Below are 72,089 nucleotides of genomic sequence, written 5' to 3'. Positions count from 1 at the left end.
AACCGCTGCAACTAAATACAAACTACAAACAATCCAACTGAGTGATCCACTACCAACAAAGTGAACTCACAATCAGCTGTTGCAAATTACATTTAAATAATAAATTGCTATTTTTTTCTTTTTGGAAAACGGACTATCATTTGAAAACATTGCAATAACTTTTTGTTAGTTTAAATGAAAGTTTATTCGAAGAAAAAAAAAGTTAACTGCAAAAAACTAGTATGAAGTATTTACACAGTCGAATATTTAATGTCTGTACAATATAAACTCATTTTATAAATAAAATAATGAACCCATAACAATATAATCAATACAACAGGCAATAAAATCAAAGCATTAAAATTATATACGATCAGAAGAACTTAAACACCATGATGTTTAAAAAAAGTATCATAACATGTATATGTTTTTGTCTTTTTTTTTCAAATTTTTCTGGAGCACTACACCAAAATCTGGTACACAAACACTTAAAAGTTTTAGATTTTGTAACAGGATCTTTGGGTCAAAAGGTTTTTTTATGAATATATTTAGTAGAACAAACAATGTTAAATTTTCTGTTATCGATATAAATTCCGGACTGCATAAGGCTACACACTTATTAATTAAACACTTCATTTAATATCAGCAGACCAGTCTTCATAAACAAAGGTATTTTCGAGGTTAGCGTGTGCATACGAAAAACATTTAAGTTTTTTATTGCTTGAAGACAATTTCAAAATCAGTAGCACCACTCCAATCGAATAAACAACACTGAGTGTAGGTTTAAAACAATCCACTATAGAAGCACGCTTATCTTAAAAGTATCTCAATTTTGACAAAACACTCGGAGAAAGCTTTGATTTTAGGGATCTTAAATGTGACCTTAGCTTTTCATCTAAAACAATACCTAAATACTTTAACTTTGTTCAATAGAAAACTATTTTACTAAAACCACACTTTTTTGACATTTATCATAAACTTTTTATAATCTATAAAAAGCCTTTTATCACTCAATCATTTATCAAGTTCTTAACAATAACACTGTTCACATTTCTAGGGGTCACTATGTTTGAAATTTAAGCTGGCAACATCAGCAAATTGTCTCATTTAGCATCTGTAGCAAAAGTATGTCATTAAAATACACAAGTAACAACAACGGGCCAAAAGTAGAACCCTGAAGTATTCCAATATTTATAGCTAAAATAACACGTTCAGAGATAAAACTATTGATCACGGTGGATTAACTCTTTTTTTTTTGAGTAGTTTTAACATTAAGCCTTTTTTATTATGCATTTTATATTTTAAAGTAGTAGATTATTTTCTCACAAGCCCAATTCAACCCATCAACAATCTAATTCAGTTGTACATTTTTTCCTAAATACTAGCTTATGCCATAAAAACGTATAAGCTTTCGCACACAAATAAGTAATAGGAGATAAAATAGGGTTAAGTCTCACTTAAGACTTAGGTCACACTTAATACTGCACATCTGTTAAGAAATTTTAATAAATATTGAGCAATAAGTTTTGCTGTGAGTTTCACGAATTTGATACGCAGAACCACAAAACACGAGCTTTTATTATGGTTTATGTTATTAATATCAATCTAAATAGTTCTTTGAAAAAAAATCTAATTGATAAAAAAAGCAAGCTCACATCTATTTTACAGGGTTGCCACTTTACCTGGAAATCTGGAACTGGACAATTTAGGCAAAAATAACCTGGAATTTGAGAAATTTTGAAAATAACCTGGAATTTTGATCAAAAATCCTGGAATTTTTCATAACTTTAACAACTTCAGTAGTAAAATTTCAATTTGACACAAAAAATCTATCATATAAATAAGATTTTTTTGTCATCATCAAAATTTTTTTTATTAAAAAACACATTTCGAGTAACTTAACAGTATCTTTCAAAGTTTTTATACTATTTAACTCAGTTTCTTATATAGAAATTAACTCAAAACTAAAAATAGACCCAAAAATGTGTACTTTGAAAAACCTGGAAATTTTTTTTTTAATTAGTGGCAACCCTGATTTTAATTAACAGTATCCATTATTCACTTGTCAACATTTTATACAGCATATTTCTTAAACTATATAAAACAACAAATTTAGGGTTGTCAAAAACTACCATACTAATCAAGTACACCATCGATTCTTAAAAAAAAACTATACTTAGTAGTATTATCAAGTATACCATAACTATCTACTAGTGATCTACCTGATCCACAAAATTAGGATCCGGCCGGGACCGAGTCAAGTTGCAATTGAAATCTGTGCAGACTAAACTGGTATAACAAAAATCTGTGCACTACAAGCTTAAAGTTCCAAAATTATCCCAGGATATCTTGTGTAAATTTCAAAGCTACGACATGTTTGCCTAAGACCTTTTTAAAAGAAAGCCTGTTACCAGACTAATTCTAAAATAAATCTTAACAGGCCTAAAAATTGCAAACTTATTTGAACAAATGACTTCTGGTCTATTTTTTGATAACATATGCAACAGTTAGTAATCTAAAGGATCAAAAAAATAAGGATACGGCCGGGACCTGGTCATAGTGAAATAAGACTTGATATGGTAAATCACTACTTTTTACTTTTAGAGTTTATCGTTTTTTATATAATTTGCTTTAATTAAAATCTTTTAGAACATTGTATACCTCTGTTTGATGATTTTTTCTTAAAAGTAGTTGAAAATATTTTGTTAACTTTGAAAAGCAGTTATGAACTTTAAATTAGCATTAAAAAGTAAGAAATAAAACATGCAACTGCAAAAACAAAAAACGCCATTGTATAACAAATGTTAAGCAAACAACATAGTTAATCAAGCCACAATAAAAACAGAAAATACAACAAAATTTACGTAGGCTCAACTAGCAAAACATTTATAAGTAGATACCGGAATCATAAGGCAAGTTTTAAAAATAAACTAAAAAGGTAAGCACTGAACTTTCAAATTGCATATGGTAATTCTATATTAAAAAACAAACAAAGACTATAATTTAAATTGGAAGATAGTTTTCATGACTAACAACAAAACTAAAAAATTACAAAACGTGTGATTTATGTAGAATATGTAATTAATACGAAATCGATAGAATTAAAACTAGCAAAAAAGAAAGACAACAACTCTGTATCCATAGCCATACATATATTTCGAAAAAAACAATAACTAAACTAGGAATAAAACCAAAACAATAAAAAAAACTATTTTACTTGTATAAAAGTGGTTTAAAAAAAAATGATTAGTCAAATTTATATAATACATAATAACATTTTTTTTTGTAAACTTTTATAAAAAATTGCCAATAAAACTTTATTTGCTTTGAAAAGAAACAGCTGTGATCAAAATGAAAATAGCTGTTTTTTTATATAGTAAGATTTTATTTCTGCAAAAAAAGTTTGCATCGAGAACTGTGACAATTTTAATTCAAAAAAAAAACAATTCCTAGCAATAAAAAACGTGTATATTTAAGTAGTATAAAAGTATGTTTTAAAGCTTAATTACAATTATAAATTTGTTTTAATTTCTAAAATAAAATATTAAACTGTAACAGTTAAAAACTATGTTTTTTTTATTTTTAAAGATCTTCTCAACTTAAACTAAAGGTTTCAATATTATAAACAAATATCTAATTCAATGGTTTTTACTATACCCAAAAAGTTAAATACAAAAACTTAAAACAGAATGTTAATTTTCTATGTAAATAAATATAAAATAGGTCAAACAATTATCTTTCTTTTTTGAACAGTATTTTTAGCTTATCATTAAAACATTTAACTTTTTTCATAAATGAACCCAGAGTTTTGTTAGTTTTTAAAACACAAAATAAATTATAGCTACTAAATGAAAATCTTCACTTTTAAACTAAAACATATTAAAACATTATATAATCTATACAACCGTTAGAACCAAATCAACATATATAGAAATGACTTTTCTCTAAAATAAAGTTTTACTTATATCCTGAAATATCCAGACATACTCCTTATGCATATAAAATCAATATTTTTTTGTAACCTAATTAAACTTCATTTAACTAGGAGGTAATCTAATAAATTACCCTTTAAGAAAATTATAAAACTACTTTTACCTTTTAAATTTTTAGGAAGCTCTGTGCATAGCTTATCACATTGATAAACTAGCTCTTTATGACTAACTTGATGAAAAAAAGCTTGTTTTTAAAGATTTTCTTGAATGGCAACGCACTTCATTAACATTTTTAAAATAACAATCAAAATTAATTGGTAGATATTGATATTTCATCTTAAAAATAAAAACACAAAACTCGTAATAAGACAATATTAAAGATTAAATATTTTTTCTTGTTTTTGAATTACTCACACGTTCGTTGTACTTGTAAAAACCTAATTGCTTTATTAATGAGAACATTGACTTCATTAGCTTTATCAGTTCTGCACCAACACAACGAACCGTGCTCAAACTTACTTATAAAGAGATAGTTTAAAATAAGTTATACAAGACACACACTTTCAAAAACACTAAATATATTTCGATCAATTCTCTTCAGTAGAGTACAATGATAACAAGTAATAAGATTTTACACACTTATATAATAACCAAGTAATCAAGAGATTAATAACAGACAAAAGCAATTAGTAAAAGTTAAAACCAAATAAGTCCATTTTCGTTATAATTGATCTACAGTAAAACTCAAAATAATAAAATAAAAACAATTCTTTTAAAATGTTACGAAAATAAAGAAACAGTATAGTCAAAATCTTTTTGCTTACATAAAACGGGTTTCCTTAACAAAATACAAATGGCTTCTGATTTAATCAAATCAAAAACATTACTACAAATTTTAATAATTTTAAATCTATCTATATTATAATTGTTTGCACAAGTTGGATTATTAACTAAATGTTCTGAAATAGATGAACGTTTAGATGCGTTTAAAACCTTAACCGGTATATCAACTTTCTTATCTGACAGGCAAATATTCTCTACACGTTTTGGTATGTGTTCTTTTATTCTCTTCCTTATATGTCTAGTTGTTAATCCAATATAACTTGCTGTACAACAGCAACTGTACTGGTAGATTACAATACTTTTATTTAATTTTGATACTGGATCCTTACCACCTGGTGCTGTTAGTGGTTTAGAGGTAAAAACAATTCTAGGGTTCGCTGCATAATAAGTATTTCTTACTAATTGTCTAACTTTTGTTTCTAACATCTCTGAGCTTTTATTAATAAATGGAATTTTTAAAGTAACTACACATTTTTCCGGTCCTATTGTCTTTATTCTATCCAAATTTTTCACATGTAAATGTATTGTTTTGTTAACTAACTCTTGTGGGTAACCGTTTTTGTTTAATAGTGTTTTTATTTGTTTGATTTCACCTAGTAGCAACTCAGGGGAATCTGAAACAATACATTTACATGTGAAAAATGTTGAGTACGAGCTATTGCACTGTGTTCAAAGAAAGTACCTAGGTGGCAGGTTACTGTGTTAAGTAAAATTTACTTTATAATTTTTAAAGAAATACGGCAAAAATGACGAAAAACTACGAACGAAGCACATTTTAAAACAAACCAATCAAAAAGGTTTAAAAAAAATTACTGAATAATTTCACACCTCAACGGGTTTCCTTTTTTATTTTGAATATTGACCAATTCGCATATTGATTTTAGTTTTAAAACATTAGAAAAACCATAGTTTTAAGATTTATTTTTTTCATCAATTTGTAAAATAATGTTCACGTCTAATATTAGTTTGATTTCAAAAGTATAATTCTTTTTTATTAAACTTTGAATTTTAGCTAAATCATTTTAACTGAAACTGTTTGAATAAGTTATTTATTTACATATAATTGAATATGTTTTTTGATTAATACTTCGTTTTTAGTTTCTTATGTACAAAATAATTCGCTATTCATGTTAGCTTCACAGTGTAATGGAAATTAATAAAAACAAGATTTAGGTTTATATTAAAATTGTTTTAGTAAAATAAAAGAGCTGGATTATTTATTAAAGTTTTACATTCTGTTTTACTGGTATTTCAAATTATTTAAGCTAATTTATTTTGATGTACTAAGGGAAGTTTAGACAGTTATGTAGTTTTCTAAACAGTGTGTTATTAAAAGCTGTTACAAAAATACTCTGTAATCGAACAAAAAAAAATGTGTTATCTAACTAAACTAAAAAAAGTATAGACACGCACCTGCTATACGGATTTGCTTAATATAGATCACCATAGCGAAATTACAGTAAAAAAAACTGTTTATGGTTTTAGAAACTTTTTATGTTATCAAAAATACATATTTAAATAGACTACAATTTTATTTGAATAAAAAGGTCAGGTTTTGTAGAAGTTATAAAATTAATTAGTAAACCAGTAGTTTATTTCGTTATTAAAGCAAAAATACTTAAAAGTTACTGCATAATTTTACTTTTTTATTTATAGATGCATTTTAGGTATAAAACTAATTTAAATTATTTTTATCTAATAATGTAAAAAATATCTATTTTATTAAAGATAACGTCGTTTTTCTGTGCTATAACTAGCACAGTTCTACAGAGTTTTTATAACATAAGTTGAAATATTAGTGCTTATCATTTTTAAATAATTGTTTACAAAAGACATTAAAAAAATCCGTAAACAGTATTCGAATGCTTTTTAAGTAGTGATGTACCGGACCCACGATTTCGGGTCCGGCCGGACTTTTTTTTCAAATTAGAATCCGGATGGAACCGGATCCGGACTTTTTTTTTTCAAATTAGAATCCGGCCGGAACCGGACTTTTTTTTCAAATTAGAATCCGGCCGGAACCGGATCCGGACTTTTTTTTTAAATTAGAATCCGGCCGGATCCGGATATCAGACAAAAATGGCAATATCCGGCCGGACCCGGATAGTGAGTCCGGTACATCACTATTTTTAAGTTACATTACACAGTTAAACTGATAAAGTTCATTAAGATTTATAGAGAGTAAGAAGTTTATGTTAACATCATATATACAATTTACTATTAAAAATTCAATGTTAATAAAACTAAAAAACTTGTTTTTTAACCCGACATTATTAAACTATGTAATCTTATCAAACTAAGTCCAAAAAATTAAATAGTCTTTTGTCCTGGTTTCATGAACTACTTAAACAATTTAAATTGCTCTATTAAATAGATTGAAAGTTTTAAAGTTTAACTAAGTTTTAACAAATTTGTTGAGTAAAGTATTTTTACATTTATTTTTGTAAAATGTTTTTTTGTTTTTATTTTTAAACTGAAAAGCAGACAATACTTTAATCAGATAATAATACTAGTACAAATAGGTTTTCGACTTTTTCATTGAGTTTTTTTGATATTTGGTTTTATAATGAATAAAATGCTTAATATTTACATCTTTATTTTAATAACTAAAAATAAAAAAACTATAAAAAAACTTTTTTATTTTGCTGACGACTCAGCAAATATTAGGAGAAACACCTCGACGTTTCAACAACATTCGGTAGCATTCAGAACAAGTTGATTATACTGAATGTTTGCTAAAGTTTATAATAGTGAGAAGAACTTAAAATTTATTTATTTTATAAATATGCAAAATCTTTTGTAAAATGTCATATAACAACTAAATTAAACATAAAATTTCAAAATGAAATATTGCTCTTTCATTAAAAAGATATTTAGTTTTTGAAGATTGCGAGGGGATATTCAAATATATGGAATTTTTTTTTAAGGTAGAAAAACATCAGAACTCACTTTCCCTCCCAGCTGTTGAATGTAATTAAAACAAAGAAAAAAGATGTATTGATCTAAAAATTTTAAAATCTGGATAAAGCATTTTAATTATTGACTTACTTAAGACCAAAGACAATAGACCAGGGTTTCCCAACCAGTGGTGCAAAGCCAGCATTCAAGGGGCTCAAGATGACTTTTAAATTTTATTTGATAGATAAGGAAATTTTTCTTTAACTTGGGTGACTGTAAGCTAAAACTTCGTTCACTAAACATAACCAGGGACGTATCTAGCTCAAAAAAGTTACGAATCTGCAAAAATTAAAATATCTGAAATGACGCGTGATAACGTTAAAGCGGGAACACAGCAATTTAAACTACCTCTAATGTTATAGAATTTAATCTGAACTTGTGCAGTTATTTTAATACATCAAAAATTGAATGTTGAAGTACGAGTGATAACTGTATACTAGGCAATTTATTTTGCTCCACACCCCCTATGACTCTTTATGTGTTGCCACTTTTGTAAACCCAGAAAACATTTAATAAAAATAAGTATAAGAAAATCACAATTTAACTCAAAAACATTTATTTTCAAAATCAAACATTTTACGTAGTCAAAATAACAAGTTATACAAATTTTTGTAACATAAAACTGTATGATTTTTATTTTTGAAGCTACAGCTTCCATTAGAATCAATTTTGAAATGCAGCTTTTTATCAAATTAAAGCTTTAACGCGCTAAATGTTACAATTTGGATGTATTTAATTCGTTTAGTTTTTACGACGCTAAAAATGCTAAAGAGTATATATATGTCAAAATTATCTCTCAGGAGTGTATAACTAAAGCTAAGAAAGCACAGTCTTTTCAAGCTGAAATAAAAGCAAGTTTTTTCGCACATAAGTATACGTTTCTGCAGATTTGCAGAAACGTACTAAGCGCTACGTCCTTGGACCAAAGTCTTTTCAGCCTTTAAAATCCATCCTCAAATATGCAAATTTTGCAACTATTTTGAATGATTTTTAATAATTACAACTTTCAAAGTTCATTATTCACAAGTAAATGAAATTTCTTTATTTTAAGCAAAAAGCATACAACTAAACAAGAAAACATCTTTTTTAACGTAGTAATAAATAAATAAATGATAAAAAAAGTTACGGACTGAGGGTAAGGGTTAGGTAGGGGTAACTGTGATAGTAAAAATAAAAGATAGAAACTAACAAATAGATAATAAAAATTAACAATAAAAAATATATAAAGTTACCGACCGAGAGTAAGGGTTAACAGTGATAGTAAAAAAAATCTCGAGTTAAAAAAAATTGAAAAATTAATTTTGTTTAAAAACATTGAAAATTGTAAGCATAAAAGATTTTTGAAAAGAGGCTTGTGCTCAATAGAAGAAGTTTATCGAAAAAAACTTGTCTAGTTTTAAAGTTAAAAAAAAATACATTTCCTAACTTTTTTATTTGAAATAAAGTTTTTATTCATAAATTACAAAGCAATCTAAACCGTTTAACATGTTTTTTGTAAAAAAAGTTTAAAATTATAAGCGCAAAAGATTTTTGAAAACAGGCTTATGCTCAATAGAAGAAGTTTATCTAATATGGCAGTTTCTAAAAAATGAGTTCTGAAAAAATTCAAGTCTACTTTGTTAAAATGTACTAAATGAGTGCTTAAACGTTCATCAACTATAAAGGAAACCATACAATTCCATACAAAAAAATTAAAAACCTTTTAAAAGACATATAATTTCATTTTCTATTAAATCTATTATTTTCTGGATCTCTAATAAATTAGCTATTTAAGACGTGTTTGAAATTTTTTTAACAAACTTTAAAAGATGGCTCAATAAGTAGCTGTTTAAAATATCAAAAGTATTTCAATTTGATTTCAGACACTCGACAAGTTATATGTAGACATATAAATATGTTTAAGAATTAGCAAAAAGTTTTTACGGATTTTTTTTTTTTAATTAAGGAGAAAATATTAATAAAGTTCGATAATCATTAAACAAGCCAACTTTCAACTAACCTTACAGTAGCTTCATTCACTAGATTGTAGTATATTACTTAATGATTGTAGATAATTAATAATAATAAATTGGATAATAAATTAGCTGGTTTTTTTATATCAAAGGACAGTAATGCTCTAGTATACAGAGTTTTTGAAAAACTAGTAGTTCCGAATGTAACTAAAGTATAATGAACTATATTTTATAGTTTAGCTTATGCTTATAGCAATAAGTTTCTTTTATAAAAAGTACCTAGATTTTTAAAGCTAACGACTTTTATCTGTTCTAAAACTGTCACAGTTCTAAGGAGTTTTATAGAAATAAGTTGAAGTAACAATGCTAAGTACTTTTCAGTAATTGTTTACAAAAGACATTAAAAAAATACTGCAAAAAGTTTTCGAATATTTGTTAAGTTATATTTCGCAGTTAAACAGATAAAACTAAATCAGATGTTCAAAACAAAGCATAGTTTTTGTTAACATCATCTATACCAGGGGTGTGTTTTGACTCGTTTCCTGTTTCCCTGTGCAACCCCTGAAAAAAAACTGGAATAAATTAGACAAAATAGCAAAATAATAAGATTTTATTTTAAAATAGTTTACTAAACCATATCCATCTGTTAACTGATTTCTATCAAATGTAATCTAATTTTTTTCGCAAAAATGAAGTAGTTTTAAAAGTTTATTTTTGCAGAAAAAAAGTAAAAACTATTTAAAAAATTTGTAACTAAGAATACGAGCACGTTTAAAAAAGGAAGTTTTGTTAGAAATTTAATAATAAACAATGAACTTCACCGCACGACCAACAATAACGTCATCCGAAACAACCTACGACCGGTTTCGTCCTCTTTAAGACTCATCAGGCAGGCATAGTCATGAGAAACCGCTGTTGTGATCTTAACCAAGCGGGTTTAAGTGCAAATGCACTGAAGCGACCGTTTGTGGGTAAAGTCCAAAAAATTGACTAATTTATTTTACTAAAAAAAAAAGTACTGAATTATTTATTAAGAGTTTGCATTCTGTTATACTGTTATTTTCAGATTGTTTAAAATTTAAGGATTTTTATGCATAAACCTGAGAAATTTTAGACATTTATGTACTAGACAGTTATTAAGTTTTCTAAACAATGAGTTTTAAAAAGCTACCACAGAAAGTACTCTATTGTTGAACAAAAAAAAAGTGTGCTAATCAAATGAAAAAATTTTAGACACTCCCCTGCAGTAAACTATTGTCAATATAAACTTATTAGTGTTAAGGTTTAATTCTTTTGTCTTTATAAATGTATAGAATATTATAACTTGTAAAACATTTTAGTATAATATTCTACCAAGTATGCGATAGAATACAGATCTATAAGAATTTTCGTACTTAATAAAACTAAATAGACAAAGTAAAAAAAAACGTATACATTACTGTGGTGCGCCATTAATCAAGTTTTAAGATTGTAAATTTTATGGTTTCTTACACTTATGCCTTCATACTTCTAGTGATAAAAAAGTAAGTTCATAAGTATAAATATTTGAGCCGCTAGACCAGTTTTCCCATTTTTTTTCCATAATTCCCCCTATAAAGAACTAAAAAAGCTATGGCTCCCTCCGACAAGATTTTTAAAAAAATTACAATTAAATACGCGTAAAACCTTTTTTAATTTTGCTCTTCATTATCAAATCCAGAATATCTAGAGTAAGTTTTAAATAATGACCTCATGGTCCCCTAAAATTATGTAATGGCCCGTATTGGTAATCCCTGTGCAAAATTAAAAATCGTTATTTATAACGGATATGCTTTAAAATAATTCACATTTAATTATGATTCTGCTGCAGCTAAAAAACAACTATGCTGTTCACACTTTGAGAAGCTGTAAAATATTAATGTTTACATAAGTGCATTTATTTTGTTATAAACTTGCAAGTAGTGACAACTTGGTGTTTGTTTTGTCACTTTTTAGAATTTTCATTACAAAGTACAGATTATCTTATAGAATAGTTTTTACCTAGCTTTTTTGTGTACTTCAGACAAACATTTTTTATAAAGCTTTAAATAGTAGTTATCAAAACTTAGCTTTTTAACAAACCGTTTAGATTAGATAGCTTTAAATTTGAAATGAGTGTACTGAGTAGACAAATCTAAACTCTACACAAAACTAAGTCTTAGGTTTCAAATATGAGTTTTTATCGGATTCAATAATTGACTACTACTATTTCAAATTAATCTATTGTTAGTTAGAAGCAGGGACGTAGCTAGCTCAAAAAAGTTACGAATCTGCAAAAATTAAAACATCTGAAATAACTCTTGATAACGTCCTAGCGGGAACACATCAATTTAAACTACCTCTAATGTTATTGAATTTAATCTGAAAAAATGCAGTTATGTTAATACATCAAAAATGGAATGTTGAGGTAAGAGTGATAATTGTATACAAGGCAATTTAATTTGCTCCACATCCCCTATGACTCTTTATGTCTTGCCACTTGTGTAAACCAAGAAAACATTCATTAAACGGTAGAAATTTTTATAGGTAGTTTTAAATATTGGGTATTTCAATTGAAGCAAATTTGCAAAAAAAAAGTACCAAATATTTTGATGACGTCATTAACTTTACTTTGGGTAGTTTTGAAGCTTTAATTTGTAAAAAAAACAAAATTGCTGTCTAAGCCTATGACAAATTCACTTTTTTAATTTTCTAAAATATAAAAATAATCATATCTGAAATAAAACAATAGAATAATACTAAATATTTCCCTATGTAAACAAAATTATAGAAATATTTTTTGTTAACAAAAAGTTACAATTTTAAATTCAAACACAAATTAAAAAAAAAAATTTTTTAATTTTTCTTTTATAGTTTATTGATGAATTCAATTCATAAAAAATTTCAAACTAATTATACATGAGTTATGTACTTCAATAAAAGCTAACTTTTTATAGTTTTAAATAAATTTAACAGGGTGGCTATCAAACCTAAATGCTAATGGGAATCTTGGAATGTTATATAAACCCTAGAATGACTTGAAATTCTGATCACTTATTTTGTCTAGAAAAGTAAATAAGACTTAAATTTGAAAATATATACTAAATTTTGAAAAATTGAAAGAAGTTTCAAAAAAACTGTAAGAGCTACCTTGGGTACAGGGCGGGTGTAGATCACTTTTATTACAAGTTGATGTCACTTTATGAAATTTAATCTAAACTACAAGTATCTTTATACAGATTTTTTATACCAAAACAAATTTTTGATATAAAACATTAAAATAGGAGAGTACAGTAAGTTTTAATTGTCATTTTTTACTATTTTTTAAATATTGAAAGGAATACTTCCTTAAAATTTGAGCAGGGTTGCCAAAACATGTGGAATCCAGGAACTTGACAGTTTAAACAAAAACTAGAAAAACCTTGAACTTTTGAAACTAAAAAATTTGAAAAAATAAAGTGTTTAAAAAAAAAATCATCAAAAAATCTGTAGTTTTTAAACTACTTCTACATGTAAAATAATGAAATTTTTATAAAATATGATAACTTAAAGTCATCAATAATCAGTAAAAGAAAAATTTTCAAAGTCAATAGTTTAATTTGTGGTTGAATTTGAAATTTTAACTTAAACAAAAAATATCAAGGTTGAAAATTATATTTCCTTAATTTGTTAACATAGTGAAATGTTTAATATTGTTTTATTTCAGATACAATTGTTTTTAAATTTAGAAAATTAAACAAAGTGAATTTATCATAGGCCTAGACAGCAAATTTATTTTTTTTAGAAAGTTTAACCTTAATAACTACCCAAAGAAAGTTAATGACATCATCAAAATATTGGGTAAATTTTTTTTTGCAAAATTGAGGCAATTAAAAGTACCCAATACTTAAAACTACCCATAAAAAGTTCAACCCTTCATTAAAAATAAGTATAAAAAATCACCATTTAACTGAAAAAATCTTATACTGTTTTGAAAATCAAACATTTAACGTAGTCAATAGTAACAACAAGTTATGCAAATTTTTGTAACATAAAACTGTATGATTTTGATTTTTGAAGCTACAGCTTCCTTTAGAATCAATTTTGCATTGCAGCTTTTTGACAAAATAAAGCTTTAACGCCCTAAATGTTACAATTTGGATGTATTTAATTTGTTCAATTTTTTTACGACACTAAAAATGCTAAAGAGTACATATATGTCAAAATTATCTCTCAGGAGTGCAAAATTAAGCATAAATGAATACTAAAAGCTAAGACAGCAGAGTCTTTTCAAGCTAAAATAAAGGGTAGGTGTCAGAAAAGCACAGCGTCACTTTAGCACGGGGTGACACTTTAGCACGGTGTGACACTTTAGCACGGAGTGTAACTTTATCACTTATTGGTTCTTTTGCACAAAATGATTCTTAAGCACGGAGTGACACTTAAGCGCCATCGATAGTTTTAAGTAACTTAATCAAATACGTGTAAAGTTTGTATTTAATAAAACGTTTAAAATTAAATTTATATAACCAGCATGCTGTTAATTATGCAATTTAGGCACTTTAAAGTGTGATTTCAAGAAAGAGTGTGTCTTCCAAAATTATTTTTAATAAAAATATTATCTAAGTAAGGAGTAAATTGTAAGACAAAGTTTGGCAGTCTTTTCGAAATATGTTTAGAAAAATCATTTGTAGGTAGCAAAACGTTAGAAAACATCTTTAGCGGCCTGTATTTTTTAAGAAAAACTATACTTAATAACAAAAATAAGTACTGAGAAACAAGAAGTTGGTAAATTAAATGGTAACTAGTTTTAAAAGTCCTTAATTATATAAATGTTCTTATACTGTATTCTTTTTTACTTCTGTTAATAAAATAGTAATACTTTACTTACATTTTATTTAATTACTTTGCTTGGCTGACATGGTTAAAATAACTTTATTTATGTAAAACAATAATAAAAAATTTATGCATAGCACTAAATATTATTATAAAAACGAACACAAACGAAATTTACAAATGTATACATTTAATCTATATGAAAATTGTATTGAATACCGCGTAGGTATTCAAGTATATTATTATTTTCATTAAAACTTGACACCAGATAAAACAGACGCTCATCTGCTTGTCTGAACCTTATTCTTTTGGGATCTGGTTTTATCCCTGCCAGAAGGTGTTCTAGTCCCATATCCCGAGAATTCTGAGTCGTTTTCAGAATATTTATAAAACTTCACAGATTGAGATGGTTTCCATTTAATACTGCGTACAAAGCTCGATGCGCTGCTTCCGCAATATTGTTCTTTCGATCACTTTTTGTAAGTACTCGTTCGTACTGACTCCACAAAGGGCAGATGGTAAAATGCAAACATGAGTACAAACACTTTTGAAACAATCGGCTTAAGTAATCAAATAAAAATTTTACTGATCAAACTTCAAATTATGCTATTTCTTAAAATTTAAAAGAATAGAAAACCTAAATAGACAGAGAAAATTGTAAAATAGTTGTATTTACTTTTGTTGCAGTCTATATATAAATCTTACACATTTACACTTTTATTTAATGTATTTACTAATATACTAGTATTCATTAATATTTATACTTTACTCACTGAAGTTAAATTAAGCTATAATCTTATTAAATGACGTTATAAAAAACCTTGAGCTCGTATATGTTGCTAGGTTTAAACAAGTAGTTTTACGTTTAAAATATGATAGTAAAAATTTAAATACGTTAATTAAAATATCTTAATAAAATGATTTGAAAGAATTCTTAAAATTATTTTTGTATTGTTATTATTAAGTTGAGGTTTGCCATAGAGTAACTAGTGTAATTTTATATTAAACACAAAGTTTTAGTTGAAGCTTTAACTTGAAACATATTAAAAGCTTGTAGTATTAAGTTGCATAGTTTATTTTTATATTTTTCAACATAACATATAAGCATAAACAAATGTGTCATTCTATGCTAAAATAACGCCGTGCGAAAGTGTCACTCCGTGCTAAAGTGACGCCGTGCTAAAGTGTTACCCCGTGCTAAAGTGTCACACCGTGCTAAAGTGACGCCGTGCTAAAGTGCCACCCCATGCTAAAGTGACACTCCGTGCTAAAGTGACGCCGTGCTTAAGTGTCACCCCGTGCTTAAGTGTCACCCCGTGCTAAAGTGTCACACCGTGCTAAAGTTTCATCCCGTGCTAAAGTGTCACCCGTGCTTTTCTGACCCGTTCCCGAAATAAAAGCAAATTTTTTCGCACATAAGTATACGTTTCTGTAGATTTGCAGAAACCTACCAAGCTACGTCCCTGGTAGAAGTAAAACTTCATTGTTCAGAAAATATTTTTGAAGACAAAACATTGCGCTATCTGGTTAAGTAGCGAAATTTAAAAATAAAAACAAATATTTTAGTGTCAAGAAAAAAACGAAGGACTGTAGAGGATTTTTATTGGTGCAATTAAACAAAACTAACTCAACCAAATTTCAAATAGAACATTTTCTTTACAACATATATCAATTGCTTTTTAAAGTATCTAATATTATTGATTTGTTCGTGCTTGATGGTTTGCTTGGTCTTTTAAGTAAACTCTTTGTTATAAATCAGTGTGATGTTTTTCAATCTATATACGTCAACTTTCAATATTTTTTTTTGTAAATAGCATCTGACGGAATACGAAAGCTTTAATTTAACTTCATAACACTTTTAAGTTTTAGTTTGTTTAAAAAAATTGTTTACAAATGTCTCATACATAGTCTAAAATTACGTCGTAACTACTTTTAGTACTATTTGTTTGCTTTAAATCAACTTTTTAACCCGGAATGCAAAACTAAGTTTAATTGTTACTACTTTTGTTATGTGAACATTCTTAATAAATCTGCAGAAAGTGCGCTCAGTTACCATAAAAATTTACGCTAAATTAATAAACATATGTGTTTTTATAAATTTTTACATAGAAAAGTATGTTTACGTTGACGGAAATAATAAATTAGTTTAAAAAACTGTATTAAATAAAGAAAATGGATACAACTTAAAAAACTCAAGTACAAAACAGTCTTTATACGCTATAAAATTTCATAATGTTTATTCAGAAAACATAATAAGAAAAAGGCGGAATACTCAAAAATTTGTAATAATATGAGCAACAATTGAGTTAAATATTAAATTTACAATTACTGATCCTTAAAAACTAATTTAGTCAGTAAAAATTACATGTTTCAAATTTTAAAAACTAGTTCACAAATACTTTTATAAACAAGAAAACTTTATAAGTGTCGTAATAAAAATTATTGCTTCTAGTTTATATTATAAAAATATATGAATATATTGACTTAAGTATTGAAATTTATTTAAAACAAGTGCATTACCAAAACACAAGAAAAAAGTTTAAGCATTTTAAAAAGTCCAAATCTTAGTTAAATAAAGAGTTATCTTCAAAACAAAACAGTTTTAAAAGTCGCACAAATTAATAACTTTGTTGGTCAATTTTAGGACTAACATAGAAAAATTGTATGAAGATAAACAAAACACTTTTCAAATTATACCACTATAAAACTAAAAACATAAGTGATAGATAGATGTATTGATGTTCTGATTGCAGGTATATAATTCGTAGAACTTTAAAAACATTCAAACTTCATTGCCTAAGTCTTCTGTTAGCTTGTCTTGGCTTCCTACCGGGAGCCGAGGGTTTGGCAAAAGCTTTCCTGGCAACTTGAACCGGTGGATGAATCTCCAAGTACAATTTTTTTTCATTGAACTCATCTGCTTCGGAGCTTTCAAGCTGTAAATAAAAATAATGACTGAAGGTATTCCAAAACTGATCTTTGTTAAATTATTTACCTGTTTAAAAGTTTGGTATAAAAACTATTTTAAAGAATAACACACATTTGTTCCTGTATAATTTATAAAAAGTTCTGTATTTAATAATTTATGTTTTTATATTAAAAAACTATACCTTTTTGTCAAAATGAAGACCCATACTTGTTTCAAGATAACTTATGAGAGTGTTTTTACACGAAGAAAATAGCATCCTTTCTTTGATCGGCACTGAGTAGCCAGGCATAAAGTAGATGAACACTGTAACATAAATTATTAAAATAAGATACATTAATAAAATGAAAATTTATTATTTTTAAAACGAATAAAAATTGTATACATTATTTATGAAGCAGTTTCTTAAAGTATTCACGGCGTTCTACATAACAATTAATAGTTGCATCATTAAAAATATACACAAAATAAAAATTATCAATAAAAAAACCATACAAAGCATGGTAGTTAGCGGCGCGCGCGCCAAATTCGGCCCTAAAAGTAAAAATCTGCGGCCCGCGATGTAATATTCAGCTAAAAACTTTAAATACTATAAAAAAAGCTTTTGCTATTTTGCTATTAAAACTTACAATAAGGCTCTTGATTTAATAACAGGTAATTACTAGGGCTTTATTATGTCTAATTCTATCATGCTTTTGGTTAAAAATGGTACTTTTTATAACTATTTTAAACAACTGCAGCCCGCGGATGACTTTTTATATAGAGTGCGGTTGTGAGCAGCTTTTTCTAGGAAAATTAACCCGTGGTATAAAAAACAAGACAAAACAACAGAGTTTAGGCCTAAAGTAACTAACAATTGGTATTAATAGTCCTTCCCTCGTATTCATGCTTGAAAGAAAACACATGATAACCAGCATTTCCTTCCTTCAGCCTTTCACTGAGCTCGTCAGCAGTAATGTTGCTCGACCCTGCACTGTATATTTCCTCACTTTTCGTGTCTACCCTCTGTAAGAAATAAGTACAATGAAATAAAACTGATCAAACATTATTAAAACTTTTATGAAAACTTAAATACAGTAAATATTGTTAAAAATATTAAAAATATGACTTAATATAGTAGGTAAACATTAAATAAAGTAAATGTTCCAATATTGCTTTTATAGTTTCTACCTCTCGTTTAATTACGTTATCTCTTTTAATTACGCATTTTTGCTAGGGACACAATGTGCGTAAATCCGCAAGAGGTTACTGTATATATTTTTTAAAGTTTTTAACTAATTAATTTCAAAACATATATATATCATTTAGACTAAAAATGTACTTCGTCTGCCAAAAAATGCTACATACCAACTCAATATGGTTGACTTGTTTAGTTTTGTAGAGCTCAACATCATTAAGTGCGTCATCAGTGAGCGGAAATTCCAGTCTTCCAGAGGCCTGTTGACGTGTTTGTGATCCGTGAAGCGTTTTTGTCTGTTTAAATTTTAATTCTTCAAATTTTTAATCGACATTATAGACTAAAAATTTTCAAAACTTGGCTTTATAAAAAATATAATAATTTTTTTTTAAATAGCAAACTTATTTATTCACAAAATTTATGAAGTTTATTATCAAAGGACGGTGGTCTAAAATTATCTATTATATTTAACTGAAAATTGACGATTTTTTTCTTACTAACAGATTATAATAACACAATTTGAATCAAAGCATTGAAAACAATTTTATTACTAATTTCAAATACAGACACATGTAAACTATCTTTACGTTTATCAAGCACTTTGCATTTTATATCTAGTTAAAGCAACCTTTAAACAAAAATCAACCTGAATAAACAGACTAATTTACTCTACTAAAAAATACTTAAATATTACTATTAAAAACTTCAAAATACAATTAAATAGCATCACAACTAAAATCGTAATATAACAAATATAATAGCAATTCTTAATATATTCATTAATAGTTATTTTCAAAGCATAGCATAATTATCTGATTATATGTTTATTTTTAGAGTGTAAAGTAGTTCATACATTTCTATTTAGATCCAACCGTTTTTTATATTAACCTTTCAAATTTTAAAAGTCTTTAGATATAAGTCATTCAGCAATTTCTAATATTTAAAAATACTAGAAGTATAATAATTCAATACAGTAAAAGTTCATATAAGGCAGCCCACAGTTTTTCAATGCAAAATTTTTAATTTATTTGTTTTTAACATTGAAAAATATTAATAGCTTATAAAAATACTGACAAATCTATCAAAATCAGTAAAAACAATAAAAAAAATAGGTATATGTTTTTTATAGTAAAAAGGTTATTATTGGGTACAGAAATTTTTCTATAGCTAAATTAAAGATTGTTTATATTGTTTAGTTATAAAAATGGTTACTACATCTCACTAACTAATTATGGTCATAAAAGAATTCTATATTCAGGTTAAAACCATATTTCAGTCTTTATACAAGTCTTCTAAAAGAGTTTTACTTGGAGTTTTATAAAGTACTTTATAATTTAAACTGCTAGGAAAAACTTTTTTGTTAAAATTCATTTCTATAGATCTTAACCTTAAATAATATTATTAATTTTAAGATAATAAAAGTAACTGCATTTTAATGTATAGCATAGGTAAAACAATTTGTCTAACAATACTTGATAAAATTACATGCATGATAAACAAAAACAGTTTTAATCACCTCATGCTCATCTTGATCCTTTAAATCTTGTTCTGCCAATGTAAGAGGAGGAGGAGCTTCTTTGCTTTCTTTTGCCATCAGATAACCACTTAGTGAAACTTCATCTACTGTAGTAGCAGAGTATTCAAAACAAATGTAAGTACCACCAAACTCTAGTTTCATAGTAGCTCTTGTACTCGAGTACAACATCTTTTCCTTAACTGAACTATTTTCAGGTGTAAAAGAAATGAATACCCAATCCTTAGCATTTTCTGACTGTCGAATAAAAATGTAACAAGGTTCTCCATCTTGAATCAAGCCAGTTAAACTTAAATCAAAGTCACTTTCAAAATCAGAGTTTTGTTCATGAACTAAGCTTTCGCACTCCAAAGCCTCTAAAAATATTTATTAGTGTGAACAAAAATAAAACAAAGTTTCCAATCTTAATTTAATATATAACAGGCTAAAAATTTTATAGAAATAATTACCTTGATAGTATCTTGATTATTTTTAAAAGTTATAGTTGATTTCTTTTAAATAAATACAAATGTATCAAAATTTGAAAATTACAAGCTTATATTTAGTACTAGATTTACTTATAAAAGTCATAAAAAAAACTTTAAAACACATAAAAGATTAGTAAATTTAAAACATTGTTTAGTTCTTACCGTTTAAAATGACAACTTTTAAAGTTCTAACTTTTTCATCGCTTAAGCAAGTTGAGAAAACTTCTTTCAACTTTTCTGATGCTGTAAACAAAAATTTATACTTAATAAAAGTTTATTAAGTTTACATCTATATTTTAAGCTTACATGACGGCTGATATATATTGAATTACAAATCAATTATGATCATTTATGTTTAAAATGAAGCCTATATAAAATATAACCAAACTAAAGCACAATTTAAGATGATTTAAAGAAGTTTTATGGAGGCACTTCTAAATTTTATGTATTTTTTTAATTTTCTTGAATTTCTACTTTTTTCAAATCAATAAGTGCCTTCATTTAACTTTCTTTAAATAGTCCTTAAAAGTGCACAACAATTATTACATGTAAAAAAAATTCCAGCTAAAAACTCTAAGGTTGCATTTTTGGGCCCAGTACAGTTTGCATTGTGGTGATTTTCAGAAAATCTAAAACACCCTTTATAAAATTTTTCCAAATCAGCTAAATTTTTCACAGGATGTTTTTGAGGTATTTTTCAGGTGTAAACTCAAAGGTTGTCAAATTTATAAGCACCCTAATACACTTCATTTTAAAATTACCAAAAGAAGGACTGTAAAAATATGCATTAACAAGTAAATTTGCTTGCTGACAACGGTTTTGAAAGTACTTCAAGCTATATAATGAGTATAAAATAAAAGTTTTTTAATTTTTTTGAAGTATAAAAACTTTTTTTTTGGTTAACTGTTCTTCTACACAACTTACTTCTATATTTTCATAATATCTTTAAGAAATAAAAAATAATTATCAAACAATCAAAGAAAAGTACCAACCTTGAATTCCTGTTTGAAGTGCCATAGTTTTATATTATTCTTTAAACTTAACCTAGAAATGTTATATTAGATAAATGTTTTAAAAAATGCTTTAAATATATAACTATTTAACTTAAATATGTTTGTAAACATAACTTAATATCTTATTATCTTTTTTTACAGCACTACCAACAAGGTTTAGTTCACTTTTTTATTCTAGAATTTAAAATTTCGTAAAACATTGGCATCAGTAGACTATTTTTTAATTAAACTTATTAATAATATAAAATAAAGGTTTTTTTATAAGTAAAAAATAATTTTACTGTTATAAAATTTGTTGTCCACCATAATATTCTTGATACGACTAGAAGACTATTTAACATTTTTATCAAAAATTATACAGATGTACTATTTCTTAAATTATAACATATATTAACAAAAGTTTTTTTTCTCTTTAAAGACTCAAATATCAACTATAAAAAGTTAATAAGTAGTTTTAATGTATTTTATGAGTTATTAGAATTATAAAAATGCCAAAATTGTGCACAACAACTAAAATCTGTTTCTAATTAAGCTTAACAAATACACTTCTAATTTAATTTAAGGTAAAAATTAAGCTACTTTTTGATTTATTCATTGTGACTTCCTCAAATTTGTCTAATACAATTTTTACATAGTTTAGTAGAATTCAAGAGTAGTAATTATCTTAAATTTAATTAAGACAACAAAAACTCTGTCTTATTTAATTAAGAATGAACTTATTGCAAATATTTAAAAAAAATAAAAAGAAGAATATTTATGAAAATAATAATTTTTGTCTTTTTAGTTTGTGCATTTCAAAGGAATCCTATTGAACTCACTGATTTTTTCCTGTTCTTGTTCTTATAAAAAAAATTTAGAAGTTTTTCAGAATCCTGTAAACATCTTTTTACAATAAAAAGCTCTTAATGGCACACTACATATTTTTTCACTGATATACTTTTTGGGTATGAACCTTTTTTTTTTTTGTGGAGGAAGAAAAGTGTTAAAATTTTGACATACTTGATTTTTTTTAGCCTGGGTACAACTGAATAGAAGTTTAATTATTCACTAAGCTTTAGATGGTACTGTTATACTGTTATGTCCTGGACAAGACATTATAAGGTATCCAAGGGGTGTGCAACTCGATAACCGAAAAGTTCTTTGTGGACCAGGTCCTGGGACCAAATGTTTTGAGCAATTTTATTTTTGTGCTTCAATAAACAATATATTTGTTTAAAACTGTATATTATTTTTCAAACACACCTTACTTTAAAAGGAAGCTTAGCAAAACTTTACTAAAATATAAAAGTCCCCTATAACAAAACTTACTATTCCTACTTAAAGGTTGTATCTATAATACAACAGTTTTAATTCATTAAGAAGGATAATTTATTTTACTAAAAAGCTAGGTACCGAAACAAAAATTCGATTTTTATTTTTAATTAACCTAAGTTTGTATATAAATTATCATTTTTTGTTTCTTAAAACATTAAAAACATTCTTTTTCAATCAAACAACTATTTTGCTGTAATAAAATATCATAATAAAATATCCTTCAACTTAGTGTAGAAATAAATTTGATATTTTGTTCCATTTTTTCATTACCTACCATAAAAAAGTCATATGCTTAAAAGATTAAGTTTTAGTTTTTAAATATTTTTAAAGCTTTAGTTTGTTTACGGATTTCAACATGAAAGCTATTTTAAGTAAGCATAAACCCTTATTTAAGACAGCTATCAATATTGTAAAACAAGTTTAAAGCAAGCAGTAGGGTTGTCCAGCCAGATTGCTAATGTTAATATACCAAATGAGTACTTGACAGGCGTTTGTTTGTTTTGTTTTTTTTATCATAAAAAAAATATTAATCAAACTTGAGTACTTTTTGTAAAAAACTGTAAGACCAATAAATTTATTATTGCCTTGAAAAGCAAGCATCTTGAAATTTAACGATCACAAACTTATATTTTGCTTAAACTAAATATTATTCACTAAAGTTACACATAACATAACTGTTGTTTTTTAAACTAAAAAAAATAAAAATTTGCTTTGTTATATATAAGGTATAATCAAAGTTTTATATAAATACTTCGAGAACTTTTTTTTGTGTTACTTTTTTTTCGGTGTTTCTCGGTTTTATATTTAAAACTTCAACGAACTTTTCATTAGAAAAGCCCCTCCCATATTTTCAAAGTTTTAGTTAAGAAAGTTATTAACTGTTAGGTTGGGGACTCCCAAAAAGAGAAACTAACAATTTTACTCAATAAACATAGTTATAAAGATGTTTTATATTGAATTAAGCAACTTTAAAAATCCTTTTTCATTGTAGCTTGATTAAATGTACTACAATCAGACGAAGCTTAAATTGTATCTTTTATTATGTTCGCCTTTAGCTGTTATTGATGCTGGTTAGTGGTGAATAAAAAATACAATCAAGCTTTTTTTGTTTGTCAAAAATTGGCATTTTGTAGTATACTTTTGACAACAGTGGTTCACCCAGTTAAAAAAAGAGAGAGCAGACTGTTGCCATGACGTCAAGGGCAGCTGGTAACCAGTGGCATCTGGGAACCGTTGATTTAGCATAAACGTTTTTTAATAGCTAATAAATTTCAAACCAATTGAGGGTTATAGTTACTTTTCACACTAAAAGTCATATAGACATTTAAACATTTATTAAATGACTTAAAGCTACTTTCATAAAAATTTTAAATACTAGCTGTTAACAAATTTGAATATATTTTCTAAGTAATATATAAAATAAAGCTATAATGTGTAGCAAAAGTGTGTATCCTGAATCTACAGTGGTCCTAAGATTGAGACCCAGTGGTCAATAAAAAAATATTTATTTAATTAGTTTCAATTTTGTTTTAAAACTTCAGTTAATTAAAAATTATAAAAATTTTACAATGATTTAAAAATTTTTGCATTCATCTTTTCTGAAAATTATAAACAGAAAAATATATAAATATATTAAAGCTGTAATAATTCTCTTACTGCTTTGTTTGTTTTCAAGATTTAGTTAAGTAATTTTCTCTAATATATTTTTAAATTGTTAATTAAGGTTTGGTTGTTTTTTTTATTTAAAGATAGTGAAAAGAGTAGGTAAAATTTGTTTTATTTTATTTGCTTGCTTGAATTTTTTTTTGTATGTTTATCAGATCAAAGGGAATAACGTAAATTCTGTCATTTAAATGAAATAGTTATTTAACAATTATCTTATGCAAGTAGAATGAAAATATCTTTTGAATTCACAAAAATTATTTCAATAGATGAATGTCTATGACTTACAGTAACAAAACAGTAATTATTAATAAGTATATGGTAATTCTAATTAAAGTTTAAGTGTAAAAATTTTTTACAGCTACAATCAAACAGTTCTAGATAATAGTATGCTTTTGTTTTTTAAACTATGAATAAAAAATCCTCATTTGTTTTTTTTTTTTCATTTCATATGTTATGTTCTTAGAAGACATATATTTTTAATTGAAAATAAATTAAATTAAAATTTGCTTGATTTAGTTTGCTTACATGTAAAATATTTCAGGTTTTATCAATAAACTGTTGGTAAGTACAGCATCACAGTTCACAAAATGAGTGTCTATCCACAACCAGGTAATTGTTAGAGATTTTGTTAGTAGGCTTTTTTTTTGTTCTAATAAACATTTCTTTATCTATCTACAAGCTTATTACAATTATTTTTGTTGTATTTACAACTAAACTCATAATGTTTTTAAAGTTATATACTTATTAAAATTTATATTTTAGTCTAAACTAACTAAACTATACTTACTACACAGTGGGCCCAAATTGTATTTAACTAGAAATAGGAATAAGTTAGTTTGAAATGATTGAAAACATATTTAAAAGTAAAAAGTTTTTATTAAATTATTTATTGTTATACTTGACTATATAACTCAAATTTAGAACTATACTCAGTTTTTTTTTTTTTAATTAAACAAAACACTGTATAAAATTTAGACATTTTTAGATGACTTTTATCAAAGTTGTTGAGCAACTTTACACACTATATATTTTAAAAACATCAACTTATATTAAACTATCACTCTCATAAAAATAAAAGTTTAAATAAACATTTAAATAAAAACAAAACTCTTCTTAAAACTCAAACATTTTTCAAACAACCATAACAAGTTAACATTGGATAGAGTGAAACTAACCAACGCTCATTAATAAACATCAAAATACCAGACATAAAAACAACAACTGTTTGGGTTTTTATAACTCTCTTCTAATAAAATTTTTATTAGTTATAGTTTAGTTATATTAGAAGATACCTTTTATTTGTTCATCCATCAGTTTTATCTTAAAGACTTCTGCAAAGAAATGCACATCTTTTCTTAAATTTATTAAACTAATTAAAAATAGTTTTTTTGAAACAAGTTTTTTTAGAATTTAAGTAGTAGTTTTTTTTTGTATACTGTTTTTTATAAAAATATAGATGTTAAATAAACTAAAAAAAGAGTCAAATTTAATCCAACTATAATGTTCTACTTTATTTATTAAAACAAAATGTTTAAAACAGTAGTATTTAGGGTTCCCATTTCTCTGGATAATCATAACTTTACCTCAAATTGTTGGATTTCTCTGAATAAAATTGAAAAAAAAAACATGAAAAGCACTTGATTTTCTTAGGGTTTTTTTTCTGGTTCCGGACCAAATTTTCAGTATATATATAGTTTTTTGTAATGATTTTTCATATTTTTTTAGTAGTTTAAAATAAAATTAAGCCTTTATAAAACATTTAGAGAATCTATGATATCTTAGCTTAGAAATTTTTATAGCAAATGCTTTTCAAAGTAAAAATTATAGATATTTTATACTTTTTAAAGTGTTGAAAAAAAAAATTTAAGCAAATTATGATGAAGAAATCACATAAAAACCAACTAATAAATTCTAAATAAATGTTATAGATGAATAAGAATAGTAGCTTTAGTCAGGGTTTTCCTAATATTAGTGTTCTTGTGTAAATAATGAAAATAAGTTTTCTCACAACACAAAAGTTTTCTTTGTAATTGCAATTTTACTAAACAATACTGAATTTATCTAAATAAGTTTGTAAAATGATAACTATCACTTGATTTCCCAAAATTCTACTTTTTTGATTTAGGCTTGAACTGTTTTTGATTATAGATATACTTGTCTAAATAGAACTATTTTTTTGATAAAATATAATTATAAGCCTATAGATTTTATAGTAAATCATATAGAATTGTAAATTAGAATAGATTAAAGTAAAAAGTGTATAAGGTTTGTTCTTTTTTTTTCAACTACCAGCATTTTAAAATATTTAAAAACTATGTGTACTAGCAATTCAATTGCAATAATTTAATCAATTAAATTTACTAAGCTTTCACACACTTGCAATTTTGGTATTACTCAATATGTTTAAAGTTTTTTGGCAAGAAATGCAACAAAGTATTTTTTATAATTTTTCCTTTGATGAAAGCTCTAGTTATTAAGCGCAGAACACTTAGAGGACATATTTTTTTTTTACTTCTAGGGTACTCTTCATCAAAAAATTATCTATCATCTTTACAACTCAGTATAGATTTTGACTAAAATAAATAATTGAGCTATTGGTTGAATGTCTAACAGTAAAGTATTAATTGTATATACTTTAACTAGGAACATGATAATAGAAAGTTACCCAGGCTAGACAATACTGATAGCTGTAGTTAACATGTTAAGTTGTTTAAAAAATAAGCTAAATCTACACAGAATTTTGTTTTTCCAAAATTGAATTTTTTTTTGAAAATTATATGTGAATTCTTACTTTGTTTAACAAAGTTGTTAATATAAAAAGACAATATTATTTACTGTTTAGTTTTCATATATATAGCTCTACTTTTTTTAAATATAGTAACAATTTGAATTATAAATCATTTAATTTAATTACATCTGGTTTTTTAAACTAAAAAACTTTATTAAATGTTTTTTTTTGTGTAACAAATGTGGTGTAATTTATATTTATTAATTAAAAGGAAATAAATAAATTAATTTTTATGCCTACATCTATGCTTTTAATACATATTTAATTTATTTTTACTTAAAGGTGATAATTATAATGCATTACCTACTCAACCTAATCAAGTTCTACCTCAAGCTAACTCAAGTTCTCCATACAACCCTATTGAATACAGTAAGTTAAAATATAAATAATATTCATTTTAATTTCATAACAAAATATTTTTAAAATATTTAAGGTAATGCTACTGAACATTTTTTAAACTGATATTTTAAATTATGCTGTTTTAAACAGATCAGTATGGCCCTGCTGGACAAAATGTAGGTATAAATCAAAACTTCACTCCACAGGGATTAAGCCCTCCAAGTATTATGCTTTAATACTAAAAAATTGCACTTTAGGCACTAAATAAGATTTTATATAATTATTTCATTTATAGTTAAGTCATCACCTTATTAGCTATAAGACTTTATGTTTACGTTTATAATTTGAAATTACATCAAAAAATGCTAATACTTTATTTTAGTTTTTAGTTCGTTGTTTTGACAGAAATAAAATCATCAGCATGATTTTGCCATGTTATGTTTTGGCAAAAAAAAAATTAAAAAGTATAAAAACCTTGTTCTAAATTATAAAGCTTTTGACTAACTTGTTTTTTATAAGCAACTCATTATGTATAACTCAATGTTATAAATTTTACATTGTCATTGATTAATTAGTGCATTAAGTGTACTAATTTAATTGGCAGGAACGACTTAAATTCTTTTGAACCAACCTCTCACAAAATAATAAAGTAGTTTTTGAGTCTAATCACTACTTAAAATTTTAATCCTAACTTATTTATATCACAGCAAATTAATTCTTTTTGATTAGTTTTTAATTTAATTTAACGATTTATATGTAGAGCTTAAATCTCTTTTCAATGATAATTTTTTATAACTTACTATATTTTAAGTTTCTACTTGAATTAGAATATAATTGTACTTGTTACTTTTTTAATGGTTATCAAAACACTTAAAGCACTCTAATTAAATAACAATCAAAACCAGTTATTTTACTTACATATAAAGATTAGTTTATATATTTTTTTTTATTAATATATAACTAACATCAACAAAAAACATCGGCAAAAGTCTGCAGAGCATAAGTCCGGACTTTCGTTTGCCGTGAGACAAGCTCAAATTTAACAAAAGGGTTGATCATGCCAATTTGATCATCAGACCACAAGTTTTGGTAAACTGAGACCGGTTTCGTCCTTATTAGGACTCATCAGTCAGTCACAACCGTAAAACCTGCAGTCGTCAATCTACAAACGGTTTATCATGCTTTCACATGAAGCAACCATTTGCTGGCAATGATCAGTGACGTCAGCATAGTCTTTGCCGTGCAACGTTTAAACATTGTCCACTAGGCAAGACATCTGGTACGTTCGTTTTAGTACGATTAACAAAAAACATCGGCGAAAGTCTGCAGAGCAGAAGTCCGGACTTTCGTTTGCCGTGAGACAAGCTCAAGTTTAACAAAAGGGTTAATCATGCCAATTCAATCATCAGATCACAAGTTTTCAACAAAAAACATCGGCGAAAGTCTGCAGAGCAGAAGTCTGGACTTTCGTTTGCCGTGAGACAAGCTCAAGTTTGACAAAAGGGTTGATCATGCCAATTCGATTATCAGACCACAAGTTTATATATGACTAACATTAATACTTTTCATTGATGTCTTATATAGAGAGGCATACTATTCCAGAAAAGTCCCATATTATTTTAAAATTCAATTAGAAATATGAGAAAATTAAAATAAACTTTGGTTACAAATTTTCATACTGATAATTTTTTTTTTTTTAACAAAAGCTAATGTAATGATTTTTTAGGTTACAATGAAAAGCAGTCATTTCCAATTAACAACACTGCAGCTAATCAAGCTCTAAATGTAGATACAGGTAAAGTTTATAACTATAACTTAATAAATTTGAAAAAATATATTTCACCAACATATTTCTGTGTATTTTCTTTCTGTAGAGTAGTTATAATACAATCTTTACGTTAGTTAAGCATTTTATTTACCCTTAAAAAATGAGCATTACGGTTCTAAATACTGCTAAACTGCTTCTACCTAAGGGGTTTAAAACACATTTTGTATACAAATGTAAAAAGTCAATGTTTAGTTCAGTATCTTTAATGACTCTTTGAAATAAAACTGAATATTGAAAAAGGGATTCATTTATAAAAAAAGAAAAAAAATGGTAATTGTAGAAAATAGAAAAAATAATAACTTACAACTTATAGCTAAATATTTACAGAGATTATAATAAATTTAATTAAGTATTTAAAACATAAGTGTAAGGACAAGTTAATCTAACTAATAGGTCATAATAATTTTACAGACTTCATTAAACTAATAACTTACTTAGAAAAGCATATCGTTTTCTAGTAATGTCTTTATTTGTTATTTGCAAATTTTGTTTTAATTTAACATTAAATTACTTTTTTTAAACTTTTTAGACTTTGGTTTTATTACAACAATTTTTAGGTAAAATATTTTTTTTGTTTTTTAAATCATCATAAAACTTAACAAGTTTTTCTTACATTTTAGTTTCAAATACTTGCTTAATGCATGTTTAGTAATGTCTTGAAAAGTGTTTGCGGTAATTTATTTTTATTATTAAAAAAAAAAAAGATGTTAGTTTGTGTAAATATTATTGGATTATATTATGTAAATAACAACACGTTTACATTTTTTTTAAACATATTTACCATGAAGAAAAATTTAACACTTATTTGGTTTGGTTGGTTTTGTAAACATAATTAACTTTGAGAAGTTATAAAATGTTTATTTAGAAAGTGTTGATAATCCTTCTATAATCTATATACTCTATAGCAGTGCTTCTAAACCTTTTTTTAGTGGCGGAACCCTTTTCCAAAGCTCAACTTTTCCGCGGAACCCCTAATTTTAATTTTTCATAAAGTGTTTAATTAAATAAATGTTCCTTTTTAAGTTTCGAAACGCTTCGCGGAACCCCTGAGAGGCGTCGCGGAACCCCATTTCAGAAGCACTGCTCTATAGCATTCAAGACTTGGAAGTATTTTTTTACTATCTAAATTACAGTTATTTTCTGTTTTCTCTACAGTTGGATAAGAAAAATTTATCAGGCTACAAAATATTTTTTAAATAGTGTTTGTTTTGTCTAGTTATATTAGAAAAAGCTAATTATATCATAAAGAAACAGTTCTTACACGTTGTTTATACACTGAGACTATCAAAACGTTAAAGTAATAATGTTATTTATAATAATTTTTATTTTTCAGTAAATTAATGTGCAAAGCTTTTAAAAGGTTGAAAGTCACTACTTTTCTGTTCCTTAATACTCTTTTAAAATTGTACAAACGTCATTCGATATAACTTGCTTCACAAAAGCTATTTAACTGTTAAATACATTTTAAAGCTAGGATAATGTACTTTCCCAACAACTCTTAATAGTGTTCTAGACGTAAATATTTTACCAATTTTAATAAATTTTAGAATTGAATATAAACAGTTTCTTATTAACTGAACAATTCTTGAATTCTTTTTAATAAACATAAATTCAAAATGAAAGCACATTTTTATGCCCTGCTACCTTTGTCTAATTCAAATTCGTAAGATGGATTGTAATTAGTATATCTACCAACTTTTGTCTATAAATGTTTTTATTTAGTAGTATTCTGAACTGTTTAAATTTATCAGATAACAACTCTGGAAACCGTGACACAGTATTTTGATTAAATTTATTTTCATACTGCAATATTATAAATTCAAGTAGTAACTTATATCTTCTTTATGAAAATATAACTTTAATATCTGTTGTTTTCCAATTTTACAAGAGCATTTAAAAACCTAGTTCATTACCACTTTTTTTCCACTAAGTTTTATTAACTTGTTCTTTATAAAAAAAAAAAAAAGCAACATATGTTCCCTTTTCTCTTAAAACAAAACAATCATCAATATATCTAAAATACTACAACTTACACTTACTAGAGATGACTACTTAGTTTCTAAAAAACTCATAAAAATATTATCCAAGTAGTTGACCCTAAGGATAATCCCATGGCTATACTTTCATATTGAAATACATTTGTTAGTTGACAAAAAACTGTACACCACTAGTTGATGATTTTAATATTTTTCTGAAATATTTCTTCCTCATTAAAAATTTTTCTATTTTTTACAGCATGTCAACTCAGATTTCAATTACAATCAATCTTAGGAATCTGAATAAAATAAAGGTGACAGGACTTAAAAATGTAATAAAATTTAAAGTTACTGCAGTATATTCAGATACTTCCAGTAAATCTTTTCTTAAAGTATAACCAAAACTTGCTCAAAAAATTATTTCTTCCATTCTAATTTTTTACCTTTAGTTTGTTTGATATTACTAGATGACAGCAAAACCACATCCTAAATTTTTTAAATATATTGTTAATAGTTTTTTTTAAACAAGATAGATGGTCCTTAATGGCTATAAGTTGGATTATGTCCTTTTTAGCACTTTAAGTTTTAAATAGAGAAACAGAGATTTTTAATGATCTAGTTGCTTTTTTTTATTAAAATTATAATGAACTCCAAAGAAGTTGTTTTGTTCGGGGAATCGTTCAGTTCCATACCGCGATCATTTCCCATCCGATATCAAATCCGAGAACCGCTTACTGATCAAGGGTTAGGGGTAACAGTTGTAGCAAAAATAAAAATTATATAAATAAATAAAAAACAAAATTAAAATTAAATAATGAAAATAAAAAAAGTACTGGTTGAAATTGTGCGGGTGGGGATTGTTAGAATACGGGTTAGGTGTCAAAAATGCACTAATCGACACTTTTGCATAGCGTCACTGTTGCAAAAATGGTAACTTGTGCAAAAGTGACTTCGTGATTTTATTATTTCTTTAAGTTTTTTAGTACTTCACAAACGAGCTTGATACTTTTTTAAGATAACACTGCTTATTAAGAAACTCCAACTTTTTGAGACTGAAATTTCAGTAAAGTGTTTTAAATAAACAGTTAAAAGTTTTAAAGTTTTTACAAATCAATTTGACACTAAAATATAAATTTTATTTTACGCAGAACCAACAGCACCTTCTGAGGAAATCATCAATGTGGTAGGATATGAATCTGTTGCAGATATAGGTTTGATATTTTTTAGTGATAACATTTCAATTTTGTTTTCATTAGCTATTAAGTTGAAAACAATCTTATTAACTGATTGTTTGGTTGTTGAAGAATATTTTTAAAACGTTCGAGACGTTTTTTATGTCACAAAAACTTTACCATTTCAAGCCTATAAAATAAATAACACAACGAACTATGTTTTTTTATTTGCTAGTAAATTTAAGGGAAGGTATCCAAGCTTTTACAGAATGTCTCTTTACTCATGAACAGGCGGCTCTTAAGCGAATTTGCAAAATGTATTAAGATTGAACTTCTATTTCAAAAATAGTATATCGTGCAAAAAAAGATTAGCTTGAAACTCATAGGTGTTCTAGTTTTTGAGTTATTGAAAACATTTTTAGTTTGTGTATTTTAAATAGTTGTTTAAACAGATGGTGGCTGCCCACCTCCTAGTTATGAGCCTGGAAATGCTGAAAAGGCTGAATACCATGCAACTAGAAATTTGTAAGAATTGATTTTTTCTGTTAGATTACGATCATTTTTTATACGACCATAATCATTCAATAAAACACACTTTTAAGAAGTTAATTGTTTGTATCATTAAAAATTTACTATCCTTTCTGTGACCACATTCGTTTTATTATATGTTTAATGATTAAGTCTTTTTTTTATATACTTTTTGAATATTTTTTTAGTTAGAAATATTAGTGCATTAACTTTTAAAAATATGTTTTTCTTTATATTTTTTGGTTCTAGTACAACTTTGTTCTGATATATTATTCCTCATTTGATGATTTATATTCTATAATTTATATTAACATTTATTTGTTTAAAACTTGTATCGTATACAATTTCAAACTATTTTTTTTTTACCTTTAGTGAACTTTTCGAAGTCACAAATGTTTTCTAAAGAACATGTTGTGGATTTTTTTATTAAAAACTATGTTTGTAAAACTAACACAATTTAATTAAACAGTGAAATAAGTGAAGATGAAGCTAGGGAATGTCTAGTTGACTACGTGTCTAAAAAGTGTTGCTACGGAAAATCTGCGGCTAAAAAGATGAAAATGAAAGATATAATTAGTTCATCCGCATTACATGTTTGTTACTATTATAAATGCATTTTATTTTAATTTTTCTAAATTTCTTAAAAACGTTATATTAAATGGTTTTAATTTCAATTGCCAATAGATATAGATTTTGTTTATAGTTTGTTAAAAATATGGTTTTTTCCTTCTTAATATTGCCGTTTTTCAAAATATACTTACTTGGCTTTTTCGTTTAAACATCTGTGCCTAACATTATTTAAATATTTCATTGTTTGATTTAGTATTTTAATATAGTATACTTTGGAAACTTTTATGGAAATTCGTACAACAAAATGGGCTAGATCACCCTACTTCGGTTTTTTTATTTGTTTTGTTATTTAAAATAAAATAAGTTGTTTCAAAGATTTAAAAAACTATTTATTATAATCTTATACACACTTTATATGTTTCATTTTTTCTATTTACAGGGTTGCTAAAATATCTAGAAATACCTAGAGTTTTGACAATTTAGGGAAAAAAAAACTAGAATTTGAGTAATTGAAAAAAACCTGGAATTTTAAACAAAAATCACCTGGAATTTTAAATAGTTTTAAATGTAAAACAGCGAAACTTAGACTAGGTATGAAAAATCTAACATATAAACGATTTTTGTAATGTATTATTTTGATAATTTTATTTTAAAACACATTTAAAGTATCACTACAGTATCTTTTTGGTATTTTTATAACATTTAAGGCCTAAAATTTAATTTTATACATAAAACAGACTAAAAAACTTGTATTTAAAATAAAATTTTACATACAATAAAGTTTTTAGGAAGACTACCTTCAAACAATTCATTCTTTCAAAAAACGAGAAGATATTTAGAAAATCTGTAAAAAAAAATCTATAGCAACCCTGTATTTATATGGAATTAGTTAGTAAATTGATTAATTCAAAGTGATCTATCATAGTTTAATTATTATTCTAAAAATTAACTGTATTCTAATTAAGTTGTGTTACTGTAGAGTTCACTCAAATCGAGTAATTTTTAACCATGATTTTTTGACATAAATATTGATTAACATTTTTCAATTAAATACTTTATTAAGTTTAATGATAAAAAGTAATGTAGGAGGTCTAGTTGACGGTCCGGAAAATGGCATTGCACCTGGTCCGTGGCAAATTGACCAGCAATGTTCAGAAGGATTTTTCAAAAACCAGACTTACGAAATAGAAGTGCCTCACACTGCGCATGTGCAGGTTTGTTAGTAAAACATTTGATTGATAAAATATCTTATTTTTACGACTTTTGTAACACTGCTACTGTATTTTGATAAAAATGTGGAAAGTACTAGAGTTGTTATAAAGTCCATTTGTTTCTTACTTTATAAAAACGAGAATATTCTGTAAACGAGAAAATATCTTATGTGCATAACTGATAGTTCACTTATTTTAAATAAAATAAAATTATAGTTTTATACGCATTATACCTTTTTACATTCTATCATAGTATTTACAATGAGTTTAATATAAGGCATACTAAATAATTAAATTAAAGCAAGCTTATTTTATCAAATACCCTAAAGCAGCGATTCTTAACCTGGGGTAGTTTTACCCCTGGGGTTAAATTCCCTTGTTTTAGAGGGTAAATTTTTTTTATTAGTAGTAATGTAAATTAATGTTTATTAATTGTTTTTTTTATTTATATGTTAGTATTAAAATGTATTTTTTAAGTTAAACAAAGTCTTTAAATTGTACAATTTTTTATATACAGTGAGCTTAAAGTTCAAAAAATCTAGTTTTTTTTCCTCAAAATTAAACACTGTTTTGTACATTGGGGGTAAATTTGGTAACTATCTTCCAAAAAGGGGTAAAACAAGAAAAAAAGGTTAAGAAACGCTGCCCTAAAAGCTAGTTCATTGTTTTCAATTATTTGCTGTATAGGTACTGTTTTAATGAAGTTTAATTAATGTTTGTAGAGTAATATTTGGTTTCACAACATTTTTTAAAAGAATATTTTTGATACTAAGTGCAAGTAAAATAAAGTTTTTATTGAAATGCCTATATACAACAGGTGTGCTTTAATTGCATGGGGGTTGGGTATAAAACTTGCACCAGATGTTATGGTTCGGGTCATGTCAGTTGCACGTTTTGTCATGGCAGAGGAAGGAGAAGTGATGGCAGCGATTGTACCTTTTGTCGAAACGGTCAAAAAAGGTTCGTGTTCATTAAAACATTGTTAAAGTTGTCTTTTTTTATTTTCAGTAAATTATTTATGAATTATTTATTGCTATGTCAAGTAACTTTAAAATGCCAATCAGTTAATGAAAACTTATCAGACATTTAAGTAAGCATATTTTTAAACAGTTTAAATAATATGTACTTTATAATATTAGTTACTACATTAAGATCTAAGCTATATCTTTAACTTATTACCAATATTAACATATAGTTGTACGACTTGCCACGGTAAAGGAAGGGTAAGGTGCCCTGTCTGCCAATCTGCTGGTAAACTGAAAAAGTTTATTCAACTTACTGTTGCATTGTTGGTTTTTTTTTTACATCACACTATTTTTTATGATAAGTAGATAATCTTGTACAAAAGGTTTTGTTAATATTTTTATGTGTTTCGGTTTTATCGTTTAGATATTTTGGTTAAGTATTATTAAAGCTTATTTTTAAATGAAATAAACCACCTTGCTATTGAACTGTATTTCTTTAAATTATGTTATTTAATACATAAAGTATTTAAGTAAAACGTTAACAGAATTAATGTTAGTTACTATAAACTACAAAAATGAATTTTTAGCTTAAAAGTTGTAACTCAGGTGACTAAAATTTTTTTAACTAAAATTTGTAAACAGAAAAAGAACAAGAATGACATATAAGCATGTATAACTACTTTTTTTAAGTCTGAATTTTTTATTTTGTAAAAACTTTTAGAATTTAGCCAATATAAGTTTTACCATTTTGTAAATTTAGTCACACTATGTTGACCTTAGACTGAATATTTTATGATAAAAATAGTTTTTATAGACTTAATTAACTATCTATAGAACCAAAAACTTTTTTGATTGTTACCCATTAACTAAGGCTAGTATTGCTGCTTTAAAAAGTGACAACTTTGGTTTAGACTTTATCTTTTTTTTTTATAATTTTTACTTTTTTTTGTCATGCATAATGTAAAGATACCCTTTTAAAATCGAATTAGTGAGTAGAGTAGTTTTTTTTAATTCGCAGACATACTTTTGAACATATTTATAAAAGAAATTAAAAACAAAGTTTTCTTTGTTTTTAAAATTGTTTCAACACTATAAAAAACATTGACATCAAATAAAATAAAAAACTGTGTATAAAATTTAGTAGTAATAGAAATAAAATATTTCAATTGCATTTATAAATTAATTAATTTTTTTTTTAGCAATAATAATGTGGTACGTATATCATTTCTAAACATTTAATTCTGAAATATAAAAATACAACTTAATTAAAAACAGTAAGAATTATGAGCTGTCGCATGTAATCGAGGGTACAGATTTGCCTGACAAAAAAATAGAAGATGTCAGTGGAGAGGTTGTTTTCGAACAAACTTCATTTTACGTGAGTCGTTATTCTCAGTCATGTTGTTTTTGTTTCTTCGAGCAAGGAGTACTTAAACCATTTATTTTCAATTTTGCTTTGATTTTGTTTGAATTTAGATTTTTACTACCGAATTTACATGTACTGGTTAAGGTGGCACCAGTTAGTGGCTATCCTAACAATGAGATCGATGAAAAGTCACGTGATTTTGTTCAGATGCACAGCAGGCTGGCTATGGATGTTCAAGGAAGGCAGCTTCAACAAGTTAGTTTTAAATTGTACTTTCTTAAAACATTCCAATTTAAAGTAATAATTGTTGTATGTTTGAGGTATCTACTGAAATAAGTGAAGTATAAAATAGTTTTTTTTTTACTTTTTTAGCAACTAACATGATTTTTTTATTTTATATTTTTTAAGTTTTTTTAATCTTGAAAAAAAAAATACGAACATATAAAATGCATTAGATATAGAATTTAAAAGATATCTCTAACAGTGAATAAGTACAGAATAAATTTCAAGGCAATTTAAATTTTTGGTTTACGATTTTTACCATAGAAGATAGTAAAAAAATAGTAAAATCTTTGATAATTGGATATATAATATTTTATATTCTCGTTAAAACGTTTTATATTTTTAGAGTATAAGTAATATAACTTTGAACTATTTTAGATGCCAAAAAATATTAATTAATGTTTATGGTGATTTTTTGCTATTAAGTTTTAAAAATACAATTTGTTAAATCAAAACTCCGTTTATTTTTTACTTATTTTAGTAAAATAGCGTAAAAATATTTTAAAGCAAAAACTAAAGTTGTATGCCTAATATTTTAACTTGAGTATTATATAACAAAATCTTTTAAAATAGGATTTAATTTACTTGATGAGAACAAACTAAAAATTTATTTACGTCTAATATGTAAGTTAACTCTCTTTAAAACTTTATAATTTTTTACCACCTGAATAGTATACTAGTTTAGCTTAATTAGTTGATTTAAGATAAAAAAACAAGTATTATTTTATATCGTTATTTCATTTTCTAACTTAATTTTTTTGTGTTTTATAGTATAGCCTTAAACTTCTTGTTTTAAAATTGTAAAATATTATACTTATTAAGAAATTTATAGGAATATGTTTTTAGCTTTAAATTGCTAAGGTTCTTTCAGCTTCATTCATTATTGCATCATCAGTATTTTGTGTGTAACTAACAAAATATATTAGTAATTTTTAGCCACTAAAAAAAGTAGTCATTTCAGTGGTTCAAAAACCTACAAGTTTGCTTTTATAATTTTCTAATATTTATTTTTGTAAAATTAATGAACAAGCTTGAAAATTTAAAGTAATCTTTTATTTTAAATTTTATTAGCGTCAAAAGTTGCAATGCGTGCCGGTTTTTGAGTGTGAATTCAAATGGAAGGACGATAAAGGAAGGTTTGTATTTTTAATATAAGGCCATAGGGGGGGTCCAACATTTTTTTTTACTAAAATTAACTTTGGCTTTTATGTGAAAGCTTAAAGTACAAACTATAAGCCAGTTTTTATAGAATTCAAAAATGTCATTTAACTTTTGAGATATTTAACTTTTTGTAAAAATTTTCCAACATAAACGTATGGACCGCAAATTTTTCGGGGTCAATTTTCTCGGAAATTTTAAAATTCACTAAAAACCTATCTCCTCCTTCATTTTTTGACCTAGAGACTTCAAATTTTCAGGAAATATTCCTTTTAATATTTTGAAGAATCTGAATGTTGGAATTTTCGAAATTTTGAAAAATAAAAATTTTATCCACAAAAAACTAAAAAAAAGGGTAGTTTTTTGACAATATTTTTTTTTTTACTCAAAATTTAAAAAAATCCTACAATCGATCTCTTTAAAGTTTAATGAAACACATTCTGTAAAAATTTGAGAAAGATTACTCAAAAAATGAAGGAGGAGATAGATTTTTAGTGAAATAGTCTTTTTTCGCATTTTTAGTTTTCGCCTTCCAAAAGGAACCTATTGAACGTCCTTTCTTTGATCGCTTATATCTCAAAAGTTACTTTGAGTTTTTTTAAGCGGTTAAAAGTGTCTGATAGCTCAGATTAAATTCTACAAAGTAAGATCAAGTTGTAAAAAACAAAGTGGACCCCCCCCCCTATGGCCATAATTAAAAAGCCCTAAATTTATAGTTTTTACTATAATATAAAAAAATATTTTTCAGTTTCTAAAAAAATCAAAAACTTTTTTGCATTCTTACTAAAAATGATGTTCTTAAAAAAAATTTACTAAAAATGTTCAAAAAATCACTATACTAGAAAAACGTAAAGTATTTATTTATACTCTGTTAAGAATCAGAAACGTTTTATATAATTAGTCACATGCTGATTATCTCGTTTTATTTTAGTCATTAAGAGGCTAATTGCTAGAATTTTTTTTTAGTTTTTTTACATTTAAAAAAACTTTTACTTAAATGTAATCTTAAATAATACAGTTTCTACTGAAAAAAATTATAAACAGTTTTTATAATAAAACATATTTTATTGGACTTCTTTATTTTTTAAGCTAATGAATTTTATAGATTAATACAATTTAAAAGGCATCTCTAATTTTACTTTAATTTTAACAAACTTGTTTCGCTCTTAATTTTTTTTTTGATATTGCTTTTTTTCACACATTTAAATTTAATAACTATAATTTTGTTTTGATTTGACTATAGATTACTATTTATTACTTATATGATTAATCTTGATACGTAAAAAACATTTAAAAAGGTTTTGGGTATATGGACTTGAACAGGAAGTTTTTACAGAAGATTATCCACAGACTTGCTGCTGGGGGTGCAATGTAATGTAATTCATGACATTTATAAAACTTAAAATATTAATTCCAGTTTTACCTAATTTCCGATTAAAATTTACCTTTAGTTTTGTTTACTTTCATTTGTTAAATAATCTAGTTTTCAGAAATTAACTAACTGTTCATGATTTTTTGTGACTTGGTTTAATTTAAGAAAAAATACTGTTTTATAGATAAAGTTTTCAGTCGATCAAAAGTTATTGTTTTTGCCACTGAATCAAGTATGAAAGTAGTGTTATATGTAGAATTTTTCATTGTCTTTTTTATTAATTTTGCATGTGTTTGTTTTCCCTCACTACTCACTTTTTTCAACTCACTTCTAATTTAAAATTCTGCCTTCATAGTAAGCGCCCGTTTTAAACTAAACTTATTTAAAATTAACTGCCTTATATTGTGTCTGTCTATAGTTTAAAGCAAATCAAAATTTGACTTATTCTAAAATTCAAAAGTGCTAGTAAATATCACAAGGTCTTTTAGTTATCATTGGATGTTGTACAGTTGTTAACGGTTTATATTTCTCGCTGGTGATTTCTACAAATTTTGACTAGAAAACTATCTTTATTGATTGTTTTTTATCTATTAAAGCTTTATACAAGTCTAGCAATTTATATAAAGTCTAAGTTTTAATTGTTAATTTTTATTAAATTTTGTGTTAAAATAAATGTGTTTTATTATATTTTACTAATTTTATTAAATTTAGTAAAACTCCATTTAAAAAAAACACAACTATATTTTTATTTTAAAGCTACTTTGAAATAATAAAGTTACAAATAGTAATTGTTTTGCAGAAATTAATAAGTACTTTCAATTCTGTAGTAGACTATTTATACATACTCAGTTGTTCTTTGTTTTTTACATATAGTTGATGACTAAAGCTACTTATGGGTATTTTAAATAGTATCTTTCTGGCGGCACAGTAAGCTGAAATAGCGCTGAACTGGAAATGGAAAGTACAAGTTCGATACTTGTAAATCTTTTCCAGTTGAATTTTAATGTAAACCTAGATTATATAAATTTGTTTTTCTTAACTAGTTTTAAATTATTTCCTTTTAGATTTTCAAAGTATTAGCTTCCTAAAATGTTTTTGCATATCTTAAGATGTTTATACTTTTAATGTTTATGCATTTTGAATGGTAAAATATAGGTTTATTTAAACTTCAAAATGAGGTAGTTTGAATTAGTAGTTTAAATTTTTGTGTTCTAACAGATAGCAGTTGTTTAGTAGATGTATATTATAAAGTTTTTTTATTAGATAAGAAACGTTTATCTGTGAGCCATGGTACTATTATTAAAATCTACTTAATTACATTTTTTTATTGATTCTTACATTTATTTGTCCACGCGAGCCTTTTTTAGTCTTTAGGTTTACTAGGTTACTGATTATAAAAAGAGCAAAAAATTGTTTGTTTTTTTTCTATGTAGCTAGTTGTCTTAACTAAAAATTATTGCTCAATTTACTGGAATGTAAAGAGCTTATTTAAATACTAATATTAGTGCAAATTTATGTATTTATTTCACCAGGTTTCAGTGGCATAAAAACTACATGACAAGGTCGTAATTTTTTTGCCACCGAAATCTGGTGTTGAGTAAAACATTTAAATTTGCACTAATATTATTTTGTTTTTTGCTTTAAAGTATCGATTGAATTACTAATTAATCTTAAAAAACAAAGCTTTGATTTTTTTTTTAACTATTACATGTTCAAATCAAATGTTTTTATGTCAAGTTAAATTCAAAAAATTTTTTTTTTTGTTTACGGGTAGTTTTTTTAATTTAAAAAATGTCTAAATTTGATATGAAAAATCACCTCGCCTAACCGGAATAACCTCATTTAAATACGAAATAAAGTTTAGAGTTATAAACTTATATTTTATTCTCTCGAGACTTTGTTATACAAACTAAGTTTTGGTCATAGACCTCCTCAGTGCTTATACAAAACCTTATTCAAATTTATATTAAATTTACAAATACTGTAGCCCGGGAAAAACGTTTTCATTTTAACATGGCTCGTATTTTTTAAAGAAATTCGTCCCATTATTTATAAAACGCTACAAAACCATTCTTTTAAAAATAAGAATTGATACTTCTTCAAATAATGACATTATAAAAAAAAAAAGGTGAACAATTTTCTAATTAAACTGCTACAAAACACCCTAAACCGAATTAACCCATTGAAAAACATTGATGTTTTTGTCTTAGTATAAATTTAATCATTCTTTCATAAAACTTTTATTAACTTGAGAAGTCTTCTACTGACCTAAACGCATCTAAATACAATTATTTTAATTTCGACCAAACTATTACATTGTATATAATTTGCTAAACTTTTTAGTTTTGACTTTATGTTTAGTATTACTACAGAAGTTTTTTGATGCTGACTTTTTTTAATTGCTTTGTTGAATCATAATATACGTTTTTCTCTATTAGTATTGAGGATTTTGTCTTATAAATGATATCTGAACAGTATAAAACATTTAAATCAGGGTTTCCCAAAGTGGGCGATATCGCCCCCCTGGGGGCGATTTTAGTAAGTCGGGGGGCGATAATTAGTAAGGGGGCGAAAGGGTGGGCGATAACTAGTAAGGGGGCGAAAAGGGGGCAATTTTAAAATTTTGGGCAATTATAAAATTTTTACTTTTTATCTTGCTTTTTTACTAGTTTTAGCTTGCTATTAAATATTTGACCCTGAGGTAAAACTTAAACAAGAAAGTTTATTTTGTTTATGTAAAATATAGAAAATAACCAATTGCTTATGATTCCTACTTTCAAGTAAATTACATATTTTCATTCATATATTTTTTTACTTAAAAATTACATAAATCATAGACGATCGGAATCCATCTCGACATTTTATAACCTGACATATATGTTATTTGTGATCATAAATGGTTTATAAAAATCTATGGTGTCTATTATTAAGTATCACCTCATGATATTTCCAATTGTTTTTTGAAAATTTACTACGTTAGACTAAGAAATAAAACTATACAGGGTTGCCAATTTACCTAGAAACCTGGAAAAACCTGGAGTTTGACAATTTAGGCAAAAAAAAAACCTGGAAAAATCTGGAATGTTTAACAATTTTGAATTATCAAAAAGTAAAATTTCGATTTGTCACAATAAAGCTACCATATAGATAAAAATATAGATCCCTTTGAGGCAGATCTTTTTGAAGTAAACGACTTACAGGAAACGTTCTCAGACTTACAAACTGACCTTGAACTTAAAGTAAATTTTTCCAAAGAACGATCTTAAAGCTTTTAGACTCAACAAAAACTAAAACAAAAGCTTCCAATCATTTAAGAGAAATTTAGATTGTTCTTTATAGATTTTCCTTCTAGCTATGGTATTAAAAAAACTTTCAGTTCAGTTATTAACATTTTGAGCAGAAGATCTAATCTAGATATTTGTAAAGGAGGTGACTTAAAGCTTTATTTTACTGATTTAGAATCAGATTAAAAAAAACTTGCAAGAATTCATGAACCTCATCCTTCGCATTATATTTGAATTCAGTAGCAGACATTATTTTATGAAAGTTTTTTTATTTATTTGATCTTTTAAAATACTTCTTGTTTAACCTGGTTTGTATTGTATTTAAGTAGTCTTTTTATATTGAAAATTTATTAAGTTATTTATTCTATAACAGGTTTGCATAATGCCTAATAAATATTAATTACGGTAGACTTTCTCTTGAGTTCGCACTTTTTACCTAAAAAAAGTGCAAATTTATATTTTCTTAAGTTTAAGATAAAAAAAGTCTATTACTAACTAAGTATCAATAAAACAAAAAAATATATATAATATATATAATATTTTATAGCTCATATAGATCTATTTTTTAAATGAATGTTTGTTTTATGTTTTAGTGGATTTCATGTTTATTCATAACATTATTGCATATAACATATTGAAATTTGTCATTTTGTAAAAATAAATGATAATGCATTTTTGAGTTTGCCTTTTTTCGATTTTGTTCAAAGTGCGAACTGAAGCGGAAGTCTACTGAAACTATTAGATGGTTTATGTTTTAAAAATGTTAATAGTTTTTTTTTGACCTGGTTAATTTTGTAGTTTATATTTGTCGTTTTACATTACACTAAAAGTTTTTAAAGCATAGTGATTAAAATATTTGTTTGAAAAATATTTATTTAATCTTGTTTAATCTGTTTATTCAATAAATAAAAAAATCTTGATAACCATTAAAGTTTTTATGTCAAAAAAGATTTTTTGGTTTTAAAAGAGTATAGATTTAAGATCTTTATTTGAGATGACTTAAAATTTTTCATCAAAAAGATTCTTAAACTCATTTTTATTTTCTAACTTGATTTATTATTGTTAAGAAATTCATATATTTTCAAACTATTAATACAACTGTTTTTTGTTTTATCTTAATTCAAAGTATCTTAGCAATTAGAATGTGTTGTTTATTTTAATATTTCAACACTAGCTTTTAGTTTTTCACTATTTTTCTCTGATAAATTATTATAGGTTAATAGCTAGAAAAAAAAAACACAATTAAATAAGCCATCAAAAAGACTGCTACAGTTACAAAACAAAATTTTAACCTAATTAACAGTTTTTTTTAATTGATTACTATCTGTTCACAGAATTAACTGTAAAACATTTGATTTTTTTTTGAATTTAAATTAATATTAAAAAAGTTGCTATAACTAAGGTTTAGTTTCCTTAAGGTTATTCCAAGTCAAATACTATTTCATGGTATTCTACTACGCAACATATATTTTAAAATGTTTAAAATTAAATTTTTAACTTTACAGCTAACTTGCTTATAATATATCTTCGCATTGAAATTTATAATTTTACTGCATTAACTGAAGCTGTTGATGAAACTACTTTTCATGTGAGATAATCAATCAGTCGGTCAAACTTCCTCAAACTAGATCAGAAATTATGTTTTAATATTTATTTCATTATGTGTAAAATAAACTGTTCATTCTTTTAAAGTTTTTTAATCTCTGGTATAGTAATTTTATAAAATGCCTATTTATAAAAAAAAAATTAAGTATTTTGTGCGGCTTAAATAAGTTACTTAGTATTAACTACTAAATGTCCAAAATTCATTATGAGAGACTATTACAATGCAAGGTTTCAGTTAAGATTTTAGATGGGTAGCATACGGTTCAGATTCAGTCAAATTTTGACCCGCTAAATAAATTGAAAACTATTTTCTGAAAAAATAAATAAAATTAGTTTTTTGATACTTAATATATTTGAAATACGCTTTCAACTTGGGTATCAGTTCACAATAGTATTTCTTAGATCACAATAATACTAAACATTTTATTACAATTTCCCTCCAGTTTTTTTATTTTCATATACGTTATTTTTTTAAATTATGCAGCCCGCAATCTTATTTTTTAACGAGTTGAAACTAGAAAAGACTTTTTAGTAAATATGAATTGCTGACTACAAAAGTTGTCCACCACTAACCTAAAAGTTTTATTATTTTTGAAACAATTCATATTTAAAAAGGATTGATTACAAGTTACTAAAGGATTTTTAATAATTAAGTATTTCTATATACTTTACTGGGCTTATAAGAAAATAACTGTAGATTATTTTCTTAAGCCTTGTAAACTACTTTAAACATAGCCCAAAAGTGCGTGCATAAGAAGTACCGGACTGAATTACATTTCAAACACAACTTTTTTGGCTTAAAATTTTGTACTCAAGAGATAAACTACTTTGTAAAATCGTGGGGGGGCGATTTTTTTTCAAAATTCTGAAAAGGGGGCGATTTAGTAAATAAGTTTGGGAAACCCTGATTTAAATGATAACTTGGTCTGTTGGCAATACCTATAGTTAATGCGTATTTAGCTTAAATTATCTTAATTTATGTAAACTTCAAAGTTTTAGCTTATAATAAAAAAAGAGTTGTCTGTATTATTATGCATTGCAAAAACAACTATCTAGTTAACAAGCATCTTTAAAAATATCTAGTGTGAATATAATACTTTAATAAGCTTCAGATTAAATTCTAGAAACATTTATTGTTTTTTTTTTTTTTGTTAATCAATATTGATTATTAAACAAAATAAAGTACCAAAAACACGACTTTAAACTAAAAGTTGTAATATTTTTTCAATAAAGATGTACTCATAAAATAAAAACTTTTGCAGAACTTATATTGAAAAAGATAGCACGGAGAAGGGTAACACCATTTGTACTTTTGTTGAACTTGATTTTGCAATTTGTTTTTTTTTTTCTGACATCACGCTAAAATTTTGTAGTATTTATAAACAAGTTTACTAACTAAGTCGGTTTAACAATATTGTCTATTGAACGACAAAAAACGCTCAAAAAGTCCGGTCCAAGGACCTGGTGCACGAAAAAACCTTTCGGTTATCGAGTCATACACCAGAACAGTTTAACGTCATGCCCGGGACAGTGTTTTTAAACAAGTTGGTTGAAAAAACACGTTTAACACTTGTTTTTTTTTATATATTTTTTTCTATAGAGGTAAAATATTCTAAATAATTCATTTAAAATATAAACAATGTTTATCTACTAAGCTTAATGAGCCAAAATTTTTACAAATTTTTTTTCTTTAAATTTAAACTTTTCGATTTAAAATTCTTTAAAAGCTTATAAAAATGTTAAAGGGTTTTTTTAATCGGAAAAAACAAGGTAGTAGTACTTTAAAAGGAATCAGGAGTAATACTATCAAAATTTTTTGTGTGTTACTAAAAAAACTTGAAAAGAAAATCTGTTTGTTAGTAGTCTACTTTCATTTACACGAAATGCTTTAGAAATAAACTGAAATTGATCTTAACATGACTTAATTTATTTTCATTGTTTAAGAAAAATTTATCTTTTTTAGTTTTTTAAACAGTACTTTTTCATTATTACTGTAGTTTTACAGTAACTGTTAATGTCCCAAATACTTAATTGACTTACGGCGTTTCGCTGAACTTAAGGTTTAAAAATTTCTACAGAGTCAACTGTCAAAAGTCATTTTTCAGTATATGAAGTTATTTTAAAGCTATAAATCAAAAATATAGTTTAAGATTATAATTAATTTCTTTTAGTTTGATAGTTTTATATATGTTCAATGACGTTTTTTGGAGTGAGTTTATTTAATATTTTTATTTATTAGAATTATCAAAACTCAACTTACAGTTGTAACCAGTTCTGAATATGGTTTCATCGTCATCACTTTCATTAAAATCCTGCAATGTAAGACGAACATTTTCACCGATTGGTGGCGCTGCTTGATAACTTTTGTGACCGTGCTGCTTCTGTTGTATTAGTTTAAGGTTTGTCTAGTACGTTCTATAATTTCTGTCACGTACAAAAAAATCTAAATTTCCAAACTAAACGATTAGACTAAATGTCGTTTTTGTAATTATATCTTAGTATAGTTATTATACAAAGATTTTATTTTTAATGACTATACATGTATTTAACTTGTTTTTATAAACATTTATAAAATATACAAAACCCTTTCAATATTTTTTTTTTGTAATAATTTAAACGTTATCAGTTCTTTTTTTTTAAATGTACAAAACCTTTTTATAGTAAAAACAAGTGAACAAAATTATTTATTCAAAAAATTTAAATTTCTAACGATATAATAGTTTTTAGACTGATTATTTTTTACAACATAATACTTTGTTGGTGAACATGGTAAATTAACAAAAATACTTGGGTATTTGAATTATAAAAAAAAAGAGACTAAAGTAAATAAAATTTAAAAAAATAATATAACAAGTATGTAGTAAACTAAAATTAACTGTATATATAATGTTTTTTATTAAGTGTAACGTTTTATTTTAGATTATTATTTTTTAAGGTAAATAGTTCGAATATAAACAAGAAAATAAGTAATTTCTTTACTTTGACAGACTTTAAATAAAAATTAAATAAATGTTTGGGTACAACACTTACAAAAGTAAAAAAAATCAGGTAGAAACTACTTTGAAAATTTTTAGTATATTATACTCTCAACCTTTAATATTGTACGTTTTATCAATATTCAAGATTAGATAAAATTGTATAGAAAGAACTGTTGATATTTACAAAAACATACATATCGCTACTAACTCTTTAAGTTAAGATTTTTTAAGATAGAAAAATACAGTCAACAGCAATTACAAAATAACTTAAAATTGATTATGTCACAATTTTAGTCAGTTTAGTCCAAAAAATAAGTGTTTTTTAACAGTCAAATCAAAGCAATAAAATATAAACTAAAAAAAATTCCAAAGTTTTCTTAGATACTGCTTAACTTTATTTTTTGTTTCAAGCCTTATACCCAACTTTAAAGCTGATTAAAATAAAAATTACTTTTTATTATCATAAAAACTAATTGTCAATTTTAATTATAAGGAAATATTAAAGAGCTTGAGGATATTCTATTATAATAACACCTTGACAAATTTATGATATAATTAAATACAATATGTTAAAAGCTACAAATCTTAAAAAAAGGAAGAAAGACATTAAAAGTTTAACTTTTTCTTTAGCAAAAAATAAAGTTTTTATTGATATTATATTCAGTTCATTACCCTAAATAAGACAATAAGTTCAAAGAACACCGTAAGTAAACAACTTGATAATGTCTGTTAAATACTTTCCTTTTTAAGTAAACATCTTTGTTTGTCTTTTTAAAGTTTAAAAATGAAGGTAAACAGACTTTATAACAGTTTATCTACAAAAACTTGTTAAGACTGGCATAAGTAGTTTATCAAATATGGATTAAGAAGTGATTGATTTTTACACTAAGACTTAGATGCTGTTTTAATTAGTAATAACTTACCTAAAATTGATGAAATTTAAAGATAAAAGCTTATTATTAAAAAATTACAAAATTGAACTTAAAAACTAAATACAAATAGATTTAGATCTTATCTATTTTTATAATAAACTACAGGTTTTCACTAATTTTTCTTTTTAAGTTAAATTTACTTCTATAAATATTGTCATAAATAACTTACAATATAGCTTTTAAGAAGAGTTATACAGATTTCCTATAGCTTTTAAGGTTAAACCGGAGGGACTTAACTTTTCTAAATTTTTTTAAAAACAACTTACTTATGACTTTGTAATCTAAGTTTTACTATGAAAAAAATAGCATATTGCAGTATGAATGTTATATACTAATATACAAAAATAGTTAAAAATACCTTAATTATTATGTATTGACATGCGAAAATCAGCGACATGACACAAATATTAAAAAATATATGCCAACAAAAAAAAATTGGTAGGACCATTCCATTCATTCCGTCTCCTATTAAAAAAAATTGCTTTTTAATCTATAAGTTGTAACTAAATTAAAAATTAAGTTAATCTCATAAAACTAAAATTTTGTTACACTTCCTTAAAACTCTTACTAAAGTAAAAAGACAGAAAAAAACTAAATGTCTCTTTAAGTCTCTTTACTTAAACTATTATTGTCTTTTTATACATTAGGTTTTTTATAAAATTTCGTTATACATAAAATAAAAGTTTATAACCATGTAATTAAGACTTCTTTTCAAAAACAGTGATTAAGTCAAAACATTTTATGTTGAAATTTTATGTGATACTTTTGACCGAAACTTTTAAACTTAAGGTTTTTTCATACATCATTTTCATTTAATTGTAAGGTTGCTATTTAAAGTTAACCATAAAAATGATAATAATAAATTTTCATACTCATAGAAAAAAGGTAAAAATTTACAAATGATAAATGCATAAAACTTTGTATTAAACTCCTGTTTTTATTATCATTTAATATTTTTTTAGATTAATTATTTTAACATTATAATAAACTGTGTACAACTAATCGTTGGCATAGTTTTTTTTAAAACTACTTTAAAAAATTAAGATTAAAGTTTAATGTAGACTTTTTTTTTAATAAGTACATTTTAAAGTATTTGCTCACTTTTAAATAGTAGCTTAAGTGATATATATGTATAAAAGTATATTGGCGTTGCTTAAATAGACTCGTTAGTCTGTTACTTTGTAAACTGTATGCTTATATTATACTGGTAGAAACAACTTTAATTGATAACTATTTTTAAAAAGTTAAAAAGATTTTTTAAGTTGTTTTATATGTTTCAATACCTTGGTGCCAAGGAATTCCATTGCGTGGAAATAATATAAATGCCATGTGAAAGAGCCATGAACCCATAATCATCACAGCAAGTGTGTGAGCGAACAACAGCTTCCAATCACTAGGCAACCACATTTCAGCAACAAGCAGTACAACTGTCAGCATGGTGGCGTACATGAGCAGTCCATGGGCTTCTTGTTCCAACTCTGTCTGTTAAATCAATTGACCTAAGTCTTCATTTTTACTATTTTTATTTAAAAGCTTTTAATAACTACTTTTTACAAATACGTGTTCAAGTGATAGGAGACCTTTCAATTTTAAGTTAAACAAAGCTCCAAATAAGAATGTTTTAAAGACTCCAGAAACTTATATATCTATGAACAGTAAATAAGAAGAATAAATATGTTCAATTTTGATTATTAAGCTTAAGCATATATTTATTTCAATAAAGTATTCTAGTTTTAAATAACTTTGTCCTTATCTGCTTGAGATATATTATAATTTGTAGCTAAAGATCATTGTAGTACAAAATATTTGGTATTGTTTATTGAATGATAAAAAGTGCTCAAAAAGTTTTTTCTTAGAACTTGGTATACGAAGAAATTTTTTGATACCAATATTTATATCTATTTTTTTTGATAACTAACTAAAGCTTTTGTGTATAATAAAAACAATCGATGTATAATAATGAACTAATTTATCATTATAAATTTAAGCACAAACTGTTAGAAGGCTGTTATAATCTTAGATATTTAATTATAAAAGTTTGAATAAAACCATATTACAATAAATAACGTAATAAGGCAGAAAACAATCTTAAAGAGTCATGCAAGCAAGGCTGTCTGAAATTCAAATCAACTAATTTCTATGCAAACATTTTAGAAAAGTAATTTTAATCTTAAATTTAGCGATTTCAATTGGTTTCAGAAAAGATGTTTCATTCTAAGTAGAATATATTTCTCATATACAAATAAAATTATAACATAGTCTAACTAACTAATTTAATTAATTATGTGAACGAAACTCATTTGTACTAACTGCGATTTATAGTTATGATTATTGATTTATAGAATTTAAATATCATTTACTTCCATTTATAGCTAGATGTTTCTTTACGCATAAGTAGATGCTGTACACAATATTTTTTACATGTTTTACCTAAAGTACAAATTTTTACAGACTCAGTAGAAGTGTGTCATATTTTATGGATAGTAAAACGCCATTAGTTTCATAAAGGTTTTGCGTTAAAAAATCGATATTTTAAATCAAAATATTTTTTCTTTTTGGATTTAAAACTATTTCAAACTTTATAGAGTTCTATAATTTATAAAAATACAATTTTCAAAACTTACTTTTCCATGTCTGTGGTAAAAAAGCAGTAAAGAAGTTATTACAAAGGCCAGAGCAACACCAGCTTTTTCTAAAACTATTAGTCTTATCGGAGCAGCTTTTTGACTGACTATATCAATTATTCCGCTGAAACAGAATGATAAATACATAGTTAGATGCTGCCATTCCGATAAGTGTACCTGTATTTTTTTTTATCATGTATAAAAAAATTATGTTTTTTTTTACTATTAAAGACTTAGAGTTTAGTATATTACTGTTCGTTTTATATATGTGCAGTTAAAAGCAACTGTATATAGATTTTTTTTTAAATTATATATAGAAAGATTGAAATCAATTTTTTTAAAACTTTCTAGCCAATTTTATTATTTAAATGTTAGAATTATAGAAAATACATTTAAGAAAAAGTTTTTGAAAATTTTCATATTAAAGTTTAAGTTTTTTATAGCTTTTAGAAATACTAAACAGTCTATATACGTATGTTTTTTTTACCTTTATGTAACTGGAATGTATAATTTCGAGACTAAAAAACTAAGTAAAAAGTAAAAATTTCGAACTATGCTTTATAAAAGTTATTTGCCTACCGATTCAAAAATAGGTCGTTTACTGTAATAACTAAAATCAAAGTTTTATGGGTTAAGTCATGTAGTAAAAGGAAAAGTTAATAAAGTGTGAAAGTAATACACAGCTTCAACAATAAAACTAATCCTACCCATAAATTAGGCTAACTATTTATTGTTTTAAATTTTATTTTACCTTAAAGGTAACAAAAAGTAAAAAAAAAGCTAGATATGATTATAAAATTATATAAGTCTATATATATTAAGCTTTAAAAAAAACATTTGAACATTCTATAAGAACTTTGTAGACCAATTGGTAAAAGACTTTGATTATTTTAAACAAGTATGTTTATAATAAAAAAACTATTATAAATCTATTTTTTATTAAGAATTGTTTAAATATAAAAAAATGTAAAATAAAGTTTTAATTTTCATAAAATATAATTACCTATTTCAATAAAAATAATAAATAGTTGGTTTATATTGCATATGCATTTATTATTTAGTTTGTACTAAAAGTATTAATTTAGTTAACCTTAGTAAAAATGTTCTAATACTCATTATAAAAAGATAACACTTTATTGTAGAGATATTTATCAGATAGCAGTTTTTGCAAAATCAATAAATCTTTTTAATAGCATATGTTTTCTGATGATATTGTACAGTATTATATTTTTTTAACTATTGAAGAATAAAAAAATACTTATTTTTTCTTAAATATATTTACTAAATAAATTTTAAAAGTGTTATACAATACTTAAGCTTATATATATATTTTTTGTGCCAAGAACATAAAAGAATTGGTATAAAATTTCTAAGAACTTGAATTTAAAGGTTTTTTTAAAAAATCAACAAAATGAAAATAATAATTAAGTCTTATTTAAACATAATACTTTCTTATGGTGAAGATAAGAATTTGTTTAAAGACAAAAAAGCAGAACTAATAGGTTTGCTTATCAAAATACTAGTTTAATGAAGCATAAATCCAGTTTACTAAAGCACGCATAAATTAACTAATCAGTTGTAGAAATATTATTCTTTTATTGATGACTCTAACTTTTTTTTCTATGACGTTGCAAAATATAAAAGATAACTTTAAAAAGTATACTAAAAACAACTACGAGAAGTAATATTTAAAATGTTAGTCATAAATATTACAAATTTTAATAATAACAGTAAAACAATATTTTTATTTCTTAATTTTATTCTAAAATTGTTTGTATGTTTATGATATTTAACAATGTTTTAAACAACTTTAGTTGTTTACGAGAATTTTTGAATTCCAAAAATCATATAGTAAGAAACACATAAAAATATTTAAATCTAGTGTTCCTATTTAATTTTTGAAATGCTTATTTTATAAAGCAATTAGTGTAGCGATTATGAAAAAATTTACTAAGACTTGTAATTCACAGCCAGTTTTTTTATATTTTTTTTTTGCAAAAGTAAAGAACTGGTTCTTAAACTGGTAAACCTTCAAAGGCTGTGAAAAAAACGTAACACGTGCACTACATAAATTTTTATGTAATCAAAATCTTATTTTTTAAGTATTAATAAAACTAAAAATCACAGTCCAAGTGTGCTGTTTGTTTCTATGGAATAAACATTTTTTGTTTCAAACATAGTAAAAGCCGAAAATACCTTGTAGAAGTATATCTTTAAACTTGATAAGTTAGTCAAACGTAATTTTTCAATCAGATAAACTTTAAGTTTAAAACCAACAAGCTGTTAAAAACAAAACTATGAGTTTAAATTTCCTTTTTTTTAGTTTAAAAATAAGTTGTATTCTAATTAAAGAAAATCGGAAAGCTTTAAATTCAATTCCGGTAGCTTTTGTTCTTAAATACTTGTGTTTTTTTTTATTTAAAAAAAAAGCAGTTCAGCGCAGTTTGAGCTTATTGTACAATTGGCATTTGAATAATTCTTATTAGCTTTTAAATATAAGGATAAGTTTAATTAAAAGTTAAAAATTAAAATTTTTAGATATGTTTAAACTTCTTAAAAAGTCGTTTAATATGTGTTTTTTATGTTGAAAGTTACTTATTTTACTGTTACTCAGTATAAATAGTATAAATTAAGTAAAAATTTTGCTACTTATTTTATAACATAAATATATAGTGTACATATTTGAAGTTTGTTGTTATAATCATTTTTACAACTAAAAATCACTATATAATAAGTTTATAGCTCAGCCAATTTTTTTATTCGTGAAGATTTATTGAAAACAAAACTTGTAAATGTCTGTGTTTTGCTTTACACACACAATGACTTTGCAAATTTCTGTAGTATTAATGAATGACTTAATGAAAAACAGATGATTGGTATTCAAAATAAACAGAAGTAGCTTTTAAATTTGTGATTTACTAAATTTGTGATTTACTAAAGTTTGTGATTTACTATAAGGCATCATTAAACTTATAATTTAACTATGCATAAAAGTTTACTTATATTTTAAGCTTTTTTTACAGTTGTAGTTTTTTTAACTTAAATTTTTTTCTAATGTTAGAAAAAGGTTGTTCAGCAACTTCTATAAATACTAAAAACTTATCAAACGCTCTTTTAAGGTTATATGTGGATTAATATTTTAAATTTTGGTAGCATAAACAACGTTCTTACATTACAAAATTTGATAATGCCTAGCCTATCATAAACATGGTTATAATTTAAGTATTGAACTACTTTCTTTTATATATGTTGTAATGTCGAAATGCATAAAAAAGAAAATTATATACTATTTTAAAGTCTATTTTATGTTTTTTGCAGTAGATGCGAAACCAATAATTGGCATTAGTTTACACTCATTTTTTATAATGAATAGAACATGATAAATTACATTTATCACTACTACAGACATTTAAAGTATAAGGCTTATAGCTAATAAAAAGCATTTCAAGTGGTAAGGTCAGTTTACATAATTCAAAAATACTACCCGATGATTGACAACTAGGTTATTATTAGACTATTTAAAAGACAACAAACTAACCCATCTACCATTTTCACCAACCATTACCAGTTTATTAGTACCAGGAGGATAAAAAAGTTCTGCCATGGCTGCACCAAACCCAAACAAAACTTTCATAAATGAGTCGATCGGAAAATTCCGTAAACTAGAAAAAAAACTTTTATTTAAATAAATATTAAGAAATTAATTCTGTATATAAATTAATATTTTTTTATACTACTTAAAAGTTTACTTTTACTAAGGTGTAGTTATTTAGTCTTTGATTAAAAACAATTTTATATATATCCAACAAAAATTACATAACAGTACAAAAGTTTCAATCCGTGAAATTAATTAAAAGAACAAGCTATAGTAACAAAACCTAACTTAAACAACTATTTTTAATTCTCTTAAACAGAATACTTTTATTTCAGAACTTTTATTTCAGAACAATTACGACGTAATTAGTAGAAGACAAGGGATTTAAGTCATGAACTTGATTAAACGTAAAGTTTATCAAACCAAAAGTATACTTTTAAGAATCAGATAAAAACAACGACTTAAAGTTTGGTAAAAGAAAGCAAATTATGTTTATATTTTTCAATTGCACAAAATTCATCTTGATTTCGATTTGTCCTAAGACAATTTGAAAAAACATTAAAAATTTTTTTTTAATGTTTTTAATCATAAGTTAAACAAATTCTTGTTGTGAAGTTTTTAAATAAATACAGTTTTTAAACTTAAAAGTTCAGCATATATGTTTGACTCAGATTTATAAAAGTAATAACTAACTGTTCAATAAAACGTTCATATAGAGTTTCTCCTCTCATGTGCTTCGTATCATTTTGATAGCTATTTTGCTTCAAATACGACTTCATAATAAACTGACGAGTATACATGAAAGAATAAAAAACTCCAAAAGTGTAAAAAGCAACGCCTGGTGAAATATGACCTTCCCATGTTCCCATTTTTATCGCTAATATTTCACCTTTTTTGTTTTAGTAGTAAACACTAAAAAAAAATTATTTTTTTATAAAAATTAAGTAATACAAAAGCTCAATTTTAACACAAGCTAATTATTTTTCTAAACAAATTTTATCGTTTTTTTAAATTAGTTTCATTTTTCTAATAGAAATAATAGAAAAAACTCTTAATTATCTAACTAACAATAAAACACTTTCTTACGACAGCTGCTATTTGAATAACGCTTAAAAACGATTTGGTTTGTTTTTATGGGTGCGACTACAATTTCTCTCTCGTTAATCGTAACTAAGCTAAAGTATTGGGTTACGGTTTGTTTTGTTGGTGATGGTACTAACTCTCTAAGTATTGTTCTATGGTAAGGTAATGAGTAGTTATCGGTTTTTAGTTTACAATAAAATTACTGCAAATGGCTATGAAATACAATTGTTTACCAAGATCGTACAAAATTTAATCAATTAACTATTATAATATTCAAACTATTAAAGTAGTATAATAAGTAGTTTAGATTTGTCACTTAAAATAATTTACAAGTTTTAATATTTACTTTTAAGGTTTTTTTTTTGAATCTAGGCTGAATAAAAAATAAAGTTTGAAATAATCAATAAAACATATTTTTAAATTTGTAAAATTAAAAAATACTTACAGGATAAACTAATTTAACAACGATATTTCAAAAATTAAATGTATAAGTTGAAGTTTTTCTTTCATTAAATAATGTGCGGTAGAATCTTAAAAATATATTCATAGAACAGGAAATACTTTCATTATATAGACAAGATAAATCAAGCCGTTCTTTCCCAAAAACTATTACCAGAAAACTTTTTTATGATAGTTGTCAAAACTTTTATCATTACAAAAATTCTTCAGTAAGTCGTAATTTACGACCAAGTTACATTAAACTATAAAGGCTGCGGCTGGTATTTATAAAACACATGTGTTTAAAAAGTATTTTTTATTAGATATAAAAATATATTTTAAAAATAATTATATGTTTATACCAGGGTTTCCCAAACTCAATTACTATATCGCCCCCTTTTCAGAAATTTGAAAAATAATCGCCCCCCACGATTTTAAAAAGTAGTTTTTCTCTTGAGTACAAACTTTTGAGCCTAAAAATTTGTGTTCGATATGTAATCTAGTCTGGTATTTCTTATGCACGCACTTTTGGGCTGTGTTTAAAGTAGTTTAAAGGGCTTGGGATATTAAGTTACAGTTGTTTTCTTATAAGCCCAGTAAAGTTTCTTAAATTACTTAAATTTTAAAAAGCCTTGTTTAATCAGTAATCAATCCTGATTAAATATGAACTGTTTTGAAATTAATAAAACTTTTAGGGTTGTGGTGGACAACTTTTGTAGTCAGCAATTCATGTTTACTAAAAAATCTTTTCTTGTTTCAACTCGTTAAAAAAATGTGATTGCAGGCTGCATAATTTAAAAAACTAACATAGAGAAAATTTAAAAGCTCGAGCATAATTGTAATAAAATTATTTACTATTATTGTGATCTAGGAAATACTAAAGTAACTGAAAACCGAATTGAAATTCTATTTCAAAATCATAAGCATCAAAAAACTAAATTTTGTTTATTTTGCACAAGTAGTTTTCAAGTTACTTAGCGGATCGAAATTTGATTGGATCTGGACCGTACGCTACCCATCTAAATCTTAACTGAAACCTGACATCTTAACTATCTCTCATTTAACGAATTTCGGACATTTAGAAGTGAATACTAAGTAACTTATTTAAGCCGCACAAAATACTTAAATTATTTTATAAGTAGGCATGTTCTAGAATTAAATACCAGAGATTAAAAAACTATAAAAGAATAAACAGATTATTTTACACATAGTAAAATAAATATTAAACCACCATTGCTGATCTAGTTTTAGGAAGTTTGACCGACTGGCTCATTATCTCATGAAAAGTGGTTTTATCAATAGCTTCTGTTAATGCAGTAAAATTATCTATTTCAATGCTAAGATATATAATAAGCAAGTTAGTTGTAAAATTAAAAATTTAATTTTAAACATTTTAAACAATATTTTTTGTAGTAGTTAACCATTAAATAGTATTTGACTTGGAATAACCTTTAAGAAACTAAACCTTAATTTCAACATTTTTTTTCTTAATTTAAATTCCAAAAAAATCAAATGTTTTACAGTTAGTTCTGGGAACAGAAAGTAATCAATTAAAAAATTCTTTAAATTATGTTAAAACTTTGTTTTGTCACTGTAGCAGTCTTTTTGATGGCTTATTTAAAACTGTTTAATTTTATTTTTTCTCTAGTTATTAGCCTATAATAGTTTACCAGAAGAAAATAGTGAAAAACTAAAAGCTATTGTTGAATTATTAAATTAAACAACATATTCTAATAGCTAATATATTAAAAAATAAGATAAAACAAAAACAGTTGTATTAATAGTTTAAAATTATTTAATATATATATTTTCTTACAATAATAAATCAACTTAGAAAATAAATTTGAGTTTAACAATTTTTTAAATAAAAAACTTGAAGTCATTTCAAATAGAGACATCAAATCTATACTCTTTTAAAACCAAAAAATAATTTTTGAAATAAAAACTTTAATGGTTATCTTTTTTTTTATACAGATTAAACGAGTAATCACAAAAATATGTTAAATAAATTTCTTTCAAACAAATACTTTAACCACTATGCTATAAAAACTTTTAGTGTAATGTAAATTGACAAATATAAATTACAAAATTAACCAGGTCAAAACAAAGCTATTAACATATTTAAAACATAAACCATTTTATAAATACAGTAGACTTCCTCTTCAGTTCGCATTTTGAACAAAATCAAAAAGTTTAAACTCAAAAATTGTTACCATTTTTTATACAAAATGATAAATTTAAATATGTTATATGCAATAACGTTATGAATAAACATGAAATCAATTAAAACATAAAACAAACATTCATAAAAAAAAAGATCTATATAAGCTATTAAATATTGTGTATTTTTTGTTTTATTAATACTTAGTTAGTAATAGACTTTATTTAGGTTAAATTTAAGAAAATATAAATTTGAACTTTTTTTTTGGTTGAAAAGTGCGAACTCAAGAGGAAGTCTACCGTAATTAATATATATTAGGAATTATGCAAACCTGTTATAGAATAAATAACTTAGAACAATTTTTAATATAAAAAGACTACTTAAATACAATACAAACTAGGTTAAATAAGAAGTATTTTAAAAGATCAAATAAATAAATAAAACTTTCATAAAATAATGTCTGCTACTGAATTCTAATATAATGCGAAGGATGAGGTTCATGAATGCTTGCAAATTTTTCTAATCTGATTCTAAATCAGTCAAATAAAGCCTCAAGTCACCTCCTTTACAAATATCTAGATTAGATATTTTGCTCAAGATGTTGATAACTAAACTAAAAGCTTTCTCAACAACATAACTAGAAGGAAAAACTATACACAACAATCTAAATTCCTCTCAAATGATTGGATACTTTTGCCTTAGTTTTTGTTGAGTCCAAAAGCTTTCATATCGTTCTTTGGAAAAAATTACTTTAAGTTCAAGGCCAGTTTGTAAGTCTGAGAAGGTTTCCTGTGAGTCGTTATATTCAAAAAGATCTGTCACGAAAAGGATCTATATTTTTATCTACATGATAGCTTTTTTGTTTCAAATTGAAATTTTACTACTTAATATGTTGAAATTGTTAAAAGTTCCAGATTTTAGATTTTTTTTTGCGTAAATTGTCAAATTCCAGGTTTCTAGGTAAATTGGCAACCCTGTATAGTTTTATTTCTTAGTCTAACTTAATAACTTTTCAAAAAACGATTGGAAGTATCATGAGGTTTAGTTAATATAGAAAACATAGATTTTTACAAAGCATTTATGATCCTAAATAACATGTATTTCAGGTTAAAAAATAGGGAGAGGAATTCCGATCGTCTATGATCTATGTAATTGTTAAATAAGAAAATATATGTAATTAACATGAAAGTAGGAGCCATAAGTACTTGATTTTTTTCTCTATATTTCACATAAACACAATAAGCTTTTTTGTTTAAGTTTTACCTCAGGGTCAAATATTTAATAGCAAGTTAAAATTAGTAAAATAGCAAGATATAAAGTAAAAATTTTATGACAACCCAAAATTTTAAAATCGTCCCCTTTTCGCCCCCTTACTAGTTATCGCCCACCCTTTCGCCCCCTTACTAATTATCGCCCCCCGAATTACTAAAATCGCCCCCAGGGGGGCGATATCGCCCACTTTGGGAAACCCTGGACTAGATAGACGTTTAATTGGCTATTATCTTGCTAACATTTAAGTGAAACTAAAACTTTTTATTTAAAGTTGAAAACTTGACACTAACTTCAATTCACACTGATTGATTCATACCGAAATAACTTTTTATTAAGTTATAGTTTTAATAAAAAAAAAAACTTACAAACAATTTTCTTAGTTAACAATTTGTATTGAAATTTGACACTTTTACTATTTTCATTGATATCTTTAGACATTCATTTTTATTCTTTTGAGTTAGAAGAAAACCAAAGCTACCAAAATGTACTTAACAAAGTTGTTTATTAGTGAAATTTTATAAATCAAAATTAAACTGTAAAACAATAAAGTGTTAATTTTTTAGTTGAACAAACATTTTGTAATCAGAGTTCAATAATTTTTTTTTCAAAATTAAATCATTTAAATCCTAAGTTATCATAAAAATTAACTAACAAATATAAAATTTTATAAGACATTTTTAAAAATTGACATTTATTAAATACATCTAAAACAATCTTATATTTTACTAGTTTTTAGTTCAAAGTGTTTAGTCTGTTTATGTTCGAGTAAAATCTTATTAGGAGTTTGTAGTTTATGAGTGTATATGAAAGTTATGTGTTGTAATTGTGACATTCATAAATGTAATCTTTTCAAAGCTGTTAGATATCTTAACGATTTTTAGCTGTAAAGTTAACTCTGAATACTACTACAGAATATAAAATGTATCTCCTGCAAAGTGCAACAGTTAAGTTTGTCTCAAAAAAATTTGGTCTAAGGACAAAAAATATCTCGGTGGTCATCGAGTCGTACACGACATGCTAAATAAAAAAATATAATGAGCAAAAAAAATATCAGTTAAAAATTAAACTCTAAAGAAAGAAAAACTCAAAATAAAGATTTGTTTAAAATAAAACAAAACAAACTAATTGCGACAATTAATTTAATATAAAACTTGAATGAGTGATAAAGTTATAACTAAAAACTAATCAAAAAATAGAAACTAAGTCATGCTAACTTTTAATGATTTCTGAAAAAAACAGTTAAAATATAACTACGTGCTCAAGGAAACAAATGTTCAAAAATGTATAAATAGAAATTTTAACAATTTTCTCTCAACTGTAAACTAGTTTAAATAATCAAATATTTGTTTGGGAAACCCTGATCTAGTCCTAGCTGCTTACCTGACCACTTTTTTGTTTTTCTAACAACAATGATTTAAAAAAGTTAGCAACTCGCATTTCTATTGCCATTTTTATTAATATTAAAAGTTTAGCAGCACGATTAAATTCATTACAAAAAATTATCAAACAAAGCATTTTCAATGTCACCAGTTTAATCTTTTTTTGATCGCTACTAAACTTTAAAAATATTTAAGTTTAGAGAAAAAATAAAAAATACTTGAGATGCTTTCTAATATTAAAAATTTTCAATTTAACTAAGCATGATATTACTTTATTTTTTACTTGAAAACTCGTAAAATTTTTAGAAATGTATTAGAAAATAACTTGTTGAAAAAAAAACATCTGAAAAAAAGAATGCATTGTGGAGGTGAAGGCTTTTCTATTAAAATCAATGTAAAGACCTAGTTCACGGCAAAAAACTTAATGAAATAATGTGAAAATTTTGCATCTAAAAACATAAGTGTATTAAAAACTATTATAAAGTACAATTGATAGTATAACATAAAACACAACAATCATAAGTACTCAACCTGATAAGTGAAGTTATGTTTTTATAAAAAACTTTTTTAATTTTTGATCTTGAGTACTTTTAGTTTATGTTGTTGCCGGCAGGAGTAGCTTTAAATATTTTTAGGATTATCAGAATAAATTGTTTTATGATATTTTTTTTTATATAGTTGAAAGTTGTCGATGTAAATGAAGGTACTAGTTTTAATTTTATTGCCCCCAAAAGCTTTAAACTTAATTTTTGCTCTCAAATATAAGAAAGCTTAAATAAAACGAAGCCGAGTGAAAATATAGTTTACAAAGTGTAAATTCTTACCAACAATTATTGAACTTATCTTTAGACTCTGTAGAACTCTGTTTTAAATTTTGATATGTTTTTACTCTAATTTTTTCATAAAATCATCAGTATGTACCACTTTAACGACATAAAATTTGTGTAGTTAGTAGACAAAGCAAATTCTTAAGTACACATGCTGCTCTAGCGATAATATTAATTGTTTTTCATATGCGCTCAATGAAGTAAGCTGCTTAGGATAAAATGAATGATCAGGAAACCAAACACAGTTGTGCTCTACTTATGAAGTATACCAACTATGTTCACATTTACTTGTTAACAAAGACTGCACTGGCGAGGACATGCGAAGGAGTTGAAGACGGAATGTAAGCGGAAAATATCTTATACGTATAAATCGTTCTACAGAGCAAAGTCTCGGTTACCTTTCGGGATGTGTGAAAACGAGACATGTAGAGGTTAACTATTGACCTAAACAAATAAAAGAATTGTACCATGAACCGCTGTAAGTGGAAAAAATACTTCCAAGACGCTTTGGTACAGGGAAAAAAACAAAATAACTTACTTTAATAACTATTGCAGACTTAAGCAACAAAATATGAAAGCTGCAAACCAACCAACAAACTCAATATAGCTACATAACAACACTGTGAAAAATAGTTTCGACTCGTAACATTTGTAATATAAGGAAGTCTACTACTAATAATTTGCTTGAAAAACTTTGTCTGAAAAGATGCCAGTTTTTTTTAATTACCTATATAGAAGGCACGAATAATAACATTCTTCTAGGTTCTAAAAAAATATTCACTTTCAAATTAAAGCACACTTTCTAGGCTACAATATAACTCAAATGCTTAAGCTTATGACATAAATGTTTTTTTATTGTGGATAGTTGTTTATTTAACAACAAAAAACGAGAAATAATTGGTCTTAAGACCTGGTGTACATAAAAAGCTTTTAGAGTCACAACCACATGAATACAATTTAATGTCTTGTCAGGCCTTGTTCAGGATAAAACTTCAAAAACTTTTGCAGATGCGTCTACTAAAAGTGTCTTTGAAAATTTAATTATAAATAATTATTTTATTCTATTCGAATAAGATTTTAAACAACTGAAGATCTCGTTTTCAAAAGAGTGAAACATTGTATTGTAATAAAATTTATCATTAATAGGTTAAATAGAAAGAAAATTGTTAAAAAAACCCAAGTTAATAAATAAACAAATAATTTTTAGTCATTTTATTAAGATTTCACTTGTTTAATATAGTCAGAAACTGTTTTTTGATTTAAAAGATGTCACTCTTAAAAGAAAAAAATCACAGCTTACGATTAGACCTTGCCTATACCGAATATCATATTTTGTATATCAGTCCTTAAAATTAGTACCAAGGGCGCCGCGTGGTTTGTAGCTGTAGCAAATGATCAACCTAAAAAAATACCAAGCATCACCACTGTTATATACCATTAATATGTACAAGACTGGCGTTAGTTTGTAATTAGAAAGTATTTATTCAAGATTGTTTATGTATTTACAAGTATGTTACACCCTGTCCCAGCAAGACATTACACTGTATCCATAGTGTATTACTAGGTAATCGAAAATTTTTTTCGTAAACCAGTTCGTTTGACAAAAATTTTGAATGCTTAATTTTTTGTCATTCATTTAGCTTATAATTTACTTATATATAAAATTAAATATTTAAAAATTTGAAATAATAAAACCAATTAAATTATAGTTTAAAGATATTTTTCTTTTTTTATCAGACTACTTTATTTCTAATCTTTAAATACGATAAAAGCCTTACAACACTATGCTGTACAAGTATAAAAACAACAATAGTCAGGTAAATTGTCAGGAAGAAAGCAACATGAACCCATCAAAAAGCTATATTTCAACATTTATGGCTGCTCACATTTCTTTAGCGTCATCTTTTTTAACATCAATACAAAATTAATTCTAACTAAAACTAGAAAAAAATCGCATTTGATTTCTGTTAGATAGCAATTGTGTTGACCCTGAAAATTAAATTTATTCTCTTATTTTGTAAAATAATACTGCATTTATTTTTTAATATCAAATTAGTGCCTTTCATACCAGAGTTAACACAATAAACAGTTTTAGAACTATACACTATTTTCATCGTTTTTTTTTTCTTTGGACTTCTTTTTGATTATGTAGTGATATCATCATGTTATAAAACTTCTTTAAATTTTCAATTCAATTTTTATCATTATCGTACATAACAAACGTGCAGAAAGGTTTGCTGATGCGGGTTGAATCTAAGCTGTACTGCAATTATGCAGAGGAGTTAAAAAGTTATTATTTCTTGCGTTAATGGACCTAATACAATGTTTTTATTGCAGCTCATTACAAAATGTCTTTGTTTTCAAATGCTTGATCACACCATTTCGATTATCAGACCACTAGTTTTGATGTGATCAAACCTTTAACTTGAGGTTATCTCAGCCTACAAAAGTCCAGGCAAAGGCTATGTTTACTCCGTTTTTTTTATTAATATAAATTTTTAGTAAGCGGATTAAAATATATAGCCCAGTTTTTACTGGTAGTTATCTAATTGGGCATCGGAAATTTCTTTATATAAAAGAATCGGAAATTTATTTATATATAAGTATAATAGCCAACTTTTGGTCTTCCGACTACATTATACAAAGTTAGAGTTAAATATTAGATTAGTTAACAGATCGCATAAACTGATGTTGATTGTTGTGCAATAGTTTAGTTTTCATAAGTCATCAGTATTGATACTATAAGGACGATTTCAACTTTCCGAAGACGTTGATAAATATAGTGGTGAATTAATTAATTAGTATGAGAGGGTTATTTGATAAATTGCACAATTGTTTGTTCCTGCTAAGTGGGATCTATGAGGAGATAAGATGTGTTTATTAAATTACGTCGTAAAACTGCCTTTGCTTTAATCAAATGAGGAAATATCTTTAAATTTAACAAATAACCTTCGATGTTAGTAATATTTGCTTCATTTTCTTTACCCAAGAAGCCTTCATTTATACAAAACTTTCTGCTTTATATTTTTTTTTATGTTTATACACGTTCTGCTCTTTTTAATGATCTTTGTTTTTCAAGGTTCTGTAGGGGAAATTTAAGTTATACACACGAGTTCGGCACGAGTTGCTTTCATTCTCTAAGTAATACATGAAAATATGTGGTACTTTTAAGTGTGGGCAGTTATAGTGACTATATAGTATATGCTTAATAGGTAGTTCAATGCTTGTATATGTAAAGTTGCAGATCATAATGAACCTTAAATATTTAACTTTTGAAAATAAAATCCTAATTCAAAATGCTTTCATTTAGTAGTCTTTAAGAACATTTAGTTTAAAATTAAGGACTTAAATATAATATAAATCACATATCATTTATATTATAAGCGCTGCTAAATTTTTTCTTAAATCCAATAAGAATTACTAATTCTTCGCTTTTGGGTCTGGTCTATCTAAAGTCCAATTTAAAGTTAAATGTAATTAATTTTCTCCTATCTACATTATTTTCAAGAAAATAAATTTCGGGTTAGAACTTAATTCTCAAATTTTAAATGCACTGATTAAAAAGTTTAAAATATTTATCAAAGATACATTATCAGCATTATGTTGAGTTTATTCCCATGAGAACATTTCAATCTGTGACGCTGTTGAGTCTTTAGGTCAAGGTCCAATTCATGTACTAGCATTGCATACTTAGTTAACGAAGCAATAAAAGAATAATCTTAAAACGCTTAGGCTTAATTGAAACATCTCCATTTATAAATAAATACTATTGAACTTTCTAAATTGCTAAAACTATAGATTTTTGTTAAATTTTTAAGTGATGTGTTGACTGTCATACAATATTATTTTTTCTAATCAGCTAGATCGTACTAGTAGTATAGTAGTAATTGATTAAGTAATTTATATATAGTAATTTTTATAAATAAAAATACAACAAGGTTTGTCTAATATTGTCTAATTTATTATTTAATAAATCTATTGAATTTATTCCTCGGCAGCAGCAGCTTGGAGCTTCAAGTGGTGTGCTTTGAGCTGTTTGACACGGTCCATACGCTGGGCCTTGGTCATCTTCTTGCGGTTCCATCTGTAACAAAATTAAATCATGTACAACGTTGTTACAACAATGGCTATCCTAATTAAACAATTTAATGTGTCAGAGTAACTATGACTATAAATAGTAGCCTCAAAGACGACGGTAAAACAAAACGCTTCACCTAAAAACATCTAGGCGATTATAAGTTTTAATCATTCACATTATTTTAAAATATCAAAAATATTAAAATTAAGTACCTCTTCTGCTTGACATCAGCAGATTTCTCCTTCTTGGGTGCTGGTGATGGATCGGCACGGATGGCTTCGTGGCACTTTTGGTACATTTCTTCCATTGAGTCAGCAGTAACACCTTCTTTGATGTACCTTCCGAATTGACGTTTGTATGCGGTATCGTCATCTTCTTCAGACAACTGACGCATGTAGTTGGCAACGTGTTGGCCGAAAATGGCATCACGATGTGCTTGAGCATTCAAGTTCTCGCCATCATGACCGTGGAAGCGTTTTTCGGAGTGAGGAATGTCCAGTCCACCATCAGCAGCTCCCTTCATTGCTGCGAAGATACGTGCTCCAGTAGATGTACGGGCAAGACCAACATCCAAGAAAGCTCTGCAAAAAAAGGAAGTTAGCAATATGTAAAAAATATCAAGTTTGAAACAATATCAGATTCAAATTGCGGTAGTAATGCAGATGGTAAATACATACCTGAAAGATCTGGGTTGACCTTCTTCCTCCTCAACAGCAAAGTACTCACCATCAACTTCGGTCTGACCTTCATAGATCTTGTCTAAGTTGAATTTGGCGAGCAGACGCCTTGCAAGCAGAAGCCCAGTGCAGTAGGCAGCCGCATAGTTGGTGAGACCAACTTTGACTCCGTATTTAGGAAGTTCATGTGCATAAGCTGATGCAACAACAACATCTCCTTGAATACGAGCATAGGCAATCTGGAAATTTTATATCAACTTGAATAAAATTAAAACTAGATTCACAAGCAATACTAAAATAGATAACCAAGTACGAAATTAAACATAGAAGTATTTTGAGTTTTAGGTAGTTGAAGTATTCAAAACCAACTTGGAAAGATAAAAACCTCAAGAACCTCGGTCAAAGACGTCAGCCAATAAGTTGCTAGCAGAATTGACATAGTAGCTGCAATAATAAATTGCAGCCTACAAAACACTAACATTAAGCAATCAAACTTAAAAAAGTTTTCAAACTCATGTTAATGATCAACACTTAAACTTCCCAGATCAGAGAGATGGGGTTTTATACATGTGTTGATTAAATCGTAAGCTTTATGACAGGTTAGAATTATACAATTAAATGGTAAAAATCATTAAATATTCTGGTTTAAACATACTTTAAAACATAAATAGGGTTGGATAATTCGAGTTATGCTAGAGCTAGAACTTAAAATAAAAGCATTATTTTATTGATATCTTTTTAAATTTTAAATTCTTAGAATTAATTTATATATAAAATCTGAAAAAATAGTTTACTTACCTGGCAAACAATATCTTTGTTTGTGAAACGGACAACCATCCTGTATTTTGGAGTCATGTATTTGTTCTTATCTTGAACACATAACTTCTTGCGAGCTTGGTAGTCAGTGACTCCCTGGCGGCGGCGCTTATATTTGACCTAAATGATTTTTTTAATGTTTAATAATTCTTGTAGTAAAAATTTAGTTAGTATTTCACTCATGTTAGATGAAAATTGTTTATTAACTGTATTATTATTGAGCCTTTTTAAAATCAAGTGCTTCACAAAAAATAATTCATCTGGATGTAAGCATTTATTATGTTAACTAGTATTTTAAATACTTTCTTAACCTAAAATAAAATCAGAATTAGCTTATCTAATTCAGTCAAGCTTTGCTTATTAGAGTGAACATAAGTTGCTTTGCTTGCCACTCTGCTTTACAACATTTTTATTTATGTTGTATGTGCTAAAAACAAAAGTTCTAGTTGACTTTAGTGATAATTTAAACTTATTGGAAATGATCATACAAAAAAAAATTAAGTGAAATAAGTGTTATGAAAGATTTCGTTTCCTTGAATTAATAAAATATATATTAAAATATTTAAATAAAAATTGGCTCACCAAAACTCCATTATAATATAAATACCATTTATGGGGGTCTACTACTTACGGACTTTAGGTAACACCAATTAAATAAACTTAATATATCTTATCTTCCTACATATTTTAAAATTGGAGTAATAATTTATGATTTGACTATTTAAGCTATAACTTTTATATTTGATAGTTATTCTACTAATTCCTAAATACAAAACCTTTAAGAAATGAAATCAGAGTGGATATCTTTTACTACAAATACAATCATTCAATGGAATTACTTATTTAGAATTGCTTATGCAGTTTTAAGAACTGTTTTTCTTATTGTCCCAACTTACTCTTAGAATTTAATTAACCCACTGCCAAATTAAGTTTATTACCTCATTGCTTAAGCTCCATGTTAAACTTAAATTATTGAAAACTGTGAACCATTTGCAAGTAATAGAAACAGATGTTCCATTCCCTCACAATATTATATTTTAAAAAAATTATGTCAAAATTTGAACTTAATCTCATCCAAATTTGTTATGACAAAAATGCCAATGCAGCTACATTTAAAAGTTTTATTTCTCTTAATCAATTCTTCATTATAGAACTTTATTTGAACCGAGAATAAATACTGATTTGCTTGATTTCAACATAACAATAATTTTCAAAAAAATTAAATTAACAGCCTTTATTATGTTTAAAAACATTGAAAGTTGATATAAAATTATAAGTTTTTCAACTTTACACAGGGTTGCCAAATGTTTTTGGCAATTTTCTCTAGGTTTTCAAAATATCCTCCAGGTTTTAAAGGTTAACATTTTTCGCCTATTTAAAGTTTTAAGTTAGTTCTGGGTAAGAAACTGTGTGAAATAAAAACATTGAAAAGTGCTGTAAAGCTACTTCAAATGTTTTTTTTTATATATTGTTGATAATGATAAAATATTTAAAAATATATGGTAGAATTTTAATGTCAAATCTAACTTTTTACTTATCATGTTAAAACTATTAATAATTCCAGGTTTTTCAGATTTAATAGTGATTTTAGTTCAAATTTACTTAAATCCCAGGTCTCTTCAGGTTATTTAGCCTAAATGGTCAAATTCCAGGTTTATCAGATTTCCTAGTTTGATGGCAAACTTGAATATAAGCAAAATCAAAAATTTTCAATAATAAGTGTAACCAAACTCAACTTAATATACAGAACTTTGATTGAAATTTAAATGGCACTCTTGATCAATTTAGCATAAATATATGAAATTATATAATTGAGCATTTGGTTAACAATTTTTTTGAACAGCATAACAGAGCAAAAATTTACTACTGGTGTATTTGTTTGATGTGTATCCCAAAATATTTATTATATCTATTATATTTAACAAGTTGATTTAACAGAATTCAGAGTTTTTAATCTTGGTTATTAAACTGTCTAACATATTAATCAATGAATTATCAATTTAGCAGTTTAAACATTTGTATAGTTTAAACTGCAACTTTGGAGGTGACTGGTTATTTAAATTACTAAAATATTAAATCATATAAAAATGAAAAACTTAGTAATCTAAATTGAATTAGGATAATATTTCATAAATAGATATTTATGATACATTATTTATGACAAACTCCTCATACCATTAATGCTTGACATTAGATATTAAACATAGACATTATAACTCACCTGGTAGCGCTTGAAGTAAGCCTTGTTCTTGACAACTTTAGTGAAAACCTGTAAAATATTATATTAGAAAGATATTATAAAATTATTATAAAAATCAAGTAATACAGCTGTTTCAAGAATTTTAAACAAGTAACTATCTAAAATTATATAATTGTACATATGAATGGTCTTGATGATAAAAATTCTTCAGTAAATTACGATAATATTAAAAAATTTAAAAGAAATTTTGCAGGTATATTCACATTTATTGAACAAATAACCAATAAAACAATTTTAAATATGACAAATAAATAACTTATTTAAAAATATTGTGTACCTCTAGTTTACATTTTTACAAGCATTGACAGATTAATTTTTCAAATGCACTTAATAGATTACAATTAAATTTTATTAAAAGTATTTCTTACCATGACTTCTGTTGGCTGATGAAGAAATTCTATCTAACTAATAGCTTATATTGAGTCAGAAACTATTTTTCACTTTGACAAAAAAGAAAGCCATTTTAGAAGAAAAAATTATCAGGGACTAATTTAAAACAAAACAAATCTTGCAAAACAATTACAGTTTATACTTTTAATGTTTTGCTTTAAAAATAAATATAATCAAAGAAATTGCTTGAAATTTTTCTTTTATAGATGAAAAAAATTATAACAACGTTTTTTTTTTTAATATACTCTACTCTAAAATCTAATATCTGAAATCGGGTTTAAATAGTCTAAAACACTATTTTTCTATTAAAATTAAGTACCTACTGATAAGCTAATTTAGCGAAAACTATCATAACATCCTTAAAATTTGTATATGTACATTTATACTAATTAATTTTTATTTTTTTTTAAATTGTACGTTTAAAACTTATTCTAAAAATTAAATATCTTTTAATCGTTGTTTGTTATTAAACTTATTTCGTTGTTGTTCTGTTTAAGACTAACATTTGACTTTAACTTAACATTATAATTGCCAAATAGTTACTCGAGCATGACATTTAAAGTTGCAAAAAACATACATTCATTCAGTTTTCTAAAATCGTTATTTTATGAATTTAAACGTCTCTGCTTTATATTCTGCTTTTAGCTCAATTTTTAAATAATAATAAGCCATACATTTTACTTCACAACACAAAAATGTTCGTTTAAGAACGATGTTCTAATATAGCACTTGATAAAAAATTAAATAAAAAATATTAATACAATATTTAAATTAACTACTCACTCAGTATAATGTATTTTAATAACTTAACTTTTTTACAGATAGCTTGAAAAAATAAAATAGTTAGTAGCTGTAAAATATAACTGCAGTATTTTTGCTGTGATTTCAAAAAAAAAAGGAATGTATATAATTTTTTAAGAAAATAATATAAACACATTTGTTCCATACTTAAAATGGATTATAGTTGTTATTAATAAAAGATTATAAAGTTTTAAGTAATTTTGCATTTTTTTTAAATTTTATTGCTTTATTTTTAAATAATTAAATTTTGTCACATTCTTATACCTTCATAACAATAAAAGTTTTATAAACCTTTTTAATATTTTTCAGCACACGTTTAACGTTTATTAAATTAAGCGGGATTAAATATTTTGCTTTCTTACACTTAGATAGTTAAGATTTAAATGTTTACGAAAAAAAACTAACAGTATATAAAATTTATATAGATTTTTTAATGCTCCATTTATAACAGGCCTTCTTTAAAAGATAGTGTAGGTGAAATTTCAAAACAGAAGCATATTTACCTGCCAGAACTAAAAAAATAATTTAAACATGTAAAAAAGTATTATATGTACACATACACTTGTTTATTTAACTTGAATATTATGTTCGAGTAATTTTTGCGCAATAGGCTCAAAAGAATTCTCAAATTACTTTAAAATACCACCACACAAAGGTTTAAAAGTTATTAAAAAAAACCATTAATCTGTATTCGGAAGATTTTATAATTTCTGACAATAGAAAAATTAAAAGGAAAAAAGAAGTAACTTAAAAACATATTAT

The 72,089-nt window shown here is 25.6% G+C and overlaps 4 protein-coding genes across 5 annotated transcripts; 1 reads left to right on the top strand and 3 right to left on the bottom strand.

The window, feature by feature from the left end:
• Positions 1–16,816: 16,816 nt before the first annotated feature.
• Positions 16,817–21,626, bottom strand: LOC145829739 (twinfilin-1-like). Its single transcript, XM_082937610.1, has 7 exons — positions 21,573–21,626; positions 20,743–20,823; positions 20,096–20,469; positions 18,750–18,875; positions 18,257–18,407; positions 17,587–17,708; positions 16,817–17,412 (listed from the first exon to the last, which is right to left on the bottom strand). The coding sequence occupies exons 1-7, from the start codon at positions 21,595–21,597 to the stop codon at positions 17,266–17,268; spliced, it is 1,026 nt and encodes a 341-aa protein (XP_082793736.1). The 5' UTR covers positions 21,598–21,626; the 3' UTR covers positions 16,817–17,265.
• A 3,411-nt stretch (positions 21,627–25,037) lies between these two features.
• LOC145829215 (protein SSUH2 homolog) lies at positions 25,038–40,738 on the top strand. 2 transcript variants are annotated; one of them, XM_082936955.1, is made up of 15 exons: positions 25,038–25,181; positions 27,643–27,729; positions 27,850–27,921; positions 29,426–29,494; positions 32,652–32,714; positions 33,128–33,200; positions 33,673–33,796; positions 34,040–34,100; positions 34,860–34,987; positions 35,802–35,944; positions 36,180–36,272; positions 37,225–37,327; positions 37,460–37,570; positions 38,669–38,733; positions 40,054–40,738. In XM_082936955.1, exons 1-15 carry the CDS (start codon positions 25,160–25,162, stop codon positions 40,133–40,135), a joined length of 1,296 nt encoding a protein of 431 aa, XP_082793081.1. In that variant the 5' UTR covers positions 25,038–25,159; the 3' UTR covers positions 40,136–40,738. The 2 variants fall into 2 exon arrangements, with proteins under 2 accessions (XP_082793081.1, XP_082793089.1); XM_082936963.1 differs by lacking the exon at positions 27,850–27,921.
• Positions 40,739–46,259: 5,521 nt separating this feature from the next.
• Positions 46,260–56,014, bottom strand: LOC145845447 (transmembrane protein 45B-like). The gene is made up of 7 exons (XM_082952714.1): positions 55,839–56,014; positions 55,089–55,212; positions 51,551–51,727; positions 50,210–50,408; positions 49,285–49,391; positions 47,277–47,397; positions 46,260–46,375 (listed from the first exon to the last, which is right to left on the bottom strand). The coding sequence occupies exons 1-7, from the start codon at positions 56,012–56,014 to the stop codon at positions 46,371–46,373; spliced, it is 909 nt and encodes a 302-aa protein (XP_082808840.1). The 3' UTR covers positions 46,260–46,370.
• A 10,230-nt stretch (positions 56,015–66,244) lies between these two features.
• LOC145834232 (large ribosomal subunit protein uL18-like) lies at positions 66,245–70,537 on the bottom strand. The gene is made up of 6 exons (XM_082941647.1): positions 70,505–70,537; positions 70,098–70,145; positions 67,859–67,996; positions 67,061–67,299; positions 66,596–66,964; positions 66,245–66,389 (listed from the first exon to the last, which is right to left on the bottom strand). Exons 1-6 carry the CDS (start codon positions 70,505–70,507, stop codon positions 66,290–66,292), a joined length of 897 nt encoding a protein of 298 aa, XP_082797773.1. The 5' UTR covers positions 70,508–70,537; the 3' UTR covers positions 66,245–66,289.
• Between the last annotated feature and the right edge of the window lie 1,552 nt (positions 70,538–72,089).

Source organism: Thalia democratica, chromosome 1 (genome assembly GCF_965202585.1).
Source record: "Thalia democratica chromosome 1, ktThaDemo2.hap1.1, whole genome shotgun sequence".
NCBI classification, from domain to species: Eukaryota; Metazoa; Chordata; class Thaliacea; order Salpida; family Salpidae; genus Thalia; species Thalia democratica.
This window is presented reverse-complemented; position numbering and strand designations above follow the sequence as displayed.

Bases quoted from the DNA above. Each gene is read 5' to 3' on its own strand.
- LOC145829739 (XM_082937610.1), bottom strand. From the start codon at position 21,597: ATGGCACTTCAAACAGGAATTCAAG. The intron at 17,709-18,256 runs GTTAGTTACTTT...TTTATGTTACAG, and splicing joins AAGGACTATTAATACCAATT to TGTTCATCTACTTTATGCCT. The intron at 17,413-17,586 runs GTATAGTTTTTT...TTTTATTTACAG, and splicing joins GTCTTCATTTTGACAAAAAG to CTTGAAAGCTCCGAAGCAGA.
- LOC145829215 (XM_082936955.1), top strand. From the start codon at position 25,160: ATGAGTGTCTATCCACAACCAG. The intron at 34,101-34,859 runs GTTTTTTTATTT...AAAGTAATGTAG, and splicing joins GGCTAGATCACCCTACTTCG to GAGGTCTAGTTGACGGTCCG. The intron at 37,571-38,668 runs GTTAGTTTTAAA...AAATTTTATTAG, and splicing joins AAGGAAGGCAGCTTCAACAA to CGTCAAAAGTTGCAATGCGT.
- LOC145845447 (XM_082952714.1), bottom strand. From the start codon at position 56,014: ATGGGAACATGGGAAGGTCATATTTCACCAGGCGTTGCTTTTTACACT. The intron at 51,728-55,088 runs GTTAGTTTGTTG...AAAAAAATACAG, and splicing joins TTGGTGAAAATGGTAGATGG to GTACACTTATCGGAATGGCA. The intron at 47,398-49,284 runs GTATTTTTAACT...CTAATACAACAG, and splicing joins GTCAATACATAATAATTAAG to AAGCAGCACGGTCACAAAAG.
- LOC145834232 (XM_082941647.1), bottom strand. The intron at 67,997-70,097 runs GTGAGTTATAAT...AAAATCATTTAG, and splicing joins CTTACTTCAAGCGCTACCAG to GTCAAATATAAGCGCCGCCG. The intron at 67,300-67,858 runs GTAAGTAAACTA...TAAAATTTCCAG, and splicing joins ACAAAGATATTGTTTGCCAG to ATTGCCTATGCTCGTATTCA.